General features: G+C 49.3%; 1 protein-coding gene across 1 annotated transcript; it reads left to right on the forward strand.

Moving 5' to 3' along the window:
* The first annotated feature begins 19,756 nt into the window (after positions 1-19,756).
* LOC136305110 (serine/threonine-protein kinase PAK 3-like) lies at positions 19,757-30,703 on the forward strand. The gene is made up of 10 exons (XM_066208498.1): positions 19,757-19,835; positions 20,218-20,255; positions 20,700-20,822; positions 21,398-21,739; positions 24,696-24,808; positions 25,447-25,564; positions 26,408-26,513; positions 26,954-27,150; positions 29,114-29,251; positions 30,620-30,703. The coding sequence occupies exons 1-10, from the start codon at positions 19,757-19,759 to the stop codon at positions 30,701-30,703; spliced, it is 1,338 nt and encodes a 445-aa protein (XP_066064595.1).
* The last annotated feature ends 39,734 nt before the right edge of the window (positions 30,704-70,437 follow it).

Raw genomic sequence — 70,437 nt, forward strand, 5'->3', positions numbered from 1 at the left:
GGCTCCTCTCAGGGTGTCTCAGCTGGGCCTGCTCCACAAGACGCCCCCATTTGAAGGCCTGCTAATGCCCAGCTGCTAGAAATGCCTGCCTTGTTCTCTCCAAGATGCAGAGGAAGAGGCAGGGAGCAGGGCGCCTTGGGAGGCAAAGCTTCCAAGCCTTTTCTGAGGCCGCTCACACACCAAGAGCAGCCAAGACTCTCCCTGCTGCCTGGCCCACACAGCCCAGCTCGGTGCTGGCCCTCTGGGCCGCAGCAGCCTCCAGCAAGCAAGAGGCAAATGCATATTGCCAAGAGTTGAAGCACAGCAGACAGGTAAGATGTGAGACGTGTGTGCGGGAAGGCCTTTGAATTCACAGCTCTCCAAGACAGCTTTGGGGCTGGCAGCTGGACAGAGATGCTCCTGCTCACACCTGTGTCCAAAGGGGGGGAACACACCCTGCTGCAGGTGCTTGCCTTGGTCTCTGCAGGTCCAGCTGGATTCCAAACCTGCTCTTCACAGCCTTCTCCCTTCCCTTGTCCGCCTGCCAAGGGCAACGGGCCTCAAGGACTGAAAGGACCACAGAGAGCCAAAGGGGGACAGTTGTTCCTACATCACTGGGAGCTCCTAGGAAAGCGCTTTCCTTCAGCAGCAAGCCCCTTTCCCCCAGAGGCCTTTCCCCAGATTGGAAGCTTTCCTGGGGAATGCCAAGACACTCTTAAGAAACCCTGGCAAGGCTGAATTTCTTTCTGGTCCTTTCTGGACAGGCGCTCCAGCTCTAGCTGGCATTTCCCCCAGTGTGATTCCAGCTGGAGGTTGACACATGCAGCCCCAGGCCCTCTACAAACACAAGCTGCCCGCTGCCTCCACTCCTGCCTGCGCTCACAGCAGCAAAAGCAGGCTCTTCCCGGCCAGAGACCAGAGCCCTGACCCCGCAGGACGCTCTCGCCAGCACCTTCCAGGACTCTCCGCTGTGCACGCAGCGCTTTTCCTGCCCGCTCTCCACAGCCTTTGGAAGACAGAGCACAACCTGGCTGGCGCTGCCATCAGCACACTGCAAACACGGGCAGAGGAAGGAGAAGCAGGGGCTGCTTTGCGGCCATGCCCAGGAGAGACTGGAAGGCTGCCCTCCCTCTGCTCTCACTCGCTTGGCTTTCTGGCAGCCTCTGAGGCAGGGGCTGCGATTCCTCAGCTCTGGGCACCAGAACCGCAGCCGGGATCCCGGAACTGCCTGACGGTGCTGGGGCCATTGGCTGGGTCACGCGTCCGAGTCTCGGCCACCGTGCTGCTGCTGCTGCTGCTTCACTTGCCCTTAGGCACACCCCAAGCTCCCTGTTAAGGCCTGGTGGTCTCTGCTTCTGCCATCTCCCCGACCCTGTGCAGGGATGGAGCACTGCTGTGCTTTCAGCAAGCTATTCTTGAAAGCTTCCAGCATTCCAAGCTCCTTTGCCCTCTGTAGATGCTTGCCATGGAATCCCTCACAGCTGGCTTCAGAGCGTCCTCAGGTTGGCTCTCTCAAAATCCGGGAGCTTCAGGCTGCTCAGTAGGACCTTAAACTGCACAGTGTTGTGGAACTGGACCTTCAGCACAGGCACCTTTCCAACCTGACGCGGCCTCGCTCCTCTGTGTCTCTGCACAAAAGACGGCGCGCAAGAGGACGGCAGCAGGGGCCTGTGTGTGCTAGGGCTCAGATTTTACACCGTTTCAGCTCCACAGAGACGCAGGTGAAGTGAAGAAGCCAAAGTGTTTATTAATTCAAGGCCAAGCAAAGGGATGAGCTGGGAAGGAATAAGGGGGGATGGGCAGGGTCTGAGGGCTGGAGGGAGGGAGCTAAGTACAAAGAGCGAGAGGTGTGAAGCCAGGAGAATTGTGCTCAGCCTCAGCTGTGCGTGGAGCTCCAGCAGCACTGAGAGATGGTGTCCTCTTCAGTGTCTCCTGGTGTGTTCTTGGGACACCGGTTTGCTGGATTCAGAAGACGTCCCCAGTTGTTTAGCTTTCTGGGGAAAGCAGGCTTCATTTTGCAGGTTCAGAGCATGACGGCCTGTTGTCTTGCCTCTGGGTTTGAAGGGCTGCAAGAGAGAAGAATAGAGACATGGTCAGAGGCTGGATCTGTGGGAATCCTAGGAGATCTTCCTGCCAGGGCCATCCCATCCAGCCCTCGTCCACACAGGGAGCAAAGGCCTCCAGAGCCGGGGATTGCAGCTGTCTGCCCGGGCACTGCAGCTTCCCCCGCCAGAGCCGCTGACGGCCCGCTGCCCTCACTCACCCTGACTGAGAAGGTGAAGCTGTCCTGGCTGCCCCCTCAGAGAGCGTGTCACGGCCCCAGCGGCACGGCTCCCTGCCAGCGCCGCTGCCAGCCCTGTGGCCACACGGCCTCCTGCCCCGGCAGGGCTCAGCCCGGGCCCTTGCCGCCAGCTGCCGCCCCAGGGCACGGCTGCCAGAGGGCGGCAGCAGCCCCGAGGGCAGGCGGGGCTCCACGGCGCCGGGCCCGGATGCCGCTGCTGCAGCCGGGGCAGCAGCAGCCAGGGCCGGGGCCGAGCTGCGGCGGGCCAGGGAGGGAGCCCGGGCTCGTGGCTCACCCATGAACCACATGGCTGCCTCTGGCAGGGACTCCTGTGGGTTCTCCAGGTAGGGCAGGGCCCGGCGCAGGTGCTCGGCCGCTAGGATCCTGTCATCTGCCAGCTGGAGAGAGCGGCAGGAGGGAAGGGTTGGCGCGGGCTCAGCCCCTGGGCCGGGCTCTGGCCGCGCCCAGCCCCGGCCTCCCCTGCCCGCACGGCCCTGAGGCCCGGCCAGCAGCCACTGGCGCCGGGCTCTGGAGGGGGCAGAGGGCCGGCTGCTGCCCGGGGAGCCGCGGTGCCGCCCCGTGCCCGCAGCCCCGCTGGGCCGGGACTCCACGGGCACCCGGCTCGGGGCCGCAGGAGCCTGGAGAAGAGCCCGCGGGGCCCAGGGAAGGCAGCGGCGTGTGGGGCGCAGGCTGGAGCCCCCGGGTGCAGCACTGGGCAGGGGCCACGGCTGCCAGCCCCGCGGCCACGGATCTTCTCCAGGCTGAGGCTGCCACTTCTCCAAGCCATCCTTACCTTGCAGTCATCGATAGTCAAGGGATGTTCCTTTGTCAGGAGCTTCTCGAGATCCCTCCTCTTCAGGAACTTGGCCGCACAATACAGGGTTTCCCGAGAGGCCTGAAGAGCAGCAGAGATGCAGAGATGGCACCACAGCCCAGGGCACAAGGACCCGCATCCCTGTGCCAAGGCCTGGAGAAGGACGCAGCCTCCTCCTCCTCCTGCAGCAGGGCAGGAGGCAGCTGAGCCCCCGTCCCAGGGATGCACAAAACCTCACATTTGCCACACGCCGGTTCTCATCATGGCAGTAGAATAAAAGTAGGTACAGGCTCTTGTTTACAGTTGCCTTCAGGCGCTTTTTTCCCTCCTTCACTACCAACTCCATCACCTTACAGAAGAGGTCAATGGAGAGCAGTTGCATGTAGCTATTTTCCTAGAGGAAAGGAAAAAACCTAAGCATCAATTACTCCAGGCCCACCTAGGCAAAGGCCTGAAAATGCAGACAGCACAAGGTTTCTGGGCAGCACCCAATTCCTGTGGCTCGGGTTGCAGAACCTTACATTGTTAAAGAGCGCCAGGAGTGCCTCAGCCAGCTTTGGGGCGGTGGTGCTGGATACCAGGATGTCTTCGCTCTCCAGCATATTAGTAAGCACACGGAGGGTCAGGGCAACCACCACTCCATCTTCATCAGCCAGCAGATCCACAAAGCTTTCAGACAGGCAGCACATTCTTCTGGCCTGTGTGGAACACAAGGCTGCGCTGTGAAGCCGTGAACAGCTGCACCAGCGACAGCGCCCAGGCACTGCAAGCCCAGCCTGCTGCCGCAGGGCCCAGACACCAAAGGCCTGTCCCAAAGCACTCGGGCAGCTGAGGCAGGAGAGCTGGGAGCAGCTGCCTCAGCTCCTGAAGCCCAGCCAGCCCATGGGGCTGCTCTCCCCAGTGCAGCTTCAGCTGCTGCCCCCTTCTCACCATCAGGGGATCCTTGCTGAGCACCAGCAGGCCTTTGAGCGCCAGGCGACACCTCTTCCTGCACTCGGTCCGCAGGTACCTCGACACGACCCTCAGGACCCAGCCACCACATTTAGTCCAGTCCAGGCATTCCAGAACCTGAAAGGCACAGGGCAGTGGTACAGGGCCCAGCTGGCAGGAGCCCAGAACTGCCCAGGGCCAGCCCCAGGCAGCAGCAGCACAGGGCGCTGGTGCCATCCCAGGAGGCTAGGGATGCGGCTGCGAGAGGGCAGAGAGCTGGGAGGCAGCTCAGCCAGGCAGCGCTGCTCTTCAGGCTCACCTCCACAAGGAATGCCAGGAAAGGCAGATCGCAGCCTGGCTTCTCAATGCTGAGCAGCCGGAGCATGCGGGTTGCGATGCAGGAAGAGAAAGGGATCAAGACATGGCGCATCTCCCTGTCAGGGGCAAAAAGGAAGAAAGAGCCTGAGTAGGGGGGGGCACACTTTTCTCAGGACTGACTCCCAGAGGTGCAGTCTTTCCCCAGCATCCCTGGAGGGGACGTGGGTGCTTTGGGAGGTGGCCACTCCTGTGCACCCTCCTCTCCCAGCCTTTTCCAGTCTGCTCGGCCGTCCCTAAAGAGACGAGGCCCTCTGGCCCATGACCAGAGGGACTGTGTGGGGCAGCCCGGGCACAGGGCACCAATTCCAGGGACAGCAGGGAGCAGGGGGTCTCACCTGGCCAGCAGAGCCACAGCATAGTACTGGGTATGAGCACAGAGCATGGTGTCCCAGCCATGCTTGGACTCCACAGCCATCACCTCATTCTCACACTGCAGCCGGCAGAGCAGGGTCTTCATGACCTGCACTGCAAACCTGTGTGCAGAGCAAAGCCCGGGTCACATTGGGAGCACTGGCACTGGCCACAAGGACATGGAAAGGACGGGAGGACGGAGACCTGTTGGGGTCGCTGGGAAGGTGGTGTTCCTCTCGGCACGCTCTCCAGAAGTGATCGACTTCCTGTGGTGGCATCTGCTGTGTGGTGACGACAACATGGAAAAGCAGAGCCACAAAGAGGCGGGAGGAAAAAAGGATCATTGCCTCGTGGCACTCAGGCACCTGGACAATCACCCACACCACCAGAGTTGCCTGCAAAAGAAGTTGCCATGGAGAGCGCTCAGTGCGAGGTGTCCATGTGGTAGGGCCCCAGGGGAGACGCAGGGAGAGCAGCGGGCCTGGTGGCCCCTGAGCCTGCCCTTAGGCCAGGTTTCAGCCCAGGGCCTGAGGCAGGGAGAGGATGGAGAGCTGCTGGAGAGGCGACCTGGGGGTGAGCAAATGCCCAGAAACTCACAGCCAGAGCAAAGACGCCCTCCTTGTCCCCATCCGAGGTGAACGTGCTGTGCAGAGGCCAATCCTCCATCACACAGAGCAGTGTTGGCAGAACCTTCTCCACTGTGGGACTCGATGAGCCTATGCTTCTCCAGATCATTGCAGCAGCTCTGTGGGATCAGAGCTCTGTGTCAGGGGCATCTCAGCCACACTACCATGCCCTGTGCGGCTCTGGGGGCCGGGTGACAGAGCCCCGGTGCCCTGAAGGGCAGGGAGGGAGCACGGCAGCAGGCTCGGGAAACAGAGGGGCCCGAGGGTCCCGGACCTGTCTGCCGCTCTGGCAGAGCCCATTGCACAGGCCGTGCAGGGCCATGGTCCTAAAGGCCGAGGAGGCCTGAGCTCTCCAGGCAGGTGGGCCCATACCTGTCACATGTTGGGGCACAGCGCAGGAGGGTCAGCACCACATCAGCTGGGTGTTCTTCGGCCAGCCTCATGATGTTCATGGGCAGCCTGGTATCCACATTTCCATGCGATGCAAAATTCTGGTGCATCTTCTTTACAATGGCTGGCACCTGGAAAAGGCATGGGGAAGACTTGGGCCGCTGTCTAGGAGAGCAACTTCACCAGCTTCCCCCAAGAATCGCTTCCCTTCCTGCCACGCTGTGCCGGCCTCAAAGGCTGAGGGGGCCCAGTGGCCGTGGCTGGAGATGACACACAATCCTGGGAGGCCTCTAGCCCCAGCCCCAGGCTGTTTACCTGCTGCTCAGAAGGAATACCACTCTTCTGGATAAAATCCACGGCGGGAGCAGGAATGGCAGTGGGAGTGGCCGTGGCGCCAGTATCTCTGATGCCCTGAGTCTCTCCAGTGTCAGCCGTTTGGAGGGCCACAGCCTCAGCCACTGCCTTGTCAGCCCTTGCCCTTTGATCATTCAATGCAGCGTCAAAATTTTCTAATGGCTCAGCCAAATCCGTGTTGACATCAGGCTCTGCCTGGGGCTCGGTCAGCCCACAGTCAGGCTCAGCTGAGCCCTCAGCTGCCGTGCTGCTGGTGTTTCTACGCCGTATGCGCAGGAATTTTCGGATCATCTGCAGGAGAACAAAGGACAGGGAAGAGAGACGTGTTCCATGGAGTGCTCCAAGCGCGGTGCTCGGCTGAGCAGTGACAGCAGGCCCAGCCCAGGCGGGGATGGCTGCAGGTACCTTCAGTGTCCTGCGGAAGCTTCCACCGGCAGGCCTCTGCTCTTGTGTGCCATCCATGGCTGCATCTGGCAAAGAGCGAGAGCAGCCAGAGCTGAGGGGCTGCGGGAGAGGCCGGAGAACACAGCCCAGCCCTGCCCTCCCCAGGCTGCGATAGGGATGGGATGGGATGGGGCCACATTGGCTGCAGCCATCAGCCCTGTGGCCCAGCTCTGCCACTCACCATCCTGTAGTGTCTGGATCCGCTCGGGCTCTTCAGGCTCTTGTGCTGGGGTAGCTCCAGGGCCTTTGCTTTTTTTCCCCCTGAACACTTTGGACAGGCCGAGAATTCTGCCCGCCATGCCACAGCACCTTTCAAGAGAGATGCCTCAGGAAAGCACTGAGGCAACAAGTTGTGCACTTGCGCCTTGAAAGCACCTGTGGCAGAAGAAGCCTCAGGAAGGCTGCAGGACAGCAAGTCCTGCACTCTGGTCTCAAGGGCTCCTGCCACAATGACAGGAGGTTCCTCGTAGACGATTCAAGCCACCAAATCCCACAGTCCGGCCTGGAGGCCACAGGCCACGGGGATAAGAGATGACTTGGAAAACCTCCGAGTCACCAAGTCGTGCAGTCTGGCCGTGAGGTCAGCTGCACGAGTCACTCCTCGTAGAAGCTCTGGGTCAGGCACAAACGAGTGCGCTGTGCGGGGGCTCCTCACAGCACCGCTCTGGCGCGTCCTGTCCCGTCGCCTGCTCCAAGGAATGTGGCCTGGCTGCGTCACTGCCAGCACCTATGTCCCCACGTGTCACAAAGGGTCCTTGGACACCCTGTGCCATTCCAAGCCACGGTGACCGCGCTGCTGCACCGCGTCACAAAGGGCCAATGCACACACTGTCACCTGCCCTGGGGCCGCTCCCAGCCCAGCCAAAGTGGCCCAGGTTGGAAGGAACCCCTCACCCCAAGTGTCTAAGACAGCCCTGAGACAGCATTTTTCGCAGCGGCTCAAACCGTGGGCAAACGCTGCCCTGCTCTGCGGGTTCAGGGCAGCAGAAGGAGCCCCCAGGGCCGCCGATGCAGCCGCAGCGGGAAGGGCACGGGGCCTCGCACAGAAGCTGGCACGGCCTCCCTGGGACACGTCCCAGCCGGTGGCCGTCCTAAACCTGCGGGTGTGACACAGACGAGGAACCTGTGGGCCGGGGCACGGATGCTGCTCTGACCCCTGGGGCCAGGGCAGCGCTGAAATCGGCAGGCGTGACGGAGCCCCCGCCCAAGCAGAGCTGCCGCCCCCTGAGCCCTGGCAACGCTGGTACCATCTCCTGCCCCAGAGACCTGTGCCCCGGGGCGCTTCTCTGCCACAGGGCAGCCAAAGCCAACGGGCCCTGGCGGCTGGGCTCCTTCCTACAGGGGATGTTGGCAGGAGCACCTGGAGCAAGTGCTGGCAACACTTGGTCTCTGTCAGAAGCTCTTACTCCATGCTGAAATTGTTTTCTACTTGGAGTGATTTCCTGAAGCACAAAATCACCCTGGCAGCAGAGGCATAGAAGGAGTTGGCATTTAAGAATCCTCAATTCAGGAAAGCTTTTCTTCCCGTTACTCAACTCAAGTAGTTGCAAAAAGTTGCCAACTTCCTAAATTTATAGCAATGGCCTGAGAACCTGATAGATTTGCAAGCTTCCTTCCCATCTCAAAGCAGTGTTAGAAATGATCAGAGCCAATTTCCAAACTCAAAGATTTAGTTAACAAATTTGAAAAGCAATTTCGGGAAATGCTACGATAAATCAGGACAACATGGATCCAATGTTGGGTGGTCAATCCGGGAGCAGCAAAGGGTGCTTCTCCGGAGTACTGCCCACAAATTCGGGGTCTCAGGGGAGGTGTTTTAGACCATTGTTCTACCCTGAGGCGAAAACAAGATGGTAACAAAGAACCCGAAGAACATGACATCGTGTACATAAGAGAATCATTGAAATGTCTGGTGTCCGCAAGGGGTATCTGAAAGAGTTTCCTGAGAAATTGAAAAGACGTCTGCATGAAAAGTCTCCGAATCTTCTGTCAGATGGTTTCTGCCGCCCTCCGCCCAGATTGGTGTGGGATCTCCCGATGAACTGTGAAGATGTGGTCAGCCCATGCTTCATGGGACCTTTCCCGCTTATCTCTCTGGCAGATGTCCAGGTAACACCTTAGGACTGTGAAAAGACTGTGGTATGCAAAGACAGGCCCTGGAAGTGTTTCCAGCAATTCAGGGGATTTTACCTTCCACTGCAAAGTTTTAAGACACACAGTTTTAATCCAGGAATTTAATACTATGTATCTATTACAGCAGCAACACATCTGCGTTAAGGTCATCCACTGCATGTCACTTTGCAAAGCAGAAGACCACACAGAGGCAAAACAAAGGCCTTGCTTTGGTTTCAAACATTTTCCTAGGAAGGCATGAGAAGAACCTAATTCTCTTAAGGAATCAAAGCTCTCCAGGAATGAAAGTCCACTCAGTGTTACAAAAGTAGCCCAAACAAATGAGTAGATTGCAAAAGGGCTAATCCTCCCCCTGCTCCAGCTATGGAAGTGGCCAAGAAAGTAGAGCTCTCCCCTCTTCTTCTCTGCAGGAGAAGCAGGATGACTAAGAGAAAAAGTCCCAGCTATTCCTTCAGTCCTCCATCACCAAAGCTGTGCCATAGCACAGGTGCTGCCTTCAAAGTGACCCCAGTTCCAGCCTAGACCTCTCACCTTCCAGACAACTCCTTCCCCAACACGCCCAGCAACAGCAACCCCAGCTCAACACCCTGCCAAGACCCGCAGCTGTCCCCATGCCTGCGCAGAGCTTTCCCAACCCCCAGGTTCCCTGCACGTGCCGTGGCATGGCACTCAGGAGGATGTGCTCCAAGGCCTTCCCCGCTAGCAAGCTCAGGCTGCCAGGCCTACGGTTCCTGGATCATCCTTCCCACCCACCCTTCCCGTGCACGGCTGGTCCATTTGCGCTCAGCTCCGACTTGGCCGCTTCACCAGGACTGCTGCTAAAGGATGGAGAGCAGCCCGGCAAGCTCCTTCTCCAGCTCCCTCTTTACTCTCGGGGCAGGTAGAACATGCCACAGGAAAGCAAGCAGTGCCAAAAGACTTGGGCCAGCATCAGGCACATTGAGGAATGAAACAAGGCCTTTGTTCGATGGAAGGAAGCACAAGCAATTGACAGAAGTGAAGAGGACTTAGCACAGATATCCAGAAGTCCTTAGCACCAGTTAACATCAGCAAAACCTGGAAGCCTAACTTGACATGAGAGTGACTTGACAAAAAGCTTGAGACATAGCCTTTGGGAAGACCTAAGGGCGGCTACAGAATCAGCCCTGTGCAGGGAAGGCATGAGGAAGATAAGCTGCTTTGGTGCGCTGAGACTCCTCCTGGCCAGCAGGTGGACATTAACTTCAGGTCTAGGATTCTGACGCAATGTGTTTCCTTCTAAGCCCCTGCCTATGGAATCACCTCAGCAGTCTAAAGACGGAAGGGATTTTTGATAGAATTCCTACAGAAACCCACTGAAATTTGGACGTGGCGAAGAAGCCTTGTGCTGGGGTGCAGAGCCCTAACCTCCTGCCAATAAAAGAGCTCTTGGTGGACAATGCATTTGTCTGCTGATTTCATTGAATTCTAGAGACCTCTCAGGACTGCTCTATCCTGAGGGAAGGCCCTTGGCCTTGAGCTGTAGGCACCCGCGCAAGCTTCAGATCAGCTCCCTCAGCTTCCAGGACCTCTCTTGGCCGGCATCCTGACGGGGAGGCAGGACCGCTGCCAGGCACTGCTGGGACCCAGCAGGACAGGACCGGCTGTCTCGTGTCCACGTAGCACCCCCTGACACAGCCAGGGTCATCCCGAAAGCAGACAAGGCTCACGTGTCAGTGGAGAGGGGCAAGGAGCGCTGGGCTCCTCTCAGGGTGTCTCAGCTGGGCCTGCTCCACAAGACGCCCCCATTTGAAGGCCTGCTAATGCCCAGCTGCCAGAAATGCCTGCCTTGTTCTCTCCAAGATGCAGAGGAAGAGGCAGGGAGCAGGGCCCATTGGGAGGCAAAGCTTCCAAGCCTTTTCTGAGGCCACGCACACACCAAGAGCAGGCAAGACTCTCCCTGCTGCCTGGCCCACACAGCCCAGCTTGGTGCTGGCCCTCTGGGCCGCAGCAGCCTCCAGCAAGCAAGAGGCAAATGCATATTGCCAAGAGTTGAAACACAGCAGACAGGTAAGACGTGAGACGTGTGTGCTGGAAGGCCTTTGAATTCACAGCTCTCCAAGACAGCTTTGGGGCTGGCAGCTGGACAGAGATGCTCCTGCTCACACCTTGTCACAATCCGCTTACACAAGCCGGGTTTGTTTTAGGGGTCTCAGAGCGCAAAAGACACTGTGGGGGACAAACTCAGTTTACTCAATCACAAATGCACCTTTATTTAGTGCCAACAAATGCGATAGTGGGGAGAGAAAATAGTAGGAAAGACAGAAAGGAGGGGAAGGGGATTATAGCTTCCAACATGGAGGTTCGAGTCCTCAAGGCTTTTGAAGATGCCTATAGATGTGATCTTCTCCAGTGGGGATATCTCAAAAGTGAGCGAGGGTCTCCAGGGTTTTTATAGTCCTCTCCGAAGCAACAGGCAGTTGGCCAAACAGGTGGGAGAAATCATTGCAGTGTGTTCACTTAGAGAACTCAGAACAAGTCGGTCATCAGCAGGTACAGTGTCAACCAGTACAAGTCAGCAGGCGCAGTCACTTCACCGTGACTTGCCCATTGTTTCTGCTCAGGTTCTGATGTTCTGATATGGATGCTGGGTTTTTCCATCGAACACACCTGCAGGCAGCACTTGGCCGACATCCCACCTCAGCCAGGCCAGAACTTCAATGTTGAGATTTTAAAGTCCCTTTTAGGGGTTTCAGTCTCTGTCCGTGACGATGGTCGTGACGTAGATGAGGGAACTTCAGGCCATCTCGTACACCACCCCGTGACTCACAATTGTCGTCAAGAGAGCTCCTTCAGCAGGGTTCCGTAGTCTTGCAAAGTCTTCAGGACTCATCCATGTTAGTAGCATATCCTGGAAAAAACAGAGACAGTAGAGAGCGTGTATGAAAGAGAGAGAGAGTGAGAGAGAGAGAGAGAGAGAGAGAGAGAGAGAGAGTAAGAGAGAGAGAGAGAGGAGAAATAGGAAAAGGAAATAGAAACAAAACAAATCAATCAATATTGATTAAAACAATTTCATCAAAATAATCAAAACAAATCATCAAATTCCTTAAAGTTATAACAATTTTCAAACAAAAGCTTAATTTTGATTACAATATAACATAATTAAAACAAACAACAATAATCAAAACAAGCAACCAACTAGTTCAAATTAAGCTGCTGTTGGAGGTCTAATTTTCACTCTTAGGGTAGTACGTCTTGTGTCAATAACTTTGGGAGTGTCTCTTGCAAAAGGGGTATTGATTAAACTGTGCGCTTCCATTATAGATGCCAAGTGGGTTAACTTCTTCATCATTTTCCAATTTAGGATGTATAAAATGATTGCTAAGACAAAACCAATCAAAACCAAAACCGAAAGAACAACAGGGGGGTGACACACTCTGTTCAGGATACCTGTGGCAGCAGGTGACCACCCAAAAAGGATATCCCACCACCTGTATTCAGCATCTTTTTTGACCCTTTCTAAAACACAATGTATTTCTTTCACATCATGATGGACTGTCACCAAAGTGTTCTGTCCATTTTTCTTGACCTTTTCCAAAATTCCTACTAAGTCTTCGTGAAGCAACAATTGCTTAATTAAAGTCAGATTCATTCCAATGGGGGCAGATGTTATCCGGTGAAACAGGGTAAAATGTGATTGTAAAATGTGATAGCATGTAACTGGGGCTGAGCAAGAAAAGTCACATCCTGTAATTGGGGTAAAATTGCAGACACAAAAATTTGAGTGATTTTTAAGATTCACTCCTATTTCTTCTACAAACACTACATCACAAGCAGTCCTTACACAAGCACGTCCATTGCCTATATACACAAGCACTCTTTCAGGACTTTCGTTAGGGTGTACTTCAAAATGACAAATAGTTTGCTCTGTGTCCAAACAAATGTCTTGAGCTATGATTGCATTACTCTCACAGATGAACCCTTGTTTTTCACAGACAATACATGACTCTAAATTAACAGTTTGCCATTTCTCACCATTTTGATAGGCCTATTCCCTATGCTCGGAAAGATAGAGGACAGCTCTATCATGATTCAGTCCTAATGCAATGATGGGGAATATCGAGTGCAAAAAGGCATTACATATGGTTAACACAAAAGCTGTGACTGTTGGTATTGGGGTTACAAGTAAAGTTCACCAACTTCCACCAGGATTGGAATTCCTTTTCAAAATCATTTGCATTGTCCCAAATTATTTTCTGAATTTCAGTAGGAAAAGTGCCTTCTTTTCCTTCCCTTATGATTGAGGCAACAACTGTCTGCATCCAAAGGTGTGTCTGGGTGCAGCTAAGAGCCAAAGAAACATTGTTTTGTGTAGCACCAAGTGCATCGATTAACATTTTGTGATCATTCACATTCACCTTTTCCCAATTTGATAATGTGTTTGATAGCAACCACTGATGTGTCCCCAAAACCAATAAGGACAACTGCAATGGTTGTTGTAATTCGGTCAAATCCCTAGTTGTAGAAGCCAATTTGTTCATTAATACCTCTAAATCAATACTGTTCAAAATTCCCAATTTAAGATATTTATCATGGTTTATATGGCCTTCATGTCCCTCGGAGTTCTCCTGTAAAAAGTAAGCACAAGAGAATCTGCCACCAGAAGGCAGAAAGTTAGAATAATGGAAATTCTCCAATGTGCATTTATTCAATACTCTTTCCCTAGAGCATCAAAGGTTACCCATGTGTATTTATTCAGAGGGGTTTTTAGCACTAGTGGTACCTCTCCCTCCGTGGGGAGGTCCACCAAAACAGGTTGTCCAGGGTAACGTGCTGGATTCTTGGAATCACTTGGTCCCCGTAGTGAGGGAACTATGCTTGGAGCTGTTGGGCCAAAAGGAAAAGCATCAGTAAACCAAGGATTTGCTGACTGTTCGGGGGAAAAGGGAGGGGCTATAACTGAGGCAGGTTTGTCTTGGATGCTATCCAAGTTTTCTGCTTCTTGTACTGCCAGTTTTTCCACAGCTCCTTCAGTTATTGAGAAGATGTTACAATAATGTTCAATCTGAGCATACCACTTTCTTACTGAGGCTGTCTGGGCCACCCCATCAGGTGGGGGAGTCCCAGTAGTGACTGACTTAAAAACTTGGAAAGGTCTTCTCCAAACAATTGGTTGTTGTGGTACAATCTTCTCTACTTCTGTCAGAGCTAGGCTAACCACAAACAAGCCTTTTTCCCAGGTAGTATACCTCTTTTCAGCATCTCTGAAACCACGGGAATAAAAACCAACAGGCCATGTCGGACCCTCAGGACCCCACTGCCATATGTGTACTGACAACCCTGAGGAAGCAAATCCCCATTCTACCTGAAAAGGATCTGTTGGGTGGATAGGGCCTAGGGCCTGATGAGCTGTGGCTCCAAAAATCAACAACTGTGATGCCTTTTCCTGAGAAGGGCTCCAGTCCCATTTTACTCCCTTTCTCAACAAATCATAAAGAGGTCTGGCAATTATGGAAAAATCTGGAATGTGTTTTCCCCAAAACACTAATAATCCCAAGGCATGCTGTAGATCTTTCCTGGACTCAGGCACTTTAATTTGATCTGAGGAGGTTAGGGTGTCAGGTGGGATACATGTCAGACCTCCTTTCCACCGGATACCCTGAAATTTTACTTCTTGAAAAGGCTTTTGTAGTCTCTCTAAGGGGACCTGCAAACCAAGGCTTTCTAAGTGGGAAGTTATTTTCTGTTGAACACCCCCACTTGCTGTGTTTTATTGTTAAAACTTGTGCTAGGGAGTACTGTGGCTTGTTGCCCAAGGCTTGTGGAAGAGGAGGTGCGCTGGGTTGTCGGTTGGATGATTCCGACACAATAGGTTTGGGACAGGGCCAATTAGAAATTATTTTCGCCAATTTATCATACGGCTATTTATCCATTACTCTCGTGGAACTCCCCTTTTCAGCCCTAGCAACCACAGCTGCTGCCGGTTGCAAATTTGTTTTCCCATTTCTGGGTTTTCATTAGGAGAAGCAATGTGCCTGACTCCTGTGTTTTTCTGGTTTGTCCTCTGAGTACTTCACTGGTCCATATTTTCTACTGTAACTTATTAACTCTTCTGCTACCTCACTCCATGTCCCAACTTTATGACTGCTGTTACATTGTGATCTAGGAGTTGTGAAAGGTGAGAAGTCAGTGGAACCAGTTTGATCTCTTGTATGTCCAAGAAATCTTTCAAGTCTATCTACCGGAGAGATAGATGCTATTGTTTTCTGAAGAATTGCTGTTGGTTTAAGAGACTCTGGCAAACCTCCAATTAGGGGGGGTCATAATCTCAGGTTTTACAGGCTGTTGCAATGGTGACTCATAGCCAGGGATTGATTTCCATTCATGTATCATTTGCAAGCACGCCGCTTGGTGTATGTTTTCTAGGAGTTGGTCTGAGGTGCCAACTATTGCCAGAGGGTCGCCCCTCTCAAGGGGGTTTAACCCCCCTGCCCAGTAAGCTGCACGCTGTGTCAGGGACCATGGAGCAGGCGTATTTCCTGTTGTTAAGAAAACTCCATGTCCCCAATAGCCACTTGCTTCTTGTTCACTTAATTTAATTTGGTCACCCACAGTGAGTGAGACTCTAAAAACATACTCCGTCTCTGATTCACTAGGGAGGCGGGAGTATTCTTTCTTTAATTGAGCTAATTCGGTGGCTGTGTATGGTACTTCTTTGGTGGTTATGTGGGGATCATGATCCTCTTCATTTATATAATTATATTCTGTTTTAATGAGAGGTCTCAAGTTGGAGCAACAGTGTTCCCCACAATTTTGCATGTGTACTAATTCTTTCTGAGGATATATTTGTTTAAGGCTGTATGTCTCCTTTCCTTCTATTTCTGTGGGTGAATCTGCAGATTTTAAGTTTTTACTTCGCCCTTCTGCAAGGGAAATCTGCAGCAAATAATTCTCATTTCTTTCCTGTTCTAATTGTTCTTTCAAAGCTTCTACCATATTTAGCAGGGATTCTATTACTGCTTTTTCTTCACTTACCCGTTCAAAACGGGTTTCTATGGCTGCCGAAAGGCAGGCCCCCAAAACTGAGCAAAGAATGCTTTTATTTCTGCCCAGTTTGTATCTAGCATCATGTTGCAAAGAATATATTCTATCTACAATGTTTTCAAAGTTAAACCAATTATTCTGTGCCCACCTTTCTCCGTCTAGAGAAAGTCTAGCACCATGTTTTGCTAACAAGGCATAAAATGCATACTTATCTTTTTCATTCATTTTGTGAAGGGACCAAAACCACTCTCAGGGAGGTACTCTTCAAGTTACACCAAAGGCACAGCTAAAACGGTGTTTCCCTTCACTTCCCTGGAATGGGCGAGGAGACCAAAACTGCCTGGGAGGTTCACCTTAGTTACAAATAGTTGTCTCCTCAACTACACTAAGCAGCCCAAAACACAAAAATTAACTGCAGTCCCATCTTTTGCACAATGAGATCTTTCTGAGAAATCCTGATGACAGGGAGTGCTATTCGCCGGGGTGTATACAGTTTGCGGGAATTTTCCCTCGCCCCCCTTGCTTTCTAACAGCGCTCACCGAAGTGGCGTGCTAGGTGCTGCTGAGACGAGGGTCCTTCCCCTTTTACAAACGATATAAAACCCGCAACCCCTCTGTCCATCAAGATCCTGTCCGTGACGCCACTTTAATGTCACGATCTGCTCACAGAAGCGGGGTTTGTGATGGTCCGTTTTAGGGATCTCAGAGCGCAAAAGACACAGCGGGGGACAAACTCAGTTTACTCAACCACAAATGCACCTTTATTTAGTGCCAACAAAGGCAATAATGGGGAGAGAAAAGAGAACAGTAAGAAAGACAGAAAAAGAGGGGAAAGGGATTATAGCTAGGATTAACGTGGAGGGTCAAGTCTTCGAGGCTTTTGAAGATGCCTATAGACGCGAGTGTCTCCAGTGGGGTGATCACAAAGTCTGTGGTTAACTCAGGGCTCCTTAGAGTCCTCACCGAAGCGACAGGCAGTTGGCCAAACAGGTGGGGGAAATCATTGCAGTGTGTTCATTAAGAGAACTCAGAACAAGTCGGCCGTCAGCAGGTACAGTGACAACCAGTACAAGTCAGCAGGCGCAGTCACTTCACCTTGACTTGCCCAGTGTTTCTGCTCAGGTTCTGATGTTCCCATATGGATGCTGGGTTTTTCCATCGAACACACCTGCAGGCAGCACTTGGCCAACATCCCACCTCAGCCAGGCCAGAACTCCTGTGTTGAGATTTTAAAGTTCCTTTTAGGGGTTTCAATCTCTGTCCTTGAGGATAGTCGTTAGGCAGATGAGGGATCTTCAGACCGTCTCTAACACAGAGATGTCGCAGCACAGCTGGTCTGTAGCTGGACAAAATAAATCTGGTCATAAATCCAATTGGGCTAACCTGGCTTGTTCTAGAAACAAATCCCTAGGTCAACAATTGAACTCAAGCAGAGACCTCAGACAACCCCATCCGAGCCCTGGATGCAAACACATCACTGGCCAGAGAGCTGGGCAGTGCAGAGATCCCAACTAATCAGCTATCCAAGCCTGGGAAATTCAAAGCCCCTCTAAAAAGAAGCTGTGAACAATAAAAGGAGCTGTTTGCTGACAACCTTTGGTGCGTGCTGTGTCATGTGCCTGTCTCCAACCCACGACCCTCACGTAACAGGAGAATTCTGTAAAACGCTAATTGCAGTGGGTTTAGGATGAGGTCAGGCTCAGTGGGAATGCCCAGGTTTGGGAATACAGCTAGAGAGCCAAGCTGGGAGCACTGCTTGGAATTGGCTGGTGTGAGCAGCAGGAATGTTGCTGGCTGGAACATTTTGAAGAGCTGGAGAAAAGAAGCGTTTTGTGGAAGGCCACCAGCTGCCCTTTGCCAGCAGCAGAAGGTGTGAAGGTCCTCTTTGAGGGCCGTCTCTGCACAAGGACAGCCTGGCCTTCTCCAGTACCCAACCATCTTTCAGGCTTTAGGGCTCGCCTTGTCCCTCACTCTGGAGAAGCAGCTTGCTCTTGGAACTCACATATGCACAGTTTCTGGCTGGATTACTTTGTCTTACCACAGACAGCCCTGGAGACAACACTGCATTGAGGCTCAATCCGCAATAAAAGGGGATTTTGTTCCAGCTTTTCCCTCGCACCAGTGAGCAGCAAGCACACCTGGGCCTCCTTCAGGTCTCTGTGTGGGCTGGTAGTCAGCTTCTGTTGGCAATTTAAAGCTTTTCCTCTACTTTTGGCAGCAAAGAATGAAGCATACCCAGGTGCACCCAACCCCAAGTTTCCCTCTAAAAAATGACAAATTTCATTCTCCTCTATTCAAGCCGTCAAGAAAACAAACTTTCTTGAGTGAGCTGGGCACAGTGTCCTCCAAGACCATTCACGAGTAGGACATGTTCCAGGGGAAGACTGGCAAACCCAGAGTTTACCCATGCTTAGGAAACCTTTGCAAAACCTTCCCACCTCTAGTGGTGTTGCAGCCTCCTGAGCTCCTGGAGGCCCCAGTCTCCTCAGGCACAGTTTGGACAGGAGGGGGACGGTTCAGTTTCTGAGACGTGGAGACAGGAGAAGGAACAGGCTGCAAACACTGGTACAAGGGCAGGGCTGCTTCCATTTATGGTGCCATGTGGCAGCACAGAACCTTTGATTGAATGTGTGGGAGGTGCTGAAGGGCAAAAATTCTCAGTGATAAGGACATCTTCACTTATCATAGCAAGGGAAGTGAAAGAGAAAGTGCAATCTATCTTTCATGGAAGCTGTTCAGTTTTTAACAGATTATTTTTGCTGAAGACATGCCTAGGCAATGGTGATTTTAGAGCATTTTGTGACTCTCAGAGTTATCCTCACACCGGTTTTGCCACATTTTCTCTCTTTTCTTTCCTGGTGAAGGATTTCTCCTGCCCAGCTGGCTTCTGGTTGGAGTTCTACACTCTGGATTCCCCGAGTTTTCTCAGCAGCCTTTGCAGCGAGTCCTCAGCCAACGTGTGGCTCTGCTGCCATCCCAAATCTGTGCCTGCCTTGCCCAGCCAGGGCACAAGTGGGGCATGTGCTGGGCATGGCTGGAGAATTGCAGGGACAAAGTCCTCCACTGTTGTGATGTTCCGCCTGGTTGGCTCAAACCTTGTCACTCCACATTGAACCCTGCCCCTATTGCTTTGGTATTGGCTCCTGCCCCCAAAACTCCTCCCTTGGCCCTTCCCCTTCCAAGCTACTGCAAAGGCACTGTGAGGGGTTCTGCTTCCTGCTCGGGGTTAGAGTTGGAGTTTGCCTCAGGAAACGATCCTCAGAGGGGCACAGCTCCCGGGCCCTGCGGGCAGAGCTGCCTTGCCCAAGGACAGCCGCTGTGGCGGCCGGGGCAGCTGCACGGCCCAGGGCCAAAGCCCCGCGGCACCCTCAGTCCAGCCCGCCTGACCGGCCCTGCGGCCTCACCCGGGCTCGGGGCTAGCAGCAGCAGCTCCCTGCTCACTGCTGGAGCTGGTGGCCTTCAGCTTCTCCCCGCTGCCTCCTGTCAGTCCCTGCCTGTCCTCAAGGTCGGCAGGGCAGCCGTGGCCAAAGTGGAGCCTCTGGAATTGGTTCCACGGCCTGGCAGAGCTGCCCCCTCAGCCCCCTGTGTCTCCCCGTCCTTCAGCAGCTCCTCAGGGGACAGCGCCGGGGGCCACCGGCAGCTCCCAACGCTCCAGGGACACCCGGGGCTGGAACTGCTGCTCCGCCCGGCCCGGCCGCCAGCTGGGGCTGGGCACAGCAACAGGGGGCACAGGGGGAAAAACAAGAGCTGAAACAGGCAGCCGAGGAGGGAAAGAGGTAAAAATGCAGCCTAGGCCTACACAGACATCAGTCTCTCCGTCGGTATCAATTCACAGACCATCACAGAGCATTTGCTTTGTGATGTCAGGGCACGGTTGCCACGTGGTCGTGGTGACATCCGAGGTTGTCTTGGTGCACGGAAGGCCTCAGGGGTGTCAGAGCAGCTCTTGAGCTTGCTCAGCACAGGAGCTTTTGTCCTGCACTTGAGTCTTTTGTCAGTGGGCAGCTGAACACGGAGAGTAGCCTTGCTGTTCTTTAGTGTTAGAGTTTACAAACTTGCACAGCAGCTGCCACAATGATTGGGCAGCTTGCAGCTGTAGTTTTCTCTGTTTATGGAGTCGGATATTCCTGCTATTTCCTGACACAGCTGGCACGTAAGTAGAGGTTTCCCCTGGGTGTCACCTAACCTGGCTTTTGTATGTCTTCCTGTTCTTTCTTAGTGACTGAGTTGATTTGGAAACAGAAAGGCCATTTGGATGCCGCTTGGGTGAAGCGCTGTCAACACGTTCAGCTCAAAAGGGGGTGTCTGTAGCCAGGGCTGTGCGGGCAGCATTTGCAAGGGAGCCTGCAGGGGTTGTGTTCCCTCCATGAGAGAGTGTGTGGCAGCAGAGTCTGTCATTTCCTCCCTTTGCTGGGTCAAGCGGGACAACTTTGAAAATGTGGACTGGGAGGCCTTCTTGGAAGGTGCTGTAAAAATGCTCTGGTTGTCTCCAGCGTTGTCAAAAAATCTGGTTTATTTTCCCTTGCCCACTGCAGGTCACCTGAGCCGAGTGTTCAGAGGTTCTGATCCTGAGGTGAGTAAGAAAGGAACATTTGATGTTCCTGGCGTTTAAGAATTGTGCAGCAAGCTGTCAGCTTGGCCTGTGGCAGTAGAGTGCAGAGGACCAGATGAGCAGGCTGCAAGAAAATCCATTTCCATGTCTGCAGCAGCAAGAGCAAAGGCGTCACTGGCTATTTCCTAATTTTCCATTTCCTCATTTTCCATTGCAGAGCTTCAAAAGAACTAAAAGCCCAGTTTTGCAGGGAGAAAGTTGCCCCCACATAGTAGCCAAGGGGGGAAAATCTAATTCAGAGCAATTGGCAGCACAGTTGAATCAACCTATTTGAATTTAGTCCGAGCGACTTAGAATCCCATTGCTCTTAAGGTCGATGATTTGTGCTTAGTACAGCCGGTTTGAGGGCTGAAGAGAAGGAAGCTTATAAATGAGCCTGTATCTCACCGTCCTCTCTGTCCACAGATCACAGAAGCAAGAGCAGACTCTCCTCTGGCTCCCTCTGCTCCTGCAGAAGAGGCCAACGAGGAGCCAAATGACCACAGGCCTCCAGCAGCGGTCACACCACAGCTGGAACTTTCCCAGACAGTAAGTGCCACTTCTGGAGGGTGCTGTCTTTAGTGCAAGGCAGAGGTGCAAGTTTCTGCCCAGCCAGCTCTCGCTGCTGCTGGCTGAGGATGCTGAGTGCTGCAGTGCTGCCAGGACCTAGCATTTGCCCCAGCCAGTGACAGCTGGGCAATGGGCTTTGATCTGCCACGTTGAGGCACCAAAGGGCTGGTGCTCCGCGTGAGCATCTGGCTCAGCGAAGCTCTATGTCTTGGCTTCTGCAGAGCTATAGCCCAAGGGCGCACGGGCTCCTTCTGGAAGTCAAGAGATTTTGTTTGTTTGTTTTCCTACTTGGGACACCTGTGTTTGGCTTCTGGAAAGTTTCTGTAGTTTTCTCGAGTCGTTCATCACTTCTACAGAGTCTTTTGGGCGCTCCAGTTGTGCCCAGCCTTGTCACGTGCAGAGATTGGCACTGGGAAAGGAGGTTGGCAGTGGAAGCAGAGGTGGGCAGGGACACAGAAAGAAGTGGCTGAGCGAATGTGATTTTGAGGCTGAAAGAGGAAAAAGCTGAGCCTGATGGCAGCTCCCTGTCACTTGCTCTGCGTTTGTGTGTGCAGAATCTCAAGGCAGAGCCACAAGCAGAGCTGCCTGAAGCTCAGAGTGACATCAAGGCAGTGAAGAGGAGGAACACAGAAGACATGATGGAGATTCATCCTCAAGAGGAGATGCATCTCCATCAGCAGAGGGGACATCAACAACCTCAGGTGAGTGAGAGAGGTGAAGCTACTCCAATGAGGAAACATCCTCTCTCACTTTATCTTCAGAATGACAAGGAACAGCTGCAAGCAGGGCTGCAGGAAATGGAGGCTAGGATCAAGGCAAAAGAGAAGAGGATGGAGCAAGAAATGGAAACAATGAGAGCCATACTCAATGCCCTCCGTCAAAGTCTTCAAAAGCAAGTGAGTGAAACAGCAATAACTGCCACAGTCACCAAGCTGGTGCTTTCTGCCCTTCTTGCCTTTCCACTGCAGAGCAGCAGGCAAATGGGGTGATGCCTCTGAGGGCCATCCTGCTGTAGTGTCTGTGGCAGCCATTCTAAAGGACATTTCCTGGTGTCTCGGATCTCAACTGCTGCCCTGGACAATGGAAGTAGTCCTTTGGCCTTTTGGCCAGCAGTCATCCAAACTGACTCCTGCTGGCCTCTTCTCGCTCTCCTCGTTTCTTGTGGTGTTCTAACAGTGGAACATGGTGCCCAAGATGGAGGATGGAAACAAGCTGTCTGTAGCCCTTGTAAATCTCTTCTTTCCCTTTGCTCACAGCTGATGACTCTTGGCTAAGAGGGACAAGCTGTAGTCTCTGACTGCTTTGTTCTCTTTGACTCGAGGTGGAAGTGTTGACATCTGGCCAGGCAGCCTGCAAAGACCTCCTGCAAATGACTGAGAAGGAGGAGCCCCAGGATCGGCGTGAGCCACAGGAACTGCCTCCACCAGAAGTGCTGCCGGTTGAGAATGACCTGAACGTGGTGGAGGACAAGAGCACTCCGTGGGGGGAGGTAGAACATTTGAACAGGGAGCTGCAAGTGTGTCTGCAGCCCTTGGAGGGGGAAAAGAGGGAGGAAGTGCAATATGGTCCTTGGGAGGAAGTGGAATATGGTCCATGTGGCAGTTGTCCTTCAGAAAATCCCTGAAAATGGAAGATGAATCTGGCCATGAACTCCAGTAAAACCAGCCTTTGGCTTTGGCCCATCCAGTCAAACGGGAAGTGGATGTGCAAAAACTCCATTTTAAGAGCCCTGCGTGTGGCAGGCTGACAGCATCTTCCTAAGGGCTTGCATTTGGGACGGCATCTCAGGGTCATCTCTGCCAGCCACCTTTCTGAACCAAACTCATTTCTTCTCCCAGATCTACACAGGCTCTTGCACCAAACCTGCTGCAGCAGGAGCATTGTGTCAAAGAGCCTTTGCTCCCCAAGCCGAGAAGGTGAGCCCGGGCAGTCGGTTCATCTGCAGCGCTGACACAGCTGCTGCTCAGCAACAGCAGATCGAGGAGGACTCCCTGGAGCTACTGAGTACGTCTTGTGTATATCTTGTCTGGGGGACGGTGTCTTGTGTGCACGTGGCAGCGTAGCTGGACCAAGTGGTCCTCCTCAGTCTGATATCACAGGGACAGTTAGGATTCCCCATAGGAACCTGTGTAGAAAATCAGTCTCTGCTGGCCATCTGTGCTTCAGAGCTGTCTGTCTGTCTGTCTGCTTCTTGTTGTTGCTGTTAGCCAGCTCACCACAAAGGGTTCAGAGCCCCACGCAACGGGGCTGCCGTTTTAGGTGTCTCCTGGAAGCTGGGATCTCTGCTTGAAAGTCAGCATCTTGAATTTTGTTTTCCTCAGGGACAGTTGTCAGCACGGAAAATCCCATGACAAAATACATCAAAGTCGAAAATATCGGCAGCGGGTGAGTCCAACCACAAAACCATAGGCCAGGTGTTTTCCTGGTGGAGTATCTATCAGGTCTGAAGTCAGGCCAGCTGCAAACGTGTTCAGACACTGAGGCTAGACTGTCCCATCTCTCAGTACCAGTCAGAATTTGTGAACCTGGCCAGAAGGCGTTATCAAAGACATCTCCACACTGCCAAGGTCTTGCCTGCAGTAGGCAACAGGACCTGGTAGATCTCCTGGTCTCTCAAGTGTGGGACAGCTGTGTGCTAATTTCCTTTGCATTTTTGTATATCTATATTCAGCTGGCCACACTAACAGAGGGAGAATGATCTTGCTTGCCTGAAAGAGGAAGCCTAGCCCCTATCATAGCTCTCTTTGCAAGAGTTTGCTGAAGGAAATATTCCATGGTCAGGATTAGAACTGCACAGTTTAGAAACTGAAACCCGAGAAGAAAGAAGAAACTCTCTTTCTGAGCTGAGACAGTAAACCCCAATGCTTCAGGCCCAGTGGCCATGCACTTGAGAGCAAAATGCATCATCTGCCTTCTGACAGAGCCCTTCTGCATCCTGCAGGTTCTAGGCATTTCCAGCAGAGATCTCCAGTCTGGGCTGGCTTTCACTCCAAGGTCTAAACGGTTTCTCCTTTCTTTGCTGCTCTTTTGTTTCTAGGACTTTTGGAGAGGTTTGTAGAGCGCTCGACACTGCCACAGGAGGAGAGGTAAATGTCAACAGCCCCCACAGACTCTGCTGCTCTTGGGGGCTTTCCTCTCTGCTGTCAGCTGTGGCTGCAGCTTTGGCTAGAGCTGTGTTGAAAAGACACAAGAAGCACAGACTTGTGGCAGCCTGCCAGTTGCATTTGGGACAGTCTTTGTCCTTCTCAGCTGCCAGAAGGAAGGCAAGGAGGGTAGTGGCTCCTTTCACTGAAGGACTCGCTCACTTGCTGAATTGCTGAAACAACAGTTGTGCCTCCTCGAGCATCTCCCTGCTCTTTGGGGCTACAGCTTGAGTCCTGAGTTCTCATTTCTGACTGTCAGCAAATACATCTGAATGTCACTGGTAGTTCCCTTAGCCACCTGCAGTGCTGCACTTAGGAAGTGCCCTTAGGGAGAGAGCTGCAAGGCATCCCTAAAAGCCCTAAGCCCTGCCCATAGCCGAAGAGGTAGCCACAGAGTAGTAAGGGGCAGATTACTTCTGAATCCCAGAAAGAGCAGCAAAGAGTGTGCTCAGAGGTCTGTGGGTGATAGCTGAGACACCCTTGTTACCAAGTGGACAAGACAAAGTATCAGTGACCACGTGTCCTGTGACTGGTCCCCAAAGGAGCAGAGAAATGGGCTGTTGGAATGTCAGTTCCTAATTACTCCTTGGTCTAATCGCAAGGCACTTTGGCACAGCTTAGCTGTGTCATTCCAAAACCATGCGCTGCATGAGCGTTGTGGTCTCCTGCCACCAGCTTGGAAAGTGACTGATTTTCAATGTCATTTTAGGTGGCCATAAAGAAAATCAATCTCCAGGGACTGCGGAAGAAGGAATTAACCTTCTCTGAATTACTGGTCATGAAGATGAATGGGAATCCCAACCTGGTCAACATTTTAGACAGGTGAGTTGTTGTGCTTCTGTCCCATGAATGTTTGGTTACCTCTTGCAGAGACGCAAAGTAAAAACCCACTTTGGTCACTGGCAGAAAATAGAGCTGTTAATTATTGGTTGATTCTTATTGCTCTGTTCATCTGCCATGGATGGGAAGAGAGTGCATCTTGCCTGCATGAGTCGTGCCTGGCATGTGTAGTTTGAAAAGTGTTCAAAGACCTGGATCAATCGTATCTAAGTAAATCAACAGCCTGCAAGTTCAGTGCTGCCATGTTGTTTTGGGGCTTGATTTTTTTTCAAGTATCTTCTTAGGTGCGGATAAACGAAACAAGGATTTGCCTTGGATTGTGTCTCCTCTTTTCCATGGCTTTGCATGGCAGGAAGACTAGGGGCTTTTTTCCCAGAAACATGCAGCTTGACTGGTCTTTTATTTGGCCTGTTCCTAAACTGCATTTTTCACTTGCTGGCATCTCCTTTTTCACAGCTCTGCCTTTCTCCTTGAGACAGACTGCAAACACTGCACAACCCAGAGGCAATGTCATTCCTTTTATTCTCTCCTTGTCACAGAGGGACCTGGAAACAAGAATCAAGCACGAGACCAAGGTAGCCATGCATGTTTATGTCTATGCCCTTGTTTCCTTCTTTCAGCTACCTTGTCAATGAGCAATTCTGGCTGGTTATGGAGTACGTGGATGGAGGCACGCTGAGTGAAATCATCAGCAAGGTCTGCCTTTCTGAAGACGAGATGGCAGCAATCAGTCGTGAGGTCAGGGATCCCATCTGTACTTCTCAGGCCTTGGGCAGGGTGGTCTGGGAAACTGGGCTCAGAACTGGAGTGATTCCATGTGCCAGCCTTTGTTTCTGTATTGCTGGTGTGCTATGGGCAGGCAAGAGCATCTCAAGACAACTGCCTGCCAGGGCCTCTGCACTCACTGGACTCTGATCCTGTACTCTTATCTCCTGCTGTTGTATTCTCGCTCTGTTTCTTGTATTTGTATCTGCCCTTCTCCGCCTTGCCTCTTTAAATGTTTACCTCAAGCCTGTCTGCACTGCATTCCTTGCGTGTAAAAGCCAAGGTGGTGGCAGCAGGATTTGAAACAAAGTGCAAACAAAAGAGAGAGATTCATTTCTCACAGTCCTAAGCTGAAAAGGACAGCAGTGCAGCCAAAATGCTCTCTGCTCATGGAAGGGAACTGCTGTGATACTTCCAAGTCTGTGCTGAGGCCAGCAATAAAACCTTTGTCATGCAGCCTCCCAGCCAAAAGTGATCCAACTTGACAGCAAAGGGAGGGACATTTTCTTTCTTGGCAACCCTCGTTTGACCTCTGCATGAAGAGAGCACATGCACTGCAGCAGCAGTCATTCTGGCTGCTTTGCAGAAGGCAGTCTACAAAGGCAGTTGCTGCTGCTCTTCCAAAGGCTGGCATGCCTCTCCTTAGAAAGGTGCTGCTCTGCTAGTCTTGGAGCAGCAAGCTCTTCCTCTCGCTGGCACTGTGTTCTGCCATGCCGCCCCATTCCCCTGGAGAGGGAATTTTTAGGCTGTTTCCTTTCTTGTGTGATGAAATCACTTCCCTAAGTTTCGCCCTCCTGTTTCTGTTTTCTCTCTCAGTGCCTGCAAGGATTGTATTTTCTTCACTCGAAGCACGTGATCCACCGAGATGTGAAGAGCCACAACATCCTTCTGGGAAGCGACGGCTCTGTCAAGCTGGTTCAGTGTATTCTTAGTCAGGTGCAGCGTTCCAAGCACGCAGAGCGTGGGGCTGCTTTGAGTGACTGCCAGCTCCCCAAAAATGGTGCTGGTGGGAGTGCAGGGGCTCCTGTTGCAAGCTGAAGGCAAAATTGCAACATGCACAGAGGTGTGACAAGGAACCACAAGCAGTCAAGAGTGGCGTGGGTCTGTGTCCCTTCCAGAGGGAGAGAGCTACAATCTAAAGCTTCAGGGGAATAAAGGACACTGCTGTGAGCAATGTTTAGAAAGCTGGCATTTTTTTGCAGGTGGCCAATACCACACTTCCTGGGCTTAAGCCCCGAGGAAAGGAAGTGTGGACAGTGCTCCAGGAGATTCAAGAGCACATTCTTAGACTGAGAGCGGGGAATTCTTTTCTTTGGGTTCCTAATTTGAGGTGGTTTTCATTGTGTGTTGTTTTCTCCACAGCTGATTTTGGCCTCTTTGCTCAGCTCCTCCCTGAGCAAAGTAGGCAGAGCTCAGTGGCCAGGACACCTGGGTGGATGGCTCCTGAAGTTATGAAAGACCAACCGTATGGCCCCAAAGCAGACATTTGGTCGCTTGGAATCGTGGGCATTCACATGGTGGAAGGAGAAGTTCCTTCCTGGAATGAAACTCCTGTCTCGGTAAGGTGCAAATGCTCACCGATCCCGCTGTCTTTCTCAGCTGTCCCATGTTGTGTGTGCCATTGGACAAAATCCCATTGCCATCTGCTGGCACCACTTGCAGCTCTTTTTAGAAGGTGGCCTCCTAAAAGTGTCCCCTGCAGCACATCAGCATCTGCTGTAGCTTTGGTTGCATCAGAAGGGAAGTGGAAGGTCAAGCAGTTCAGAAACCTGCCATTTTGCCCTCCAGCCATGCCTGACATTTGCTTTTTGAACCATGTTGGAGCTCTGTCTCTGAAGGAAAGGAATTTTACTGTGGAATGGTTAGATATGTTCTTAGTACCCTTGGAAAGGGAGGTTTAATCTTCGCAGTTTCAATTTTATAGACAAAGTAAGAAAAGAGGAAAAAGCCAAGGAAAACCCCAGAGAAAAAGAAAAAGGAAAAATAGCAAAAGCAAGTGAAAAAGGGAAAGAAAAAAAAAAAGAAAAGCCAAAAGAATAGAGAAAAAGAAAAGCCAAAAGAAAGATCAAAAGAGAAAAGAAACAATCACCAAGTAAATCCCAAAGCAGTCGTGCTTCCTTTTTCCTTTTTTGACCACAGCACAACAATTTTTCTCCATGCTGTAGCATCTTTCCCAAATCCTGTGAGTTATCCAGATTTTCAGCTTTTCAAGACATCTGTCTGGGTGGCCTCTCTAAATTCAGGATGTGTTGCTCCCCAGCTGCAGTTAGAATTGTATGCCGGACCCTGAGCTGTTTCTGGGTACTTTAAAAAGTTGATGGGCTTGCAGTCAGGTGCCCGTGGCTGGGATCCAAGGGGTGCGGTTGACGCCGCTGCTGTTCCTTTACCGTGGGAGCAGGGACAGCCCTGGGTTGCACAGTTGTAATGACAGGGAGCACTGCAGCTCCCCACCATGCCCAGTGGCTGAGCTCAGCTGCAGAGGGACACGATCAAAGCCCCTTTGATCTCACCTCTGGCGGTGTGAGAAAAGGAAAGCAAGCTGCCATAAGTATTTGCACTCAAGGGGAGTTTGTTTGCTGGTTTAGGTTTGGAAATTTTTCTCTGGATTGAAGAAGATAATAACAAAGTCTCTTTGGTCACCATCTATTTCAGTGCCAGCAGCACAGAGCTGTTGGTATTGTGATGGGCATTTTTACAGAGACCAGGTCAGAAGCCTCCTGGTGTCATGCGCAGAGCCTGCCGAAACTTGCCGTTCTCTGCCCGGCACTTTCTGCGCTGGGCACACCATGAGTGCATTGACTCGAGTATCCAAATGAGCATTGGCTTATCATAGGGATGGCACTTCTCCTTCCTCTGATTTGACCATGAGAAGGTTTCCTTTTGCCACATAAAGAAGCTGAAACTTGCAGACTGCGGACAGACAGAGCTGTAGGTGTCTCCTCTGTGCCCAAAGAGGCATTTTCATGGCAAAAGATTGGTGCAGGCATCTTTTTGTGTCTGTGTTGAATAGGAGATTCCAAATGTTTGTTTCCTTCCCCGAGGAACGCCTGGTGGATTTCCTTTCATTTCTTCCAATTCCCATTGTTTTCTGGAACAGGACAAAAGGCCTGATGAGTTTTGTTTTATGGCAGATGTGCGGAAGGGACCAACGAGCAGTGCAGAGGTGCCTTTCATGTAATAATCCTTGGAAATAGTAGGGTTAGTTAGACTAGCAAAGTGCCTCTTCTAAAAAGCCTGTCAGGCTGCTGTGAATCCTCAGAGAAGGAAACATGCTTTTGCTGATGGAGTTCCCACTAACTACGTCAGTCAATGAAATAGCTGCCAAAGCAAGATCTGCTGGATGTTGGAAATCTGTGGCTGCATGGGCATTGGGGTTTTTGTTGGTACAGGAAAGTCAGCTCTGCCTCTCGGCCAGGGCACAAACTGTCGCTGCAGAGTGGAGCTTAAACAATGGGATCTGGGAGGGCAGTTGCAGTTCCAGGGAAAGAAGCAGGTGGAGCCGGGTGTTTCCATTTTCTCCAGCCTCAACTGCTGATAGCCACTGGAGGGAGACCAAGGCTGTGGCAGCCCAACCTGTTCTTGCCGCGCACACGTCACTTCCTGAGCTGCTGCCTGCAGACAGACGAGGCACGGCGCTGGTCTGCCAAGGAGCTGCTGCAGGTAAAATGCCAAGGGGCCGCAGGGGAAACAGTGTCCCAGGGACGGGCTCCTCCTGCACTGAAGTGCAAGGCATCAGATGAGCTCCCCTCCTCCTCACTTCCACACTTGGTGCTTTCAAATGAGAACGCTGAGGAATCCTAGAGTGGCCTGGGCTGGCAGGGACCTGTAAAGTTCATCTGGTCCAAGTGGCCTGCAATGAGCAGGGACATCTTTGAAGAGATCGGGTTGCTCAGAGGCCTGTCCCATCTGACCTTGAATGGTTCCAGGGACAATGCACCTACCAGCTCTCAGGGCAACCTGTGCCAGTGCTGCACCATGCTTTGAGTAAACAGGTTTGTTGTTAGACCTGCTCTGACTCCATCCCCATTTTGTTTAAAAGTATTAGCCCACTTGCTATTGGAAGTGGACCTATGTAAAAAAGTCTTCTATTTTCCCTCAGAAGCCACTTTGAAGTTTTAGAAGGTGGCAATAATGTCTCCCTGGGGTCCATTCTTCTTTCTTCAGGCTGTATAAGTCCAGGTCTCTCAGCCTGTCTTCAGAGGACAGGTGCTCTGTCCTCTGACTGTTTCTGTTGCCCTGTTTTGTAATTTGGTGGGGTGCTCAGTTCTATCTAATGGCAAAAGAGTTGAAGCAGAGCAATGTGGAGAACAGAGGCATGAAATAGTGGTGGAGGAAGCATAGGAAACCAGTCCCAGCCAAGCAGTCAGGCATTTGGCCGTGGGCAGAAGGGGCTGTGGAGGGCTCACTGGGAGCCTCTGAGGGGTTCTGGTTTGTACCCCCCCTCCACTCTTGGATGTTTCTGCCACGCAGACAGGGACAGCTGAGGGTGACTGGTCCCAGCCCCATCTGCTGCCTGGCACGGTCAAGCCGATGGCAACTGCCCCAGGGTTTACTGCCAGCTTGTGTGGCAGAGAGGGAAGTGCAGGATCCAGTGCCGCTCGGCTGTCCCTGCTGGGAAGGAAGGTGCCAGCCAGCACAGGAGGGGCAGGGCGTGGAAAGGTAGGCACTGTTCCGTGTCCCTGTGGAAATCAGCACAGTGCCTGTCTTTCAAAGAGAGGGACCTATGTGAGTCATAGAGGTATCCTGGAAAGAGGAAACCCCAGGGAAATTTCTAGAGCAGCGGCAGGGCAAAAGTCCCATCAAGATGAAGACACCAGAATAAACAGATGAGTGGGATTCTGGGCCAGGTTTGCCTATGATGCCAAGGTCCTCATACGAAGCTGTAGGTGCAGATTGTCCCACTGGTCGTGTTTCTGGCTCTTTCTAGAAACCAGAGGGACCCTGATTGAGCCTGTGAAGCACTAAGCTTGGAAAGTCATGGTTCATTGATTTTTGGTTTGTGTTTTTTATTTTCTTTCCTGTGGACAGCATCCGTTTGTAAGATCAGGAAATTCAGCATTCACCCTGACACCGCTGATCATGGCAGTGAAGAAGATAAAGAAGAAGGAGTAGACATGAATGTGACATTCATGTAATGACTGGTTATCTCAATAACCACCTTAGAGAAGGCTTGTAGAGTAGGATTATAGGTTTGATATTCTATATTATCTATATAGAATAGGGTTATGAGGAAATAAAATTGCTGAAACGTAAGCTCATCTGAAAGATTCCGTTCTTTCTCACCCTGTCAATAAGTGCAGCTTTTCTGTCTGAGTGTTCCGTTGTCTGTTGAAGGTGCAGAGTGACATTGACAGCTTCTTAGGTGTGCCTTGAAAGTGGGGAAGGCTCTGCTTCAGTCATCCTCTCCAGACCACAGTGCCTTTGGAATACGGCCCACTGACCGTATTTTGCACACCTGTGGTACTTCAATTTGAGGCAGAAAGGACAGTGGCATTGGCAGGCAAAACCAAAGGAGGAGTGGGGCAGCCAAAAGATCCTGTGCACATGCAGGTCTTCAGCTGTGACTCAAGAGCGTTTGGGTTCGTGCCATTTGGATTTGTATCCCGAAGTGCAATCTCTTTGGCTGCAGGAGAGTCTTGCTCAAGTGAGAAATCAGCAAGATCAGTGAGAATGCTCTGAGAGGTTTCCTCTGGTGCAGAGCTGTCAGCGTCTGTGAGGTGAGAGCGGACGCAGTCTCGCCCAGGGCGGAGGCCCCTGGCAGAGCCCGGAGCAGCCTGAGCCTGGGCAGAGGCAGGCTGCAAGGAGGCCCTTGTAGCCTGGGAGCAGGCGAATGCTCCGCTCTCAGAGCCCGGCTGGCAGCCGGCCGCTCCCGAGGGGAAGCGTAGCCCAGCTGGGCACAGCACAGACGGGTGGCATCGGCCGTCTGCAGTCTGCACAGGAGCAGAGAAAGGCAAACGGCAGCCGAGGGCTGCAGGCCTGGCTGAGGATTCCCACTCTTGTGCCGGCTGCCCTGGAACTCCTGGCAAAGCAGTGTGTGCAGCACTCCGGGCACAGGGGAGGGAGCCGGGCTGCTCTGCAGGCTCCAGCACAGAGTAGTGTCCTCCAGGCACGGCGCTTCTGCCGAGGGAACCGAGGTTGGCGGGCGGCAGGGACAGCTTGCCCCAAGGGCCAAACACACACACCCACTGCAATGGAATGCTGCTTTTTATTGCCTTTCCCAGCCCAGGGTGAACCATGTGCCCTTTCCCTTTGGCTGGGTACTGGGGAACTTTTATTCTCTCCTGACTGCCTACCTTTCTGTCCCCTCCCCTCTTCTACTACTTCCCTTTTGGTCTGGGCTTCAAGCTGGCCCCTCTCCCAGCTCCCAGCAAAAGCCAACAAATTAACTAGAACAAATCCAAGCCATAAATAACAGTACCTAGAACCAACAATTTTCATTCATTTTTGTAATCATCTTCCGGCTGCAGCAAAATATTACCCTGTATCTCACAGAGGGAATCGGGGATGAGCCTGTGGCTTGCGCTTGAGCAGGGAACTGATTTGGATGGGAGCAGAAGGCTTTCAGTAGGTGACTGGTGTTTTCTTGATTAATTTCTGAAGGAAAGACACAACGTGGCTTCAGTCAGCAAACAGCTTTTCAAGGTGCAGTGACAAAATGCTTGGGAGCAATTCCCAGAGAAGGAAGGTGCTGAGAAAATCTTGAACTGAAAGAAATCATGAATTCCCTTAGCATTAACAGAGAGAGTTGAGCTGTCTTATTTCCTCCAGTGCACTGATTAATGTGTGCAAGTGGCTACCTTAGCCTTGAGAATGGAGTAGTCCTCCTAAGAAGGTAGCGGGAATGCATTCAAGGGGAAGCAAGTGGTTCTAGGAGGCTCTTGAGCATCAGAGGAGAATTTGAGGAATGGGATGTTCCCCGAATGACCACCAGAGATCCTTAAGAGAGCCCTACTCTCTCGTTCTTCACTTCTGAGACGTGATTTAAATTTGTCCAATAATTTGAGGGAATATTTAGCCTGTGAGTTTCTGCAAAGTAATGAGTAGGTCTTATTTCCATGGTTACAAATCAGTAGGTGAGATTTCTGAGTGAGCACATGTTAGAGAAGTGATTCCCCACACAGGCAGCACTGAAATAAAGTCATGCCTCCTTTCTCACACTGAGCTGGCACCGGGGACCGGGCCCTGCTTGGGAACTTCCATTTTAGTCCCTTCTATTGAAAGGTGAGAATGAAACTTCTTCCAGCCGTTTCCCTCTGGTTTCCATTCTTGGGGGCCAAAGCTCTGTGCTGCAGGTGGCCCGGGTGTGTGCAGAGCAATGCAGCCTCCACAAAGCCCTTGGTTTCCCCACAAGCCATCATGATTTCTTGCCAGGTGTGCCCAGCTGTGGCAGGAGAAAGAGCCCGCAGCGCAGTGGGCGCCGTGCCCTGCCCGGCCGGGGCACTCTGGCACAGAGCAGCAGCAGTGCCAGCACCTTTCAAACCACTCCTGCCTTGGCTTCGCCTGGGACACAGAAGCCTCTGGAAAGCAGCACCACATGTCGCGTTCCCGGCTTGGAGCAGCTGCTGCTGGTGGGGGGCAGACCTGGCCCCTTGTATCGCTTCCAAGTGGGAATCCAGGTGGAGACAGAGACATACATACAGAGAAAGCCCGGGCTTGTCCAAGAAGTGGGCAAATGTATGGGGGAATGTGTTAGGAATCATTTCAACTGTTGTGCCAACACTGCCTGCTCTCCTTTTCTCTCTTCACATTTCCTCTTCTTTTCCATCTCACATTTCCCCCCCTTCCCACTCACAATTCTCACAGTTTTCCTGTCGTGTTTCCCTCCCAGTTTTCTCATTTCCCCCACCCTGTTCAGCTCACTTTCCTCCTGCTTTATCTCTCATCTTTTCCCACCTTCCCACTCTTGCCTGGTTTTTTCTTCCCTCATGCTTCTCACCATTTTTCCCTCACTTACCCTGCCCTTTTCTCCCCTCACGTTTCTCTTCTTTTCTCCATCATATTTCTCAGTATTTTCTCTTCTCGTTTCTCACTTTCACCCTCCGGTTTCTCGCCCTTTTCCTCTCACATTTCTCACACTTTTCCCCTCACGTTTAGCATTCTTTCCCCGTCACGTTCCTTTTACTTCTCCTCTTGCATTTTGTGCCCTTTATTCACTCCTGTTTTCTGCCACTTTTCCCATCAAACTTCCCACCTTTCTTTCCCCTCATGTTTTCTGCCTTTTTCTGCCCTCTGGTTTCTCACTCTTTTCCCCGCAGGATTCTCACCATGTTCCCCTCACGTTTTCTGCCCCTTTCTCTCTCTTTGCCAGTCAAGTTTCTCACTCTTTTCCCCCCACATTTCCTTCCATGTTTTCCCCCGAGAGTTCTCACGCTTTTCCCCTCATGTTTTTAGAATTTTCCCATTGTATTTCCTGCCTTTTCCTCCTCTCACCTTCCTCTCCTGTTTTCGCTCACATTTTTCACCATTTCCCACTCAGGTTTCCTTCCCTTTTCTTCCCTCACACTTCCCTCCTTTTTTCATTCACATTTCTCACACTTGTCACCTCACGTTTGCTGCCTTTTTTTCCCCTCACATTTCTTAAGCCACTGCTTCCTGTCAGTGACTGTTCCTCTTCAGAAGCTGAGGGGCTTCTCTTCTTTCCTCCTGTCATCCCCTACTCCAAATAATGGGCGCCAGAGCAGCGCTCCAAGAAGCCCCTGCCTGTGCGTCTGCTGAACAGAATGTCGCTGCTCAGCTTGAAGAATCCCATTAAGAACAACCTCAGCTGCACTGCACTTCCTGCTGCAGTTTTGATTAGTGTTTCAATTCTATAGGGTCTTCACAGTGTTCTAAATAAAGAGGTACCCCGAGGGATACACATGGCAGGTGAGCAGCCACTGCACCATCCGCCCCAAGCGGATCCCATCTCCGTTTTCATCACCTCACAGTCACTGTGACTCCTGCCTGGACGAAACCACTTGTGATGCTTCTTGATGCTAAACCAAGTCCATCTGCACAGGAAATGCTTTTGGCCCTCTCCTGGAAAAAAAAGAAAAGTTTTTATTTGAAAACATTCAAACCCCGGAGTTTCTTCCTCTGTTCACCTATTTGAATTGCCTTGACATCCAAATACTGCCAGCCGCCGTTCCAAACTGGCTGGTCTGTGTTGGTGTGCGCAGAGCAGAGGTGCCACGCCGTCTCCGTTTCCCGGGTGTCTGTTAATGTCCGTTTCAGCAGACGGCTGAGGGCTCGGCCTGCCCCAGCCGCCATCTTGTGCGTGGCTGCCTCTGCTCTCTGGCCTCCATCTTGGGCGTGGCTGCTCCAGCCCCGGCCGCCATGTTGTTCTTGGCTGCCTCAGCCCTGGCTGCCATCTTGTGCATCCACCTAGTCCAACTCTGAAACAAACGTGTCGCTGTTTTGCCAGCAGTCAGCACCAGAGACGCCAACACCAGCGTAAGGAGTAAGCGGCTTTTACTGGAGTGCAAAGCAGCAAAGGAGTACCAGAGGATAAGCTAAGCAATGCACCTGATTATTACAGCAGAAGACTGCCCGTAGGGATTAAGAAAGGTACATCGCCAGTTACCCATATGCTTTGCCATCCTCCTGACACACTCGTCAGCTGGCGAGCCCCTGTCACACCAAAGGATTGGAAATGCACTCCCCGTAGCCAGGGATTCCTATGCAGCTGGCCCACCCACAGGCCAGGCCGCAGACTTTGCTGTTAGAGACCCCAGATTTTATTCTGTTGAATAAACAAGCTACCAAAACTTTTAGTGCAGGAACATCTGATTTCATCCTTCTCTTGGCCCGGGCTCAGAGAGGAACCAAGGCAGTTTGCTTTGACCATATATCTTCAAACAAGACCACACAGATCTGATTCTGTGGCCTTGTCTGGCTTCTAAGTGCGGAAAGGTAAATACCTGTTGCACTACCAACCGGATTCATCTATCATCCCGGTAACGGTCCTGCCTGTTTTGTTTATGAGCCCATATAAATACAATGTTTGGTTGGAAGGGTCGTCCGGAGGTTAGCTTTGGCTTAGGGCCTGTTGTTGAGTTTTTAGTACTTCACCAGAATTGTCTTTTTACAGGCAGTGGTGCTGTCCCCTCGGCTGCAATGGCATCTTCAGCTGGTCCCACAGGGATTGCCAACACTCTGGTTGTGCTGCACTCCTTGTGAGTGGAGTCGTCAGTCTCTTGGGTGAGCAGATTCTCTGTCACGGAGTCCAAAATTCTGCTCTGGGATTCACCAAGGTAACAAGAGGAAAGCGCTTCTGCAGTTCTGACATGGAAATTGTCCTGCTGCGTGGGCTTTGCTGTGAGTCTGAAACACAGCAGCTCTCTGGCCTTTCGGTGCTGCTGGCTGAGCTAGCTGCTGCCTACTCAAGGCTCAGGTAGGCACCTGAGCTGCCTCGCCGCACTGCAAAATCCATCTCAGTGCTCATGGCACGCCCAGATGCCTCATCTCAGTGGAAGTCCCACCGGCAGTGTCAGAGCAGCGGCTCCTCGGCATTGGTGCTGCCTGTGCTCTCTGCCCTGGCCCTGGCCCTGGCCGTGGCAGTGCTGGCCCTACTGCCATGCATGCACAGGGAATGGGAACTGCTGCCTGACGTTTTTCAGCTGCGCCACTGCTGCTGCTCAAGACACCTCAATGAATGGATTAGTGGGGTTGTGGGCCATATGAGCCTGTGATAGCAAGGTCCTGGACATGAAGGCAGAGGTGCAGAGTGTCCTGCCAGTCCTATTTCAGCGTATTTCTGGGAACCAGGGAATCCCTCTTGATCCTATGAGGCACTGAGTTTGCAAATTAATGGTTCCATTGTTGCTGTTGTTGTTGCTGCTGCTGTTGTTGTTCTTGTTGTTTTCCCTTTGTGCTGCATCCCTATTTGATGCCAGCCGAGCCTCTCTCCAGATGGGCATCTCTGATCATTGCAGTGAAGCAATGCAGGCAGTTCAGGAGGTGGTGACGACCATTTCAGGATGACTCTCTCCAGTTCAAGCCCTGAGTGGGAGTCAGAATAAAAACTCTATCAAACCTCAACTCCATTGGAAGATTCCCTTCCTTGTCACCCTGTGAATAAGGTCTACATGACCTTTCTGAATTGTCCATTGTCTTTTCAAGATGGAAAATCCTGTTGATGGTGATTTTGGTTCAGTTAGGAATTGCGGAATGGTCTCCTTCTAATGCCAACACGATTTCTGCTTTTCTATTTCCTTCATATATATTCCTACCTCTGTCGACTACTGTTGTATAGTTATATAGTTCCTAGGTAACTTCAGTACTTTTCCTCCTCTGATAGGCAGAAAGACAAAACACGTTCCAAAGTCTCCTATCTGATCTTGCCTCCTCTAGGAGCAAAGGTTGAAACAGCAGTACTGATAGGCAGTACAGCTAGGAGCAAGAAAGAGGGGCTCCAGAGGAGGTGGGAACAAAGCAGGGATATTTCCTCATTTCTTGTGCTGCTAATTGAGAATTCTTGTCAATTATGCTAATGTTCCACACTTGTAAAACCACATTTGCCCTATGTGGGGCGGGTGTTTTTCCATACCTGCCCCTGGAGGCCTCCAGTTAAAGGCCAGATTTGATATTACCTGCTATAGTAATGTGGCAAAAGTGGGTTGTTTTATTTTTCAGTCATTAGGTCACCACTTCCTCCACACTGCGGTGCCTTTGGAATATGGCCCATCCGCCCTTGTTTGCACAGCTCTGGTCCTTCTACATGAGGCAGAAAACACATTTCCAGCCAAAAGCCCACAAGGAGTGGGGCAGCCAGAGCATTCTGTGCAGTTACAGGCCTGCAGCTGTGACTCGAGAGGGTTTTGGTTGCTGCCTGCTGTGGCAGGTGCGTCTCCTCTGTGACTGCCTCTGCTCCTGGCTGCCCATGGATAGCAGGTACAGGGTTCTGCAAGGAGAATGGAACAGGTTGGTGATGTCTGCTGGCAAGAGAGTGCAGTGGAAAAGATTGGGGAAATGTTTGACTGTAACAAACTGTGAATTCCTTAAGCTTTACCAGACAGTTCTTAGTCCTGTATTCCCTCTTAGCAGTGCAAGTGGTTATCTGAGGTGGGAGAATAAAGAGAGTGGGCCTGCTGAAAAGATAGCTTCAATGTCTTAAAGGGGAAGAAATTTGTTTTCAGAGGCTCTTGACCATCAAAGGAGAATTTGAGGCGTGAGATCTTTCCCAAATGACCACCAGAGACTTTTAAAGCGACCTCTATTCTGATGCAATTAATTTTGTGGAAGTGATTCAAATATATGAAACTGTGTGCAGGGGGTTGGGGTGATGCCTCTGAGGGCCATCCTGCTGTAGTGTCTGTGGCAGCCATTCTGAAGGACATTTCCTGGTGTCTTGGATCTCAACTGCTGCCCTGGACAATGGAATTAGTCCTTTGGCCTTTTGGCCAGCAGTCATCCAAACTGACTCCTGCTGGCCTCTTCTCGCTCTCCTCGTTTCTTGTGGTGTTTTAACAGTGGAACATGGTGCCCAAGATGGAGGATGGAAACGAGCTGTCTGTAGCCCTTGTAAATCTCTTCTTTCCCTTTGCTCACAGCTGATGACTCTTGGCTAAGAGAGACAAGCTGTAATCTCTGACTGCTTTGTTCTTTTTGACTCGAGGTGGAAGTGTTGTCATCTGGCCAGGCAGCCTGCAAAGGCCTCCTGCAAATGAGTGACAAGGAGGAGCCCCAGGATCGGCGTGAGCCACAGGAACTGCCTCCACCAGAAATGCTGCCGGTTGAGAATGACCTGAACGTGTTGGAGGACAAGAGCACTCCGTGGGGGGAGGTAGAACATTTGAACCAGGAGCTGCAAGTGTGTCTGCAGCCCTTGGAGGGGGGAAAGAGCCCTTGGGATGAAGTGGAATGGTCCTTGTGGCAGTCGTCCTTCAGAAAATCTCTGAAAATGGAACATAAATCTGACCATGAACTCCAGTAAAACCAGTCTTTGACTTTGAGCCATCCAGTCAAAGGGAAGTGGACGTGCAAAAAAACCATTTTAAGAGCCCTGTGTGTGGCAGGCTGACAGCATCTTCCTAAGGGCTTGCATTTGGAATGGCATCTCAGGGCCATCTCTGCCAGCCACCTTTCTGAACCAAACTCATTTCTTCTCCCAGATCTACACAGGCTCTTGCACCAAACCTGCTGCAGCAGGAGCATTGTGTCAAGGAGCCTTTGCTCCCCAAGCCAAGAAGGTGAGCCCGGGCAGTCGGTTCATCTGCAGCGCTGACACAGCTGCTGCTCAGCAACAGCAGATCGAGGAGGACTCCCTGGAGCTACTGAGTACGTCTTGTGTATTTCTTGTCTGAGGGACGGTGTCTTGTGTGCACGTGGCAGCGTAGCTGGACCAAATGTTCCTCCTCAGTCTGATATCACAGGGACATTTAGGATTCTCTATAGGAACCTGTGTAGAAAATCAGTCTCTGTTGGCCATTTTTGCTTCAGATCTGTCTGTCTGGTTCTTTGGTTGTTGTTACCCAGCTCACGACAAAGGGTTCAGAGCCCCAGCAATGGGGCTGCATTTTTTAGGTGTCTCCTGGAAGCTGGGATCTCTGCTTGAAAGTCAGCATCTTGAATTTTGTTTTCCTCAGGGACAATTGTGAGCATGGAAAATCCCATGACAGAATACATCAAAGTCAAAAATATCAGCAGTGGGTGAGTCCAACCACAAAACCATGGGCCAGGTGTTTTCCTGGTAGAATATCTATCAAGTCTGAAGTCAGGCAAGCTGCAAAAATATTCAGACACTGAGGATAGATTGTCCCATCTCTCAGTATCAGTCAGAGTTTGTAAGCATGACCAGAAGACATTGTCAAATTGTCAAATTGTCACACTGCCAAGGCCTTGCCTGGAGCAAGGAATATGACCTGGTTGATCTCCTGGTCTCTCAAGCATGGGACAGCTCTGTGTTAATTTCCTTTGCATTTTTGTATATCTATAATCAGCTGGCCACAATACCAGAGGGAGAAGGATCTTGCTTGCCTGAAAGAGAAACCTACCCTCTGCCATAGCTTTCTTTCCAAGAGTTTGCTGAAGGAAATCCTCCATGGTCAGGATTAGAACTGCATAAGTTAGAGACTGAAACCTGAGAAGAAAGAAGAAACCCTCTTTCTGAGCTGAGGCAGTAATCCCCAATGCTTCAGGCCCAGTGGCCATGCACTTGAGAGCAAAATGCATCATCTGCCTTCTGACAGAGCCCTTCTGCATCCTGCAGGTTCTAGGCATTTCCAGCAGAGATCTCCAGTCTGGGCTGGCTTTCACTCCAAGGTCTAAACGGTTTCTCCTTTCTTTGCTGCTCTTTTGTTTCTAGGACTTTTGGAGAGGTTTGTAGAGCGCTCGACACTGCCACAGGAGGAGAGGTAAATGTCAACAGCCCCCACAGACTCTGCTGCTCTTGGGGGCTTTCCTCTCTGTGTCAGCTGTGGCTGCAGCTTTGGCTAGAGCTGTGTTGAAAAGACACAAGAAGCACAGACTTGTGGCAGCCTGCCAATTGCATTTGGGACAGTCTTTGTCTTTCTCAGCTGCCAGAAGGAAGGCAAGGAGGGTAGTGGCTCCTTTCACTGAAGGACTCGCTCACTTGCTGAATTGCTGAAACAAAGGTGGTGCCTCCTCGAGCATCTCCCTGCTCTTTGGGGCTACAGCTTGAGTTCTGAATTTTCATTTCTGGCTGCCAGCAAATACATCTGAATGATACTTGTGGGAGCTCGGTACCTCTGAACAACAGAACCAATTAGATTTCTGCAGAAGCCATTTCATATTTACATTACACTATGTTTATAGATTGTAAGACCACTGTTCACACCTTCATGCCTTTCTTGATCGGTTCGTCTGCTTTGTTTGCTCAGCACACGTCCCTTAGGCAATTTGATTGGCTATAATTCCGAGCCTTCATGGCCTCTATCTCATTCTTCTTGTCCTGGTATTCAATTTCCCAGGCTCCTCTTCTTTTTAGAACAGTTTGTGTCTCTGTGACCTTGATATATTCCCAAAGAGCTGATACTTGTAACTAATATCTCTAGGTGGTAGTTCGGCTTGAGCACTTTGTATTCCAAGTTGTGCGGATCCATTGCTGCAGATCCATTGCTACAGTTACTGGTAGCTCCTCAGCCACCTGCTGTGCTGATGGCTCTCCCTTCTGCTGGAGAAGAGGCCAAAGAGGAGCAAAATGAGCAAAGTTACCACAACCCTACAGCTGTGGTGACAGCAGAGTCAGATTTTCCTGAGATAGTAAATGCCAGTTCTGGAGGGTGCTGTCTTTAGTGCAAGGCAGAGGTGCAAGTTTCTGCCCAGCCAGCACTTGCTGCTGCTGGCTAAGGATGCTGAGTGCTGCAGTCCTGCCAGGACCTAGCATTTGCCCCAGCCAGTGACAGCTGGGCAATGGGCTTTGATCTGCCATGTTGAGGCACCAAAGGGCTGGTGCTCCATGTGAGCATCTGGCTCAGTGAAGCTCTGTGTCATGTCTTCTGCAGCGCAATAGCCCAAGGGTGCAGGGGCTCCTTCTGGAGGTCACGAGGTTTTGTTTGCTTGTTTTCCCATTTGGGACTTGTGTTTGACTTGTGGAAGTGTTCTGCAGTTTTCTCGAGTCGTTCTTCACTTCTACAGAGTCTTCTGGCTTTTGATAAGCTGCAAGGAGGTGATTGTGTTGTCCATGAAGCTGTGGGGCCACTGTTGTCCCGTGTGGCAAAAGAAAGCAACCATATGGCTCTGAATCCTTCTCGTAAGGCAAAAGGCAGAAGCAGCAAGTCTCTGTTGCTCCATTTTGTGGTGAAGTCTTACAGCATTGAAAAGTGCATTGGAGCCTGGAGCGGGGATGAAGCTGCAGGTCCTTGCCTGTTGTCTTGTGTTGCTAAGAACAGGAAGGACACGTTGAAATCCTGTAGGCTGTATTTTATAGCAAACGTGCACCTGTGTGCCAGGAGAGGTGGGTGGGACAAAAGGAGGCAGGGGTGCGGGTCAAGAGCAGCAGAATGTGAGCCCAGGGTGCCAGGAAGGCCAAGGGCATCCTGGCCTGTGTCAGCAATAGGGGAAGAGCAGGAGCAGGGCAGTGACCGTCCCCCTGTGCTGGGCAGCGCTGCGGGCACAGCTGGAGTGCTGTGCCAGTTCTGGGCCCCCACTCTGTTCCAGGTAGCCACTCCAAAGCATCAGTACCTTAACTGGAAACACAGAACTGTCACAGAATCATTACGTATCAGGAAAAGTTCCATTTTGGCAGCACGGTCTCTGAGACGATATTCCTGTCTGGAATTGGGAGGAAATTTTGTCTTACATGACAGAATGAAGTATTTCATTAGTTCATCACCCACTATTTTGCAAATACTATTAATAGCTTATGTCTAACATGGTTAAGTGGAATTATTTGTCGAGAGGCTACTCCCCTTTTAATTGTTAATTGCATTTCTTCACGAGTTGGGAACAATGTGTGGGCAATTCTGAAATGAATTAGACAGGAGTGAATTGAAACAATGGTGAATTCAGAAGACAGATATTGACTTTGCTGACATCAGTCTGAAATATGCAATTACCCCATGACCTTGCTAAATAAATAAGTTAGAGCTCTTATCCGGTGGCATCAATAGAAAAACTCAGTACTTTCAGTGTACTGAGTCAGAACTGGGGTTTTTTCTGCTTTTCAGCTAGAGAATCCTAGTTGACTTTTTTCTGCAATGGATTACTTAATTATTTTTCTGCCACTTGTGTATGCTAATGCTTAGCTGATCACTTTAGACTTCCATGGACTACTGACTTTTTAATCCACCTCAGAAAGTTAAATTTCCTATGAGGAAGAGGAGCAACACTGGGGATATTTTGCTTAGATGATTAGAAACTATATAGGGAAATCACAGAGGTCGTTCAGCACAGAAAAGAAAATCAAAGATTTGCCAATATTGCTTTGCAAAAACAACGTCCACGGAACAATTAAGAATTTTGTGATGAGTATTTCTCTAGCCGGTGCATCACCAAGGAGGCCACTGGAAAATTCTGTCTTTCGTATTATTTAGCACATTCTGAAAGTGGACAGGTTTGTGGACGAAAAGAGGTGCTAGAAGACTTCAGGAGTAGTATTAAATATTAATTATTATTAATTATTACTTCAGGAGTAGTATTAATGGGCCTGTTTAGCTTCAGCAGAGCAATACATCTTGGCCTTGACATTGCTTCTTCACAGGTTCTCACAGTTTTGGCATCTAGGCAGAAGCATTTCTCTGAAGCAGTGCTTGTGCCCATTGTCCTCTTACAGAATGAAATTGTTTCGGCCTTCAGTTTCAGCTGTGAGCCCGACATTGTGTCAGAGGTCATCACAGGTCTTTGGGGGAAGAAAGCAGGTCTTACCTGCTGGTCTTGTGATTGCATCATTTTTAGTGATGCACCAGGTAGCTGGACTCTGAGGGCTGACGGAGAGTTTTGAAGCAAACTGGAAGTAAGATAGATATGGTCTTTCAGTTATTAAAGAGAGTTTCTAAAAAAGGTGAAAAGCAACTTTTTACATGGGAAAATAGTGATAGAATAAGGAGGGAATGGTTTTGAAATAATAGAGGGGAGTTTTAGGCAGAAATTTGTTTCTGTGAGGAGGGTGGGACATTGGCACAGGGAATTTATACATCTGGAAATGTTTAAATTCAGGTTGGAAGAGGCTTAGAGCATCCTGGTCTAGTGGAAGGTGACCCTGCCCATGACAGAGGGGTTGGATAGAGATGATGATTATAGTTCCTTTCAGTCCACACTATTCTGTGTTTCAGTGATTGCATGATGATTCCATGATTCTATGAGGTGTGACAATGAAGATGGCTCACAAACCTTCCTGTACCCAAAAACAAACCTCAAATAAATGATCTAAACCAAAACAGGGGCATTTGGTCTCCCTGGCCAATCATTTTGCTATCCTTCACATTTCCAGAAGGAAGGTATTTTTTACAATGATTGAAAACAAATAAAAAATGGAGTGACACTACTACCTGATTTGTTGGGAAATATGCACATATACTCCTGAAAGCGTATTTCTCAGTCTTGGTTTCTATGATTAAAAAAATAAATAAATAAATAAATAAATAAATAAAATTAAAAAAAGGGAAGAGAATCGGTTAAATGTAGAGCTTGGGGAAGGAAAACCTCAAGACAATTATCCTTTTGCTGTTAAGGTTTCTCTTAAATGAACACAAGTTGCCATTTCTTTCTTTCTGCTCTTCCACATGTAACTCATATAGGGTTTTTCAACTTCCCTTCACACTTTGTAACTTTCCAAACCAGCTGGAGCTGCATATCTTTTAGCTGTTACAGATAGAACTGTTTCCTTGGTAGGTAGAAAAGTTGAAAGTATTCTTATCCATTTTCTCACAAAGTGAGAAAAATCCATGTATGCATATACCTACTGAAGTGTCATCCTAAACACAGAATAAGAGTCCTTTGTGAAGGCAGCTCAGTTGGATCCTACAAGGAGATTTGAAATGTAAGAAAATAATTTTGGGTACCTAAACACCTTTTGTTTCTACTCAGATCTGTAAAGCTCAATAATATATACATTTTAAACCCTAAAATTTAATTCTGTTCTCTTGCCCAACTCTTTTCTGTTTGTTGAGTGAGCCATAGTGCATTGCTTTGCCTAAATGTTAGTGCATACACTCAGAGCTCATCCATTCCTCCCAACAAAATACCAAATTTCCAAGTAAGCGTGTGGAATGGGCTTAACTGTATTTAAGTGAGGCTCCAGTTAGCCTACTGAGAGAGTCAGAGGAAATACCAATGATCTGAGAACTCCTCTCCTTTAAGGATGGGAAAAATAGAAACAGTAACAGAAACTGGTGTCTGACCACTTTTTTCGAAAGCCATCTTCCTGGTTACTCGTTGTAATAGAGCCCCCTAGCCCCTTCCTTTTCTATCCTAGTAGAACGGCAGAAAAGGAAGATCCTTAGGATTAGTAAGAAAGAGGACAGGAGGATAGGCAACTTTTGGGTGACACGTAGCAGAGATTTGGCCCTAGGCCAGTGAACTGGCTTGCATAGAACTCACAAAAATGAGGGGCAGGATCTCAGGCCACTGCTATTCCAAAAACGTACCCACCACAACTGGTCCATAAAGCCATCAAACTGTCTATCCTCCACTCACATATTCAGTTTTAGAAATTTAGTATCATGATTTGGAAGAGGAGGAATTTCGCCCAGCTTACCTAGGAATGAGAAATCTCTCTTTGAATGTAGGCTGTCATCCTTCCTAAAAGTGGACCTGCGCTATCTCAGTGAAGGACCCATCAGCTACTCAAGTGGAGTACCACAAAGTCCTGTTAAACAGTATTCTCTTTAGTCCTGTATTCTAATGAATAACAAAAAGTAAGAGCCTGTTTCTTACAGATCAAGCTCCTCTGAGCACATTGCTATATTGTAAGCTTAGACAGGTTTGGAAAAGTAAGTAGACTGCTGAGACAGCTACTAGACACCTACAGATAGGCTTAATTTTGGTCTCTAGTTATATTAACAGTTATATTTACTCCAGACTAAATGTTGCTCTCCATCTCTTCTTCACCAGCAGGAGGCAGTCTCTTCTGTGTTTTGGGAATATCATGTGACTTCACATGAACTGTTGTAGCTGCCTCCTCTTGCCAGATTTCCTCAACTTTTAACTACTTTTCACAAATGTCAACAGCTGACACAGTTGGTGGTTTTAGACAAACATTCGCTGAAAACAACTCTTCTCTGTCACCTAAAGTAATACCTTTTTAAAATGATTATTTACAAGGCCATAAATCGATGTCTTCACTGAAGTTTCTGGTTGAACTTCCAATACTATTCTTTTCCTTTAGTTTACCGCATAGAATTTGATTAGAGGGAGAATTGAGTTTGATAGGGAATGGCATAGAAAGAGCATAGAGTGTTAGAGGAAACAGCAACAAGTGGAGATTTGATGAAAAACCTTGAGATGATAGTGGTGAAAGTGAGGAAAATAGAAGTGGTGAAAAAAGTTTGAACTTCCTTCTCAGGAGCTGTCCTTTCCATCTCTACTCTTGTTCAAATATTCTACAGACAACTATTTTGGGTTTGAAGGACTCTTAAGAGGTGCTTCTCAGCATGCATTCTTCTCTGAGCTTCTCCACCACCATCATGCTCCTTCCCTTGTTTTCTCCTCTATGCACGACAGCCAAATCCCTGAAGCAGCAAGTGATAGGACAAGAGGAAATGGCCTCAAGTTGGGCCATGACAGGTTGGGATAGGAAATCAAGTAAAATTTCTTTACTGGAAAGGTTGTCAAGCCCTGGCACAGACTGCTCAGGGCAATGTTGAAGTCACCATCCCCAGAGTGATCTAAATGTGTAGATGTGTTGTTCGGGGGCACAGTTTAGTGATGGGCTTGTGAGCTCTGCGTAAATGCACAGACTGTATGATGTTAGAGGTCTTGTCCGACATAAATGAGTCAGTAATTCTACAATTCTGAGATGCTTGCTGGTTTTCTCTATTTTGGATGCAGGTGTGTATGAACAGCACAGTGGGTGTTTGAAACCTCCCATGGTAAAATTTGACATCCTCTGTTGGGCACAATCCACTTTAACTTGTGCCTCAAATAATTTCAGGTGCCAGCACTGAAACTAGCAAGGCAAACGTAGACATTATTTCCTATGTTCCTGTGTATAAATTTCCAGAAGAAAATCAGAGATTTTATTATCATTCATAATTACAATAAAAGCAAACTCTAAATGTCAGTCAGAGCAACTGAAAAGCAGGACTTATGTGCTGAATCACTTCTGTGCTGTGAAGCTGGGAACACATAATGCTCAGAGCTGAGAAACATAGTAAATTAAAAGAAGAAAGAAGAGATTTCAATAAAACACGATTTACTCATAATTTAAGGGACAATAGGACATCTTAGAAGGACATTTACTGCTGTTTCCATAAAGTGGGAAAGCGGGGACCGGGGTGGGGGGGGGGTGGGGGGGGGGGGGGGGGGCGGCTGGTGTGCATGGAGAGGAAGCAGCTTAGGACTCTCAGTGACCGCAAAAGCCCACACTGTAAAAAGACCCTATTTTGGTTAACATGTTGTCCATCTTTAATGGTAGTAGCTTTAATGTAACAGCTGGTTTTGATGTAATTTCTTTTCCCAGACTTCTCCCCAGACTGCTCCCTGGGTACAGGCAGGGAGGCCAGAGATCTAAAGCCAGGAGCTAAAGGATTTTTCATCATTTAACAGGCCACTTGTTGCTATGTACTCTGCAAGCTGGACAGTGCAGCCTAGCAGGACAGTGGGATCTGTTTTAATATTACATGCTTCCAAAAGTGCAACTGGGTCTGCAGAAGCAACCTGGGCATCATCATTTTGTACCTGGGGGTTGTGGGATGCAGCAAAATATCCTCAAGTAGCATGGTGATAATGGTTGTCTATGCGTGCACTCAGTGTTCTGACATAAACCTTCAAAACACAGTGAGGGATGGAAATGACCTAAGCAGGTAAGAAAGCAAACCTGCTGCTCTGGGTCATAATAGCTGTGCCTCAAATTACACTCTTAATTACATGAGTGTAATTGGAAGAGAATTGTTCACAATTCCTGCAAATTCCAGTCCTTTTCCACTGCTCCTGTTACACAGTCACACAAAGGTTTCTTTCCAGAATCTATGAAAAAATTAGTATAAATTGTCTGCAATCAGGACACAATGAGATACTGTCTGTAAGAACCACATGAACACGGGAAGGCTGATTTACTAGGAGTCTGAGAAAACATAGCTGACTGAAAAAATATGGGGGCTGGGTGACTTTTCCCCCTCAAAAATGGAAAAATGTATCCTGCAACTGAAGCCAAAAATTTCAAGCTCTAGAAGTGTGATTATTTATTAAGGGAATTCTTGCCAAGAAGATCTCTTCTTTGAGGAGGATTGTATTCAGCAAATAAAACCCAGAAATATTCATATTGGTCAATTCTTTGTACCAATAATGTTTTTACGTATCAGAACAGCTATTTGGCGTTGGTTCTAGTCCTATTAACTTTGATTCTTGACATGCACAAGGCAAAAGAGGTTAATGTTTTGCCTTTATATTATGCTCAATGATCATGTATGTCAAGCAAAACAGAAAAGGAGCATTCAGGTACCTTGAAAGATAGCTAGTAAATCAATCAAAATTTTCTGTTTTCCTTGCTCCTTTGTTGTCAGTATTGTGGACACTGTAAGATGGTGAGACACAAAGGTAAGCGCTTTCTAGAATCTCATTTTTGTCTAAGGACCTTAATAAATCAAAAAACTACTGAAACTATCGGGAAGGGCAATTTGAGTATTCTCTCTGCCTTGAGAAAATGATGAAACCGCTTTTTTGAAACTGAAACCTCTGATTGTTTAGCCTTGTCCCAAATTCAGCTGTGCAATTGCACATTCTGGATTGGAACTCCTTCTCAAAGTCCTGCTGTGTGTGCCAGAAACTCAGGGGATGTGGAGTAGATACTCCTTGATGAAGGGTTGCTGTATTTTCATGTACTGTATTTTCTTTTTCTGAAAGAGAGGGAAGAGCTAATGGAGGTAAAACTGAACCAGTTGCGTTCACTAGGTGGTGTTCTGTCACAGTATCCCATGCATAGGATGTTTCTCTTTGTTTTTTCAAGGATGAAAAATGTAGAGAAGTCCTTTACACTCCTTTGGAGAGGACATCCATGGTACTTCACATCTGCTCAGCCTAGCTCTTACAGAGGCTCACAGGTAAGATTGGATTACAGCCAAGGAGGTTTTAGGGGTCTCTGGGATGTGTCTTCAAAGCACTGACCTCATCTGCATGAGTGGCACCTGCCTGTGACATGCTTCCCCAGCTTGAAACCCAGTAATGTTATAAGTTGTACTATATTCTATCTGTTTGTAGGGAACTAGTGCCATAAACATAAATTCTGTGCTCTACTAACCATATATTCTCTGAATAAAATGAAGTTTTAATTGTAACTACAATTTACTGCTGCCATTGCCAAGGATTCCTTAGAGTGTCCATTTGTCCCCTTTCTGTTGGACAGCACTTGTGACCTCAGGAATCTTCTCTGTGCATTTTTTAGGGAGAGGATAAGCCTAGTGGGAGTTCACAAATAGCAATGAGGCTGTCTCTAAATATTCTGCCAATTCTCTATGCTTTGCATATATAAAGGTAGTAAAGAAAGGAAAATAAAATTAGTCAAAACAGACAACCCAGAATATGAAACCTGTTTCCACATTCTTTACATAGGAAAACATGCCTTTATTGCTTTCCACATGAAGATATAGATGTACTTCCATTTGGAAGACAGCTTTTGAAAGCTTTGCAGAACTCAGCTGCAAAATATAGACTTTGAAATGAAAGTTGGTATAAATAACTGATTCTTTTATATATTGCATACTTCATGTATATAGTGCTGTACATATTATAAGCATGCTAGTGGGGCATTCTATTTTCAGCACACTCAACTCTGACTTTGTTGCTCAAACAGCTAGTGGTTAATAATACAGGTTTTTGAGGGTTTGTATGTCACCAGATTGTTTCTGAAATTTGAAATGATCTAATGAAAAGATCTTCATTAACATATACTTTTGCCTATCATTTTGAAAACAGATCCATGCCCAAATCTAATATCTACAAGGCTTCTCTTTTATCTCCCTCCTCAAAAGTTCCATCATTCATTTAAAATAAAGTCATACCCTCCAATAGGAATTTTCTATTGTAGTTAATATTGCACTCTGTATGAACTAATATACTATGGGATTAAAAAACACAAGGACTAATATGCAGGAAAATTTTTTTCTTCTACTTCTATGCAAGAAATAAATTTAGTTGAATTTTTGTTCTTCTGAAGTTCTTTTCTTTCAAGAGGAAAATAAGGAACATACATTCCAGTATTTACACTCTCTTACATGTACTTTCCACATAGAACTACCTTCTGAAAAAGTACATGTGAAGAGCTGCCCTTTCACTGAGTGAACTAAGGTCATCCGCTCTGCCTTTGTCTGCTCTTGAATAAATCACATCTTTCTTTTATGGAATGATGTGGAAGCTGCATCCCTTGATTTTGAAGGTATTTGCCACTGATCCTTTCTAATTTATCCTAAAAGATTGCTGAGCGGTAGTTTTCTAAACTCTAGTTTTCACTGCTGAAAAGGGACAAGACAAGCTTTCCTAGAAGTTGGGGAGAATTCTGGCAAAATTCTCCTGACAGTCCAAGCTTCCTTCCAGCACATCTTTGTTGAAATGAATGAACAAGTTTGGAGGACATGGAAGAGGAAAGAGGGGAGGAAAAGGGACATTTCACAGTTTTTTGTCTGTCACAATGATCAGTTCTGCCTACTGAGATGAATATCCAAAAACAGTGGACCATAAAATAAACATAATAGCTCAAAACCATTTACAATCACCAACCAATTGTCTATTACGCATCTCTTTCAGTTCATGAGATCTACCTCAGAGTGGGGGGCTATTTCTAAATTCTAGGTCATATTTATCCATCAATTTCAGTCCACCAATTTCAAAGGGATGGAAGTAATACAAGGTAAAAGTTAGGAAACTGAAAGGAACAGCAAGCTAAAAGTTAAGAAAAGTCCCTGCACCATGTATTAAAAAGATGCTGTGAAGACAAGGTGGGGAAACTCCCTAAAAATGTGTGATTGTATTTCTCAGTGCTATAATCCCAATTTTGGGAAACTGTTTCATGCTGCATTACAAATTCCAAACATGTATTTTGATATTTGGAAATTTGTTTATTGTGCTGGTTTTTAAAAAAAAAAAGATTACTTTATTTTATTTTATTTTATTTTATTTTATTTTATTTTATTTTATTTTATTTTATTTTATTCTGTTTTTAAAGTGAAAGAATAAGCTACCACCTCTGTTGAAGACTAATCAGAAAGGTGCTGGCTATAGAAAAGAAGCTTGATTCAAAAGAAAATATTCAAATGAATACTTTGAATATTTACAGACTGCTTTGAGTTTTATTACTCCAGTTGAAATGTAACCAAAGTATTTAGAATTAGTGGCTTCAAACATAAGTGTAAAATTGAGGAATTTAATAGTTAAAACTAGAAAGTTACATATTCTGCAGTGCCTAGCACAGTCTGGGTGTGTCCTTATATGATTCAGAAAAAATGTCATGTTCATGACTTGTACTAAATTGTCCTGCTCATGTGGTTTTAAACATGTTGAAGGGAGGGGTTACTATTTTTTGCTTACCAGCCTATCATTCCTCATTTGGTTTGTAAAGAAGTGCAGTCACTCTTGGAGCTAGTAATCCTGACTTTTGTTTGTGTTCCTCTCCCAGTCAGGACAACTGGCAGAGGGACTATTAAGGACAGCAGCCAGTCTGGGACATATAAATTAGCTTCCTCCTGTTATCTCTGACACCCATTGGGTACAGGCTACACATCTGCCTACCATCAGCTTTAATTCAAGTTCATCATGCCCAGAGACAGCATCCTCCAGAATGGAGAAAAAACTGGCCTGCTGCCAGCACCCTTTGTTCCTTCCATCTGGGTAGAACAGAATTACCTAGGATTAGCCAACACTTAGGTTCTCTGAACTGATCAGTTCAGCCAAATTACTGTGCAAAGTAAATTGATCCTCCCAAACAAAAGGGTCTGCCAGTGGGGAGGTACCTGAGAAAGCAGCATGCCTGTGTAAACAGTTCTGTCCTTTGCCACAGTGTGGAGTGTGTCAGCACCATACGCTGCCACTATGTATTTATTAAGTGACAGATTAACTCATCTCAGCATTTGGGACCCTGTTTCCAGCTGTGAGGATGATTGATGGGCTGACTACTGCTTCCATCTTGGAAGTTATTTCCTTCATTGAACAGAGCCAAGAAGACAGGAAATTGCCCCCGTTGTAAATGCTAATCTCACCACTCCTTCAAAGACCAACCATAGCAGTTTCTTCCAGGCAAAGTCTTAAAAGTGGTACATTACACATCAAATGCATACGAATTAGAAATTTCTTTTCAAGGCTCTATCAGTTATTAAGGGTCTTCCTTTCCATATATTCATCATGCCCCACTTCACCCCTTAATTACAGTACAGCACTTTCTACTAATTGTGAGAAAGTCCATGGTAGGCAGGATCTGCATTAACTTCTGCACCCTCTGAGATGTATTTCAGGGTCAGGTAGAAAGGAGGCAGATGGGCCCCAATTCTTAGGGACATGGCCTTCAAGGAACAAAGACATGTTCCTTTTGTTCCCACCGGCAATGTTTCTTAAGAGAATGCCCCATGAAAAGTACATTTCATTAGTGTATTGCTTTGGCAAATCTCATGTCCACAAGACCTTGCACCCACACTGGTAAGGGAGTCATGGTTTCCCTACTGCTGTTGAATAGGGTCTCACTACCAGCCATTTATCTCCTGGTAACTTCTAGTGGGAAGATATCAATAAATCTTAAAACGGACTCTCTGCCATGGATCAGAGAATTTGGCCTGTCCAAACTGCTCTATCTTGACTCAGACCACGATCATTTTTTTTTTACCTTGTCTGATTCTTTACTTGTTGGGAAGTGAAATTCAGGTTTACCAAATTTCTGTAAAATGGTTTGTTCTACCTACCTTGATTTTTTTTTGCAACAGCTTCTAAAGCTCCTAACAAGTGACTATATTTTTATGAAACGAGGAACATTTTGGGATGCAGATAAAACCAATTTAAAGCTTCAGATACTTCCTTAATCACCCTTTTAATGCTTAAAAGATGAACGTGCCTATTTTGTTTTAACTTGAAGTAATAATTTCAGTGTATAGGAAATGATTTTGGTTTTTTTTTGGAGGGAAAAAGAACCTCTGGTTCTCTTTGTCTGTCCTGTGCAAAGAAGGTAGACCTTGTTTAAGTTAGGATAAAATATTCATTCAAAGATTTAATATTTTCCTTGGTTTTGTTGGAACTTAATTTCAATCAAGATTTTTCTGCCAGTACTAAGTGAAAAAGAATGAAACATCCTTATCTTTTAAAAGGAACATTAAAGGAAGCACCATCTCATTTCCCTTCATATTTCACTTTTTAAAATAATTACACCAGACATTAAAACCAAAGTTAAAACAGATGCTAGCGCATATGTGTGTTGTCTGCAAGCAAGTTCCAGGTTTGGATTTGCTAAAAATAAAACTTTAATGAGCAGATATACTTGCCAAATTTGTGGTCACTCTAAGAGATTACACTCATTTGTACTTTAGAAATTCTCTGGTGTAAGACCAAGAACCCATTTCAGGACATCCTAGGAAAAACTTTCCACCTGGCATAACCTTCACCTTAAGATGCACCAGCAACACCATCAGATGAGACTCGCATGAACTCCAGAGACCACTCCAGTGATTTGGGCTGGCAGCCAATTTATTCTAACTTGTGCACCTGTCTACTAGAAAAAAAAGAATCCACACATCTTTCGTTTACACGCCCCTTCTAAAATGCCACATTGACAGGAATATTATCTACATTTTTATAGGTAAGATTAAATATTTGCATGTGACCTGTGGACATGGTGAGACCACAGCTAAACAGAGACCTGCCTCATCCCAGCAGCAGTCTTGGTCCAAGCCTTTGCTCTCGGTGTTTGTAGCAAAAACTATACCTGTCTTGTAACAGCTCACCTTGATTGTGTCTGGGCAGTGAATGTTTTTACAGGACATCTACCTGCTGAAACATCCCTTGCTGGGATTTCTAGAATAAAAGAGTTTGATTTCTTCTAATTTATTGCACAGTCATGGAAATAATTGGGAAAGGTAATGGAATTATTTCCCATTCCTCTGAACAGTCTGCAGGGATTTTTTATCCAAACCAGATAATTGACTAAGTCAACATAGCATTAAACTTCTATTTTTAGCCCTCAAGTCCTTGTAAACATGATGTGGTGACAGGAGCAGTTTTTCCAGCTGTGTTAATAATAAAAAATAACAGCAAAAAACCCTCCCAACAAATCAACACAATCTAAGAACCCCCAAATTAAAAAAAGGCATTTTGCTTGGCCTAGAGACTGAACAAAAATAGTCCCGCACTTGAGAAGCAGGTACATAAAGATAGATTACAAATGAGGTGGAGAAATGAGGAGTTCCTTTAATGTATTTATATATATCTGCTGTCTTGGTTTGGGGAGACAGGTATCTGCCAGGTAATAAAAAGAAAACAACTGGAGTTTCCTTTGGAATGGAGAGTGTAAACTACACCCTCCACCCCTTTTTTCTTCTTTTTCAATTATAAATTTACAATCAGAGACTCTTAGGCAAAGATTTGGGAAATAGGAATAGCAGTTCTTTACTAGAATGTATTACAAAGCAAACAAACACAAAAAACCCCTACCAAACAACTACAGCATTAGTAACAAACAAAAACAGTACTAAGAACCTTGAGGGCATTGTTTCACAAAACCCAGGGCAGTTTGGTTTCGGTGTTCCTGCAGGATCCTCAGAGCACCAAGCTGAAAGAGTGGAAAAGTCCCGGGCTGGTAGCTGGGATGGCAGGGTGTCCCGGCAGGCAGGGGCAGGATGTCCCGGCAGGGCAGGGGGTGCAGGGTCACACTGCAGCAAGACGAGCAGCGCCGAAGGAGCTGAAGGCGAGGCAAAGCCGGCCCAGCTCCCGTGGGTGGCAGAGAAAACTCCGGATTCAGGCCGAACCGGTGATAGTCGATTTCCAGGACTGGATCCCTTTGGCCACAGTGAAACTCTTCCAGCCAGCAATAGCCCTTCTCTCCCTCCCCGAACGCCGAACGCCGGAAAAAGAACAGCCCGCAGCTGCCTCAAGCTCTGTCTTTTACCTGCCTTATCTCCCTCTTCCAACTTTGTCCACCTCTTTGTTTCAGTTAAGGACTCTCCAACTCCAACACTTGGTCTCCTTGGTAACTTCTGGAGAAAAAATTCTTTAGAGAAAGAAGGAACAAACCTAACCCCCAACATCTGCACATGTATGTACAAATACATGTTTACACATGTGTATCTCTAAATTTGAATATGTGTGCATTTATTCCATCTATATCCACAAATATATCTATATAGAAATAATGTGGTGACTTAACATCTTGCCTGTGAGAGGGGAATAAATGGCAGAGCACTTTTTTTGAGCACTGATGCTTGACAATGCTGCATTACTTTGAATTGGGAACTGACAGACCCACACATCCCTGCAAGTGTCAATGTTATAATGAAGAAACGTGATTATGTTATCTGTGTCAAGTAGAGGTTTGGCCAATCACTCAACGCTCATCTTCTTTCATCACATATTAGCTTTGTTGTGTTTTAGGTGCTTTATTTTCAGCGGCAACACCATGTTGATCAAACTACAACTCTCATTCCATTTAGCGAGGAATAGAACATCCTTCTGTTCTCAATTTAGGCATCTTAAAAGCATTCTTGAAATACAAAATCATCTGTCAGCTGGGCTGAACAGCATGATAATAATGTTATTTTTCTTTCTAACACAAGATCAAAGCTTCAGACAAGGTGGCATATATCTTGGATATTCAGCCTCTAAAATTCAGGTCCGTTGAACCCAGAGATCGCTTGTTGCTGATTTTAGAGTGTAAAATTGCTTGTGAAGGAAGCATCCAGTTCCATGGCAGTATTTAACCACTGTCCTAAGTTCATGTACCACTGAGTACTTTGCTAAAATGTGAGGGATTTTCCTCTGATGTACTGTCATTTGTTTTACTACAGAAAATGAGCATGAAGCCAAGGCTCTGCAAGATCTGCAGAGAAAGCAGAAATACCGAAGAATTGTCAATCCAGCTCTCTTCAGCCTAGCTTTTAAATTTACAGGGAGGAATTAATATTTGCCTTCTTTCCACTCCTTACATTGTAACTGTTCTGCATAAATCTAGGAGAGGCTCTAACCTCAAGTTATTAGCAGTCACTGGGCAATTTACTCCTGCTTTCCTTCTCCCCTTCCCCAGCTCCATAAAAACATTGTATTTCCCTCTTACAGTGCCAAAGTGCCTAACCAATGCATAAGAAGGCTCTAAGCGTGGATTTGGCCTCCAAAATACTGTGTTGGTCTGGCCTGGGAGGACATGAAATGCCTCAACATTCACTGCAAGAACTTCTGCTCATGACCAATTGTCCGATAAGATATTAATGTCTCCTCACAAACTGCAAGAACTGCGGTCATTGAGTTGCTGTCTTCCAGAAGGGCTGCAGGCAGACCCGAATCTGGATTCCTTCTCTCATCTAAGAATTTCTCATCACCAGAGATGACAGAAGAATCACCTGAACCCTCTGTCTGAAGACTCGATGAGTACAGGAGAAAATCTTTGAGCAGCCATTGAAAGTGAGAGCTGTTTTAAATCCCAAAATCAGCCAAGCAGAAATAAAAGGAATCATGACAGAAGAGCTGGCCATGTTTCCCATGGCAAGATTCTGAACTGATGGAATGTAAAACTTTTCACTTGAATTAGTGCAAGAGCACTTAAGGGCAATAGTCTGGAGAAAGAAAGCATTTTTCATTGGAGTAACAGAAGGGAGAAGGGGCACTTCTCACCATGCTAACTGGAAAAGCAAACTCACTGATTTTCCTCACTGAACTGGTCAAGAGCTTTCTTTCCTGCTTTAGTTAATTTAAACATGACACTTTTGTGGCTCCACTGCATTGCACACAGATGGAATGCTTTTGTTAAAGTGAAAAGAGAATTGTTTACTTGTCAGCCTGATTAACCTCAGCTATCATGAAGAGACTGCTTACATTATGCTTAATGGAAGTTTCATTCCTTTTGTCCCTTCATCTTTTCCCTTTATCTGAGTTTTGTTAGAGTCTTAATACTCCTGTCATTTACAGGAATGTCCTGGGCACAGAAAAGCTGCCTCAGAAAAATAGCACATCACCTTTTCTTCCCTGCTGTGCAGCCCCCTATGAAAGCTCCTGGGACTCTTCAAGGGGTGCCTTAAAAATAGGAGAAAAAAGCAGGATGTGGACAGGAGGGAATGACAGAAGCCTGCATACATGTTAAGTGCTATTTATGAAAGTGAATCCCCAGTGAACACAGCCCCTATATACATGAAAGCACAGAGGATTAATGACAATCGCCTCAGCAATGACAGAAGCAACAAGTGGCCTTCCTCTACTGGCCTTGATATTACCTGTCAGACTCAGTGCAGCACACATACACACATACACTCACCGTATACGAAGCAGCCTTGCCCTGGACCTTGTGGCTGAGGTGTGTGGGTGCAAATTATGTTGAACCTTGGATTTCATTTTCCACAGGGCAAAGTGATAAGTCACAGAATCGCAGAATCCCTAGGTCAGAAGAGATCTTCGAGATCATTGAGTCCAACCAAGCCTTAACACCTCGACTAAAGTAAGGCACCAAGTGCCACACCCAGTCTTTCTTTAAACACATCCAGGCATGGTGACTCCACCATCCTGAGCAGACCATACCAATACTTTATCACCCTTTGTGTAAAAAGCTTTATTATAATATCCAGCCTATATTTCCCTTGGCACAGCTTGAGACTGTGTCCTTTTATGCTGCCTGTCAGTTGCTGCCTGTGTGTCAAGCCCCTGCATGTGCTTTCTTACTCTCAAGATGAGAGAAACTGAATTGGGGTAGGAAAAGGAGGCTGAGCTCCAGAAACGCTGCCCTGTGAGCTTGTCCATCTTTCTGCTGGTCATCACTTCAATGGATGGGCTGATGCACTCATCAAGAGCATTTCATGTGACCTGGCTGCAGGAGCAGGCTAAAAGTTGCTTTTACCACACTGTTGAAATAGACAATTTTGCACGTGGAGATTAACAGCCCTTGGATGTTTTGGCCATGTTTATCCAAATGCCTGCTCATTAATTAATTCAGTGGGAAGATCTACAGTGAGCTATTGCCAGGTCTTCCATGGCCTCAGAAAAACGCTTCATGAAAAGCACCTCAGTAAAGGGCACCCTCTCTTTCTGTTGGAAGGTGTGCAGTTGTCTAGGAAATTGCTGTGATATATTGGGATTCATGCCCCCAAAAACGTGAGAGTCCTATTTTCATGCCTGTTCCTCTGTTGCATTTTTCCCTTTTCCCACTGAGTTTGTTTCAGCACTGTCTTGGGCACCAGCAGGTGCAAGAGCAGTTCACACCCTGAACATGAAACCTCCCGTCTCCTGCTACCCTTCCTTTGACAGCTGAGCAGGAAAGAATGGTTACCCACAGATGGGAAATGAAGGTGTGTTGCCATCTCCCCCATCCTCTGAGATGGCAAGACATGGAAAGATGACCCATCCTAAGCTTTTGTGAGAACTTTGAGTTCCCCTTATGAGACACATGTTTCAGAACTAATGTAGAAACAATTTAAGCTAAAAGACCTTTCAGGATTGTCCCATAGACAACTTCTGGATGTTGTGCTTTCTTTTGTGCCTTCTTTTGTTTTCAGCCCAAAGTTAAAGACATTACGAACAATTTCCCCTCACAGAATAGCTGTACATTTCCAGTTTCCTGTGACCCATCCCTTCTCTCATCACTATACCAATAAATGCCCCCACCGTTTGATTAGGTGTTTCCAGCCCTATGCTACCAGAAGTAGTGAGATTGAGAATAACTGGAGACTTTGAATTAAAAGATTAGTGGAAACAAATTGTAATGAAAGACATCAACAGAATTTTGAACCTTGATTTCATTTTACACATAGGAACTGGAGCTGCTTTAGTGGATGAAAGTATAATTTTTTTGGAGAGTTAAGACTTAGCAGTCCCCAGAGCAGGACAATAGGGGGCCACTGTGCCAAAGTGTCAGTCCAGCTCTTTAGGCCTGAAGACAGGAAAAAAAGTTTTAAAAATTCACAGTGACAACACAGACAAGCTTTTTTCATCTGTCTGTATAGAAGAAAGAATTACTACTTCAATTTCTATCTGAAACTTCAGGAACAGGCTTAATGGGACTCTGCACCAGAACTTGTCTCTCTGAAGAGGAATTTGTTGCCTCCAGGGTCAGGAATGCGGGAGAGGGTGGAGGAGTGTTCTGTAGTTGTCCTTGTGGACTTTCAAGGGTGAATCCAGGCTAGGAAGAGCATTAATTCGAAAGAAAAGTAATGGAAAAGTAGATACAAAAATGAAGATAGATTTGCCTCTGAATCCTAATGTCTTTATCCTTGGGGATTTTGATTCCATTACAAATATTAGCAAAGATCAAGGGCATATTATTTCAGGGCAAGTCTGATTAGAAAGAAGTTAATTCAGCAAAAGTGGAAATCAGCTAAAGAATTAAAAATTGATGTGAGAAATGCAATGGAATTTTCAGATCCTTTAGGAATCTTCTCACACTTGACTTGTTCCTTCAAGGAACCTCTTGTACCTTTTAAACCCAAACCAACTCTCTCCTCTTATCCTCCTGGATCCTCCTAGGCCTTTCCTCTGCACATTTTGCCTTTGATACTCTTTCAGAATATCTTTTCCCCTTCCTACCATGCTTTTTTGGAGGCACAAAATGCTGCCTATTATCTATCCAGACCACCAAGAAAAGATGGAGAGCATTCTTCCCATTGCTTATTTTAGCGTCCCCTTCTGCCTTTCACGTTGTCTATTTTTACTGCCTCTGCCAGTAGGGAAGACTCAGACAGATGGCAAGTACTGGATTTTTAATGAGGAATGGATGTGTATGGCAAACCAAACCTCACCTCAGAGTCAGAGTGGCATCCAAGGAGATGTTCTTAAGAAAATCCTCATCAATGAAAATTAAAGGAGGATGGTTTACCCATTTTCTAAAATTAAGGTGGTTTTTTACATCTATTCTTCTTCATTGGCTGTTGAACTGATGCATCTCAAGTGAGAAAAGAAACAAAAAAGACAATTTGGCCATGCAGATGGAGTCGACAGTGGGAAAGAGAGACATGAGATGAGACTAGTTTCAAATTTCTTTCTTACCTACTTGTCCAAAGAGACAAAGCTCATGTTTTCACAGGTTAAGAGGCATGCCTGCACCTGTGCATCTGTGTATCTTCCTTCCTAATATTCTTTCAGTGACATTGCAGACTGCATTGTCTGAAGGTATTATATTTCTAGAAGGTTTATGAAAAAACCTTCTGAAGTTCTACTAAGCCAAGTACAAAGTCAGGCACTTGAGCCAAGGCAATCCCAAGCACAAATTACAGGCTGTGAGGAGACTAGATTAAGAGCAGCCCAAGAAGAAGGACTTAGGAGTGTTGGTGGATGAGAAGCCCAACATGTGAGCTCCCAGATTAGAAAGCCTCTGTCCTTGGCGGCAGCCAAAGAAATGGGACCAAAGCAGGTTGAGGGAAGGCATTCTGTCCTTCTACTACCCTCGCATGAAACCCCACTGGGTCCATTTCTGGGCCCTTCAGAAAAAGAAGGACATCACCTTGTTGGATCACGTCCAGAGCAGGTCATAGGGCCTGGTGCAGCTCTCCTGTGAGAAACGGTTGACAGGCGTTGTTCCGAATGGAGAAGAGAAGGCTCTGGAGAGATCTCAGAGTACCTTCCAGCAACTAAGAGTGCTATAAGAGAACTGGAGAGGGACTTTTGATGAGGGCATGGAGTGATAGGATAAGGAAGAATGTTTTCAAACTGAAAGAGGCCAGGGCATTATTAGATGTTTGAAAGAAATTCCTCTCTGTGAAGGTGGTGAAGCACCGGCACAGGTTGCTCAGAAAAGCTGTGGATGCCCCATCCTGGAAGTGTTCAAGGCCAACTTGCATGAGGCTTTAGGGAATCCGGTCTAGTGGAAAGGGTCCCTGCCCATGGCATGCGGGTCACACGGGGAGATCTTTAGGGTGTCTTCCAACTCAGACTGTCCAATGATTCTGTGAAGCAAAATCTTACTATCTGCTTGCCTTGCTTTGACTCCGTTCCTAACTGGCCTCTGCTGAACCCCACTGGCCCCTTTGTCTAACTATGCACAGCAGCTTTTGCTGTCATGGTAAACAGATGGTTTGATGAGCAAGGTCCTGCAATCATATCTAGCAGAGCAGACTGCACACACTCTTCCTCCCCTTCCTCTGTAGTTAAAATCAAGAATATAAAGGCCATTTGTTGTTGCTCTGAATAAAAAGCTCCATAATACTGAAACCATTTAGAGGTTATTTTGGGTACACAAAGATTTTACCATTACGTTAAGAGTTTCTCTAATTGTGTTAGAAACAATATGAAGTTCCAATTGAAATATGAAATGATATCTGCTGTATAAAAACTGAAAGGAGTTACATCACAAGTCATGAGTTAGAAATCGAGCTGGTTGCAGAAATTTACAGACTCTAAAGGTACAACATGTGTAGAATGGAGGGCCCAAACCACCTTTCTGTCTACTGCCTGGAATTGGTTAATCAAAAAAGTTAATGTGAAACAAAGACATTTTCAAGAAAAGCTTGTAAGCTACAAGCAAAAAACAATTGCAAATCATATATTTCATTTAATCTTGACATTTGCAGTTAAGAGTGAATGACTTATTATGTGGTGATGGTTATGTGGTAATGCTCCTCACTCACTGAAAGCTGTATCTCCATCTCCTCCTTGCTGTTTTTGTAATGTCTTTTGAAACCTCTCTGGAAATCCTCCACCATCTTCCACACGAAGGTGAGGAGGGCATCGTTGTAGGGGTTCTTGGCAATCTGCAGGTTCCAGAACACCAGGCTGCTCAAGTTGTTGGTGTATAGCTTCCTCAGGACCCCTGTGGTGAGGAACTTCCGCAGATTCAAGCCGTTCTCCAGGAAGAGCCAGACAAATTTGGGCCTGTCTTTCACCAGGGCTGTGAACATCACATCCTGAAGGTCAGCAGCCTAGGAAGAACTGGAAAAGCAAATGTGAGGGATCACATGTGAGACATGTAAATTTCATCTATGGCCTGATACACAATCACTGTCACACTTTCATCAGAATCAGGCCGGGGGCTTTTTCTGTGCACAATTGCCTTGGCTAGATGGCCCAGAGCATTTCTGGCATGGGCAGATCACCTTTCTAACCAGTGATGATAGAATGGATGGATCATCAGGGAATGATGGAGCTGGCTCTATGGACTATCCTGACTGAATGAGTTGGAAAGGACCACAAGGATCATGGAGTCCAGCTCCCGGCCCTTCACAGACACCCCAACAATGCCACCCTATGCATCCCTGAGAGTGTTGCTCAAATGCTCCTTGGGCTGTGGCAGCCTTGGGGCTGTGCCCATTCCCTGGGGAGCCTGGGCAGCGCCCTGTACCCTCTGGGAGAAGAACCTTTCCCTGGTCTCCAGCCTGAGCCTCCCCTGGCACAGCTCCAGCCATTCCCTGGGGTCCTGTCCCTGTAACAGTAGAGATGGGAGCTGCCCCTTGTGAGGAAGCAGCAGCTGCCAAGGAGGTCTGACCTCCTCTTCTCCAGGCTGAACAGAATGTGACGGTCAGTGCGGGAGCAATAGACACTCTCTTGACACAGAGGCCCAGGTGCTGAGACAGTGGCTCCTGCTGGGATGTGTCCCTCCCCACAGCTCCCAGCACTCCCTCAGAAGGGGGCTGCACCTGCCAGTTTCGGTCATTGTTGAAGATCTCGTCGCTGACCAGGTCCAGCTGGTTCCACTCCAGCAGCAGCTTCAGCTGCCCGTTCCAGTTCTCCCTGTCGTGCTCCTTGGTGCTGAAAGCTGCAGGCGAGGAACAATCTCTGAGTAACAACCAGGCACATTTATCATCTCTGCTTCTCACACTGCCAGGACAAGACTTCTTCCAAGTGGCTTTTTCCCCAGACTCATGCACATCTTCCTGACTGGGGGCTGGAGGCTGCTGGAGGCTCAGGGATGTATTTATGGTCCAGGACCACTTCCTAACCAAGATCAGCACAAGGCTTTCTTCAGGCTGCTCAGAGTCCTGCACCCTCTACACCAGGGAGATTCTGCAGGATTCCCAAGTGGGGCCCTACCAGCATCCCCAAGACTCTCCAAAATGCCTTCCCAGTTACCTGGTTTGGATCTTTCCCATGCTCAGAGATCCCATACTGCTGTTGTAGCCTGCCCACACCCCTTCAGCAGAAGAAGACAGGCTCCAAATTGAGGCAGGAGCTTAGCTCTAGGGAGATGGCACTGCTCTAAGGAAACCTCCTCTAGGGAATAAATAGCCATCCCATTTCCATTTATTATTAAATTCCCAAACAAACCCAGAAAAACAATTATTTGCCTTTGTACAGAGCAAAGGAAATGGCATTGCCCACAATTCCATCTCCAACTTCTATTCTGATCACTGTCAGTAAATGAAGGCTTTCAAGGACGTCTTTGATCTACAAAAAAAGAGAAAAATTCCCTTTCAAAGCTTTCAAGGCTGTTTAGTAGCAGATCTTCTAGATCCTTTAACAAAGAAATTTATCACCGCATCGTAGTAAAGCTGCTTCTCATCAGTCCTGGGTTTTAACAAATTTAAACAAGCCTAAGTGGAAGTAGATAATGAGTTGGATTTTAAAGTCACCAAAGGACAACATTAATTATCCTCTGAACATACAGCAAAGAAATGTGATTCCCCGATGCAGATCATCTTTAACACCAAGATATCATCTCAGTAATTAGATACAGCAAGAAATTTCCATTAATGTCATCCTCTGAGTGTCACTTTGCAAAGCAGAAGACCACACAGAGGCAAAACAAAGGCCTTACTTTGGTTTCAAACATTTTCCTAGGAAGGCATGAGAAGAACCTAATTCTTTTAAGGAATCAAAGCTCTCCAGGAATGAAAGTCCACTCAGTGCTACAAAAGTAGCCCAAACAAATGAGTAGATTGCAAAAGGGCTAATCCTCCCCCTGCTCCAGATATGGAAGTGGCCAAGAAAGTAGAGCTCTCCCCTCTTCTTCTCTGCAGGAGAAGCAGGATGACTAAGAGAAAAAGTCCCAGCTATTCCTTCAGTCCTCCATCACCAAAGCTGTGCCATAGCACAGGTGCTGCCTTCAAAGTGACCCCAGTTCCAGCCTAGACTTCTCACCTTTCAGACAACTCCTTCCCCAACACGCCCAGCAACAGCAACCCCAGCTCAACACCCTGCCAAGACCCGCAGCTGTCCCCATGCCTGCGCAGAGCTTTCCCACCCCCTGGTTCCCTGCACGTGCCGTGGCATGGCACTCAGGAGGATGTGCTCCAAGGCCTTCCCCGCTAGCAAGCTCAGGCTGCCAGGCCTACGGTTCCTGGATCATCCTTCCCACCCACCCTTCCCGTGCACGGCTGGTCCATTTGCGCTCAGCTCCGACTTGGCCGCTTCACCAGGACTGCTGCTAAAGGATGGAGAGCAGCCCGGCAAGCTCCTTCTCCAGCTCCCTCTTTACTCTCGGGGCAGGTAGAACATGCCACAGGAAAGCAAGCAGTGCCAAAAGACTTGGGCCAGCATCAGGCACATTGAGGAATGAAACAAGGCCTTTGTTCGATGGAAGGAAGCACAAGCAATTGACAGACGTGAAGAGGACTTAGCACAGATATCCAGAAGTCCTTAGCACCAGTTAACATCAGCAAAACCTGGAAGCCTAACTTGACATGAGAGTGACTTGATAAAAAGCTTGAGACATAGCCTTTGGGAAGACCTAAGGGCGGCTACAGAATCAGCCCTGTGCAGGGAAGGCATGAGGAAGATGAGCTGCTTTGGTGCGCTGAGACTCCTCCTGGCCAGCAGGTGGACATTAACTTCAGGTCTAGGATTCTGACGCAATGTGTTTCCTTCTAAGCCCCTGCCTATGGAATCACCTCAGCACTCTAAAGACGGAAGGGATTTTTGATAGAATTCCTACAGCAACCCACTGAAATTTGGACGTGGCGAAGAAGCCTTGTGCTGGGGTGCAGAGCCCTAACCTCCTGCCAATAAAAGAGCTCTTGGTGGACAATGCATTTGTCTGCTGATTTCATTGAATTCTAGAGACCTCTCAGGACTGCTCTATCCTGAGGGAAGGCCCTTGACCTTGAGCTGTAGGCACTCGCGCAAGCTTCAGATCACTTCCCTCAGCTTCCAGGACCTCTCTTGGCCGGCATCCTGACGGGGCGGTAGGACCGCTGCCAGGCACTGCTGGGACCCAGCAGGACAGGACCGGCTGTCTCGTGTCCACGTAGCACCCCCTGACACAGCCAGGGTCATCCCGAAAGCAGACAAGGCTCACGTGTCAGCGCAGAGGGGCAAGGAGCGCTGGGCTCCTCTCAGGGTGTCTCAGCTGGGCCTGCTCCACAAGACGCCCCCATTTGAAGGCCTGCTAATGCCCAGCTGCCAGAAATGCCTGCCTTGTTCTCTCCAAGATGCAGAGGAAGAGGCAGGGAGCAGGGCCCATTGGGAGGCAAAGCTTCCAAGCCTTTTCTGAGGCCACGCACACAGCAAGAGCAGCCAAGACTCTCCCTGCTGCCTGGCCCACACAGCCCAGCTCGGTGCTGGCCCTCTGGGCCACAGCAGCCTCCAGCAAGCAAGAGGCAAATGCATATTGCCAAGAGTTGAAACACAGCAGACAGCTAAGACGTGAGACGTGTGTGCGGGAAGGCCTTTGAATTTACAGCTCTCCAAGACAGCTTTGGGGCTGGCAGCTGGACAGAGATGCTCCTGCTCACACCTGTGTCCAAAGGGGGGAAACACACTCTGCTGCAGGTGCTTGCCTTGGTCTCTGCAGGTCCAGCTGGATTCCAAACCTGCTCTTCACAGCCTTCTCCCTTCCCTTGTCCGTCTGCCAAGGGCAACGGGCCTCAAGGACTGAAAGGACCACAGAGAGCCAAAGGAGGACAGTTGTTCCTACATCACTGGGAGCTCCTAGGAAAGCACTTTCCTTCAGCAGCTAGCCCCTTTCCCCCAGAGGCCTTTCCCCGGATTGGAAGCTTTCCTGGGGAATGCCAAGACACTCTTAAGAAACCCTGGCAAGGCTGAATTTCTTTCTGGTCCTATCTGGACAGGCGCTCCAGCTCTTGATGGCATTTCCCCCAGTGTGATTCCAGCTGGAGGTTGACACATGCAGCCCCAGGCCCTCTACAAACACAAGCTGCCCGCTGCCTCCACTCCTGCCTGCGCTCACAGCAGCAAAAGCAGGCTCTTCCCGGCCAGAGACCAGAGAGCCCTGTTCCCGCAGGACGCTCTCGCCAGCACCTTCCAGGACTCTCCGCTGTGCACGCAGCACTTTTCATGCCCACTCTCCACATCCTTTGGAAGACAGAGCGCAACCTGGCTGGCGCTGCCATCAGCACACCCCAAACACAGGCAGAGGAAGGAGAAGCAGGGGCTGCTTTGCGGCCATGCCCAGGAGAGACTGGAAGGCTGCCCTCCCTCTGCTCTCACTCGCTTGGCTTTCTGGCAGCCTCTGAGGCAGGGGCTGCGATTCCTCAGCTCTGGGCACCAGAACCGCAGCCGGGATCCCGGCACTGCCTGACGGCGCTGGGGCCATTGGCTGGGTCACGCGTCCGAGTCTCGGCCACCGTGCTGCTGCTGCTGCTGCTTCACTTGCCCTTAGGCACACCCCAAGCTCCCTGTTAAGGCCTGGTGGTCTCTGCTTCTGCCATCTCCCCGACCCTGTGCAGGGATGGAGCACTGCTGTGCTTTCAGCAAGCTATTCTTGAAAGCTTCCAGCATTCCAAGCTCCTTTGCCCTCTGTAGATGCTTGCCAAGGAATCCCTCACAGCTGGCTTCAGAGCGTCCTCAGGTTGGCTCTCCCAAAATCCAGAGCTTCAGGCTGCTCAGTAGGACCTTAAACTGCACAGTGTTGTGGAACTGGACCTTCAGCACAGGCACCTTTCCAACCTGACGCGGCCTCGCTCCTCTGTGTCTCTGCACAAAAGACGGCGCGCAAGAGGACGGCAGCAGGGGCCTGTGTGTGCCAGGGCTCAGGTTTTTACGCCGCATCAGCTCCACAGAGACACAGGTGAAGTGAAGAAGCCAAAGTGTTTATTAATTCAAGGCCAAGCAAAGGGATGAGCTTGGAGGGAATAAGGAGGGATGGGCAGGGTCTGAGGGCTGGAGGGAGGGAGTTAACTACAAAGAGGGAAAGGTATGAAGCCAGGAGAATTGTACTCCGCCTCAGCTGTGCGTGGAGCTCCAGTAGCACTGAGAGATGGTGTCCTCTTCAGTGTCTCCTGGTGTGTTCTTGGGACACTGGTTTGCTGGATTCAGAAGACGTCCCCAGTTGTTTAGCTTCCTGGGGAAAGCGGGCTTCATTTTGCAGGTTCAGAGCATGACGGGCTGTTGTCTTGCCTCTGGGTTTGAAGGGCTGCAAGAGAGAAGAACAGAGCCATGGTCAGAGGCTGGATCAGTGGGAATCCTAGGAGATCTTCCTGCCAGAACCATCCCACCCAGAAGCAAGCAGGAGACATTGGGATCAGCCTGAAGGTCCTTGCCACGAATCCCCCACGTGCCCCTAAAATCTCTGTGTGTTGTGCCCTCTCCAGCCCTCGTCCACACAAGGAGCAAAGGCCTCCAGAGCCGGGGATTGCAGCTGTCTGCCCGGGCAGTGCAGCTTCCCCCGCCAGAGCCGCTGACGGCCCGCTGCCCTCACTCACCCTGACTGAGAAGGTGAAGCTGTCCTGGCTGCCCCCTCAGAGAGCGTGTCACGGCCCCAGCGGCACGGCTCCCTGCCAGCGCCGCTGCCAGCCCTGTGGCCACACGGCCTCCTGCCCCGGCAGGGCTCAGCCCGGGCCCTTGCCGCCAGCTACCGCCCCAGGGCACGGCTGCCAGAGGGCGGCAGCAGCCCCGAGGGCAGGCGGGGCTCCACGGCGCCAGGCCCAGATGCCGCTGCAGCCGGGGCAGCAGCAGCCGGGGCCGGGGCCGAGCTGCGGCGGGCCGGGGAGGGAGCCCGGGCTCATGGCTCACCCATGAACCGCATGGCCGCCTCTGGCAGGGACTCCTGTGGGTTCTCCAGGTAGGGCAGGGCCCGGCGCAGGTGCTCGACCGGTCGGATCCTGTCATCTGCCAGCTGGAGAGAGTGGCAGGAGGGAAGGGTTGGCGCGGGCTCAGCCCCTGGGCCGGGCTCTGGCCGCGCCCAGCCCCGGCCTCCCCTGCCCGCACGGCCCTGAGGCCCGGCCAGCAGCCGCTGGCGCCGGGCTCTGGAGGGGGCAGAGGGCCGGCTGCTGCCCGGGGAGCCGCGGTGCCGCCCCGTGCCCGCAGCCCCGCTGGGCCGGGACTCCACGGGCACCCGGCTCGGGGCCGCAGGAGCCTGGAGAAGAGCCCGCGGGGCCCATGGAAGGCAGCGGCGTGTGGGGCGCAGGCTGGAGCCCCCGGGTGCAGCACTGGGCAGGGGCCACGGCTTCCAGCCCCGCGGCCACGGATCTTCTCCAGGCTGAGGCTGCCACTTCTCCAAGCCATCCTTACCTTGCAGTCATCAATAGTCAAGGGTTGTTTCTTCGTCAGTAGCTCCTCAAGATCCCTCCTCTTCAGGAACTTGGCCGCACATTGCAGGGTTTCCCGAGAGGCCTGAAGAGCAGCAGAGATGCAGAGATGGCACCACAGCCCAGGGCACAAGGACCCGCATCCCTGTGCCATGGCCTGGAGGAGGACGCAGCCTCCTCCTCCTCCTGCAGCAGGGCAGGAGGCAGCTGAGCCCCCGTCCCAGGGATGCACAAAACCTCACATTTGCCACACGCCGGTTCTCATCATGGCAGTAGATTAAAAGTAGGTACAGGCTATTGTTGACAATCGTCTTTAGAGGCTCTTCTCCCTCCTTCACTACCAACTCCATCACCTTACAGAAGAGGTCCATGGAGAGCAGTTGCATGTAGCTATTTTCCTAGAGGAAAGGAAAAAACTAAGCATCAATTACTCCAGGCCCACCTAGGCAAAGGCCTGAAAATGCAGACAGCACAAGGTTTCTGGGCAGCACCCAATTCCTGTGGCTCGGGTTGCAGAACCTTACATTGTTAAAGAGCGCCAGGAGTGCCTCAGCCAGCTTTGGGGCGGTGGTGCTGGATACCAGGATGTCTTCGCTCTCCAGCATATTAGTAAGCACACGGAGGGTCAGGGCAACCACCACTCCATCTTCATCAGCCAGCAGATCCACAAAGCTTTCAGACAGGCAGCACATTCTTCTGGCCTGCGTGGAACACAAGGCTGCGCTGTGAAGCCGTGAACAGCTGCACCAGCGACAGCGCCCAGGCACTGCAAGCCCAGCCTGCTGCCGCAGGGCCCAGACACCAAAGGCCTGTCCCAAAGCACTCGGGCAGCTGAGGCAGGAGAGCTGGGAGCAGCTGCCTCAGCTCCTGAAGCCCAGCCAGCCCATGGGGCTGCTCTCCCCAGTGCAGCTTCAGCTGCTGCCCCCTTCTCACCATCAGGGGATCCTTGCTGAGCACCAGCAGGCCTTTGAGCGCCAGGCGACACCTCTTCCTGCACTCGGTCCGCAGGTACCTCGACACGACCCTCAGGACCCAGCCACCACATTTAGTCCAGTCCAGGCATTCCAGAACCTGAAAGGCACAGGGCAGTGGTACAGGGCCCAGCTGGCAGGAGCCCAGAACTGCCCAGGGCCAGCCCCAGGCAGCAGCAGCACAGGGCGCTGGTGCCATCCCAGGAGGCTAGGGATGCGGCTGCGAGAGGGCAGAGAGCTGGGAGGCAGCTCAGCCAGGCAGCGCTGCTCTTCAGGCTCACCTCCACAAGGAATGCCAGGAAAGGCAGATCGCAGCCTGGCTTCTCAATGCTGAGCAGCCAGAGCATGCGGGTTGCGATGCAGGAAGAGAAAGGGATCAAGACATGGCGCATCTCCCTGTCAGGGGCAAAAAGGAAGAAAGAGCCTGAGTAGGGGGGGGCACACTTTTCTCAGGACTGACTCCCAGAGGTGCAGTCTTTCCCCAGCATCCCTGGAGGGGACGTGGGTGCTTTGGGAGGTGGCCACTCCTATGCACCCTCCTCTCCCAGCCTTTTCCAGTCTGCTCGGCCGTCCCTAAAGAGACGAGGCCCTCTGGCCCATGACCAGAGGGACTGTGTGGGGCAGCCCGGGCACAGGGCACCAATTCCAGGGACAGCAGGGAGCAGGGGGTCTCACCTGGCCAGCAGAGCCACAGCATAGTACTGGGTATGAGCACAGAGCATGGTGTCCCAGCCATGCTTGGACTCCACAGCCATCACCTCATTCTCACACTGCAGCCGGCAGAGCAGGGTCTTCATGACCTGCACTGCAAACCTGTGTGCAGAGCAAAGCCCGGGTCACATTGGGAGCACTGGCACTGGCCACAAGGACATGGAAAGGACGGGAGGACGGAGACCTGTTGGGGTCGCTGGGAAGGTGGTGTTCCTCTCGGCACGCTCTCCAGAAGTGATCGACTTCCTGTGGTGGCATCTGCTGTGTGGTGACGACAACATGGAAAAGCAGAGCCACAAAGAGGCGGGAGGAAAAAAGGATCATTGCCTCGTGGCACTCAGGCACCTGGACAATCACCCACACCACCAGAGTTGCCTGCAAAAGAAGTTGCCATGGAGAGCGCTCAGTGCGAGGTGTCCATGTGGCAGGGCCCCAGGGGAGACGCAGGGGGAGCAGCGGGCCTGGTGGCCCCTGAGCCTGCCCTTAGGCCAGGTTTCAGCCCAGGGCCTGAGGCAGGGAGAGGATGGAGAGCTGCTGGAGAGGCGACCTGGGGGTGAGCAAATGCCCAGAAACTCACAGCCAGAGCAAAGACGCCCTCCTTGTCCCCATCCGAGGTGAACGTGCTGTGCAGAGGCCAATCCTCCATCACACAGAGCAGTGTTGGCAGAACCTTCTCCACTGTGAGACTCGATGAGCCTATGCTTCTCCAGATCATTGCAGCAGCTCTGTGGGATCAGAGCTCTGTGTCAGGGGCATCTCAGCCACACTACCATGCCCTGTGCGGCTCTGGGGGCCGGGTGACAGAGCCCCGGTGCCCTGAAGGGCAGGGAGGGAGCACGGCAGCAGGCTCGGGAAACAGAGGGGCCCGAGGGTCCCGGACCTGTCTGCCGCTCTGGCAGAGCCCATTGCACGGGCCGTGCAGGGCCATGGTCCTAAAGGCCGAGGAGGCCTGAGCTCTCCAGGCAGGTGGGCCCATACCTGTCACATGTTGGGGCACAGCGCAGGAGGGTCAGCACCACATCAGCTGGGTGTTCTTCGGCCAGCCTCACGATGTTCA

This window comes from Chamaea fasciata, unplaced genomic scaffold (assembly GCF_029207755.1).
Source record: "Chamaea fasciata isolate MVZ Bird 193981 ecotype frontalis unplaced genomic scaffold, bChaFas1.0.hap1 SCAF_283, whole genome shotgun sequence".
Lineage (NCBI taxonomy): Eukaryota > Metazoa > Chordata > Aves > Passeriformes > Sylviidae > Chamaea > Chamaea fasciata.

What these genes read in the sequence shown, in the direction of transcription:
- LOC136305110 (XM_066208498.1), top strand. Translation starts at nt 19,757, where the DNA reads ATGATTGGGCAGCTTGCAGCTGTAGTTTTCTCTGTTTATGGAGTCGGA. An exon ending in TTTCCTGACACAGCTGGCAC is followed by an intron (nt 19,836 to 20,217) that starts GTAAGTAGAGGT and finishes TGCCCACTGCAG; the next exon opens with GTCACCTGAGCCGAGTGTTC. An exon ending in CTGCCAAGGAGCTGCTGCAG is followed by an intron (nt 29,252 to 30,619) that starts GTAAAATGCCAA and finishes TCCTGTGGACAG; the next exon opens with CATCCGTTTGTAAGATCAGG.